At 34.6% G+C, this 72,089-nt stretch overlaps 1 protein-coding gene and 1 pseudogene across 3 annotated transcripts; both read left to right on the top strand.

Annotated features, from left to right (window-relative positions):
- Positions 1–2,062: 2,062 nt before the first annotated feature.
- Positions 2,063–5,361, top strand: LOC149540437 (pentatricopeptide repeat-containing protein At3g26782, mitochondrial pseudogene; annotated as a pseudogene). Its single transcript, XR_016356399.1, has one exon. The product of XR_016356399.1 is annotated as a pentatricopeptide repeat-containing protein At3g26782, mitochondrial pseudogene (transcript).
- Positions 5,362–39,610: 34,249 nt separating this feature from the next.
- Positions 39,611–44,467, top strand: LOC149540436 (pentatricopeptide repeat-containing protein At5g39350-like). 2 transcript variants are annotated; one of them, XM_089801543.1, is made up of 3 exons: positions 39,611–43,146; positions 43,445–43,545; positions 43,923–44,467. In XM_089801543.1, the coding sequence occupies exon 1, from the start codon at positions 39,875–39,877 to the stop codon at positions 42,887–42,889; it is 3,015 nt and encodes a 1,004-aa protein (XP_089657669.1). In that variant the 5' UTR covers positions 39,611–39,874; the 3' UTR covers positions 42,890–43,146; positions 43,445–43,545; positions 43,923–44,467. The 2 variants fall into 2 exon arrangements, with proteins under 2 accessions (XP_089657669.1, XP_089657671.1); XM_089801545.1 differs by lacking the exons at positions 43,445–43,545; positions 43,923–44,467 and having other exon boundaries at positions 39,638–42,412; positions 42,753–42,807.
- The last annotated feature ends 27,622 nt before the right edge of the window (positions 44,468–72,089 follow it).

The following is a 72,089-nucleotide window of genomic DNA, read 5'->3' as shown; positions in this document are numbered from 1 at the left end:
TGACATCATGGTAAGCTTTGATGTGGTCTCCCTCTTCACCAAAGTCCCTATTCAGGAGTCTGTTCTTATTGTAAAGAACAAGATTGGTGATGAGATGGCAGACTTGGTTGAATTCTGTCTAAGATCCACGTTTTTCTCCTTCCAAAATGTTATCTATGAGCAAGTGGAAGGGGTTGCCATGGGTTCCCCTCTCTCTCCGATCATTGCGAACCTCTTCATGGAACATTTTGAGGAGACTGCCATCCACTCCTTTCCCCTGAAACCTAGATGGTGGAAACGATATGTAGATGACACCAATGTGTGTTGGCCACATGGGCTTGAAAAACTTGAGGAGTTTCACCAGCACATCAACAACTTGGTCCCTGGCATATCGTTTACCATGGAGCTAGAGTCAGACAACCGCTTATCCTTTCTTGATGTTCTTCTCATCAGGAAGCGGGATGGCACCTTTGGTAGGCAGGTTTATCGTAAATCCACCCACACTGACTTATATCTCCACTCCTCTTCCCACCACCACCCCAGCCATAAAGCCAGCATCCTTAGAACCCTTGCCTTGAGAGCCTTCAGAATATGTGATGAAGAACACTTAGATAGTGAGTTATCTCATCTTCGTCAGGTCTTCTCCTTGAATGGATATCCGTGCAAGCAAATTTCTAGGGCTCTTCGCCAGGCCAAATCCTTCTTCCTTTCTTGCTCTAGGCCTTCCCTGTCCACGAACCTCCCCGCTCTGCATGTTTCCATTCCTTTTGTGGATGGCATCTCCCAAAAGATTGCCAAAATCTTAACAAAAAGGGGCCTCCGAGTTGCTTTTAAACCCCTTTCAAAGTTAAGTAATCTTGTCCCGCAGCTCAAGGACTCCAAAGACTCATTTCTTGACTCAGAAGTCTACAAGATTGTGTGCTCATGTGGCACCCCCTACATTGGAGAAACTGGTCGTTCTTTTCGGACCAGGATACGTGAGCACGGGGCAGACATCTTGCATGATAGGGTCCAAAAATCGGCCTTAGCAGAGCACTCTGTCACCACCAAACATCACATTTGTTTGGAGCAAGCGCAAATCCTTTGCAAAGAGAGCAATTATTTCAAGAGAAAGCTCAAAGAAGCCATTGAAATTAGCCACCACCCCCTCAACCTTAATCGAGATGATGGGTGGTCCTTGAACCCCTCGTGGCAACCTTTGCTTCGCTCGCTCGATTGCCGGCAACAGCAGGGATAGCCCCCTCCCCTGTCTGTGGTTTGGTGTCCTTGTACGTTGGCTCTTCTTTGTCTTGTTTTGTCTTTGTTTTTTCTACTTCCTTTCTGTCCTCTTCTTTTCTGTCTCTTGGTTGTTTCTTTTCGCGTGCGGCTTGCTTCTCTTTATGTTGTTGGTCTTCTAATTTTATTAATTTTATTATTTTTAATTTTATTAATTTATTCATTATTTTTAATATTTTGTATTTTTATGGTTTTTATGTTCTTATTTTTTGCTTTTGTTTACTTTGTCTCGTGTTTCGAGTTGGTCTCGGGTTCTTTTGCGATCTCTCCTTTATAATTATATATATTTACACATTTGGTTCTTTTATTTTTATTTTTATTTTTAGATTGATTTAATTTATTTTTCAATTATTTATGTTTATTTTTAATATTTTTATTCTTTTAATTTTATCTTAAAAATTATTGCTATAGATTCATAAATTAAAGAGTTTTTTCTCTACTCTTCCCTCTTTCTTTTGTTTCTTCTATTTTGTTGTTTTTTCTTCTCTTGTCCCCCCATTTTTAAAAAAATTTCTTTCTCTTCATTTCTTTCTTTCTCTGCCTCGTGTTGTGTGCTCCTCCCCCTCTCTTCTTTCTTTTTATTTTGCTGGGCTTGGCTAGTCTGCATACTTTTTTACTTCCTTCTCTCATCCTGATGATGGATCACAGAGTGTGATCCGAAACGTTGATGATAAAAAAAACTTACACAATCGAATCCAGAAGCAACATCATCATTAATGAACTATTAGATAATTAAGGAGAAGCGAAATAAAAGATTATTAAGTAATAAATTATTGATCTTTTCTCATATCGATTAATTGTACCGAATACCATTATCAAGTGAGAATGCTCCCAAGCTTACCTTGGCAATGTCCTTGTGGTAGTCAGACTGATTAACACCGCACATTTTCCATGCTTCAACTACAATCGTCAAATGTCATTGGCATCCTCTGCTCATCTCAATCTTACAGCGTTATGTAGAAACGGTCATTTGAAGGAGGCGCTGCACATTCTGCTTACGACTCATAACCCTCCTGAAAACTCTTATATATATCTTGAATTATTGCAGACCTGCATTCTCAAGAACTCGCTCTCACAGGGGAAAAATGTCCACTCTTTCATCGCTCAGGGACACTTTGCGTTTGCTACAGGAACATCTTTTCGGAATAGGCTTATTCACATGTATGTCAAGTGTGGAAGTTTGGTTGATGCTCGTAAAGTGTTTAACCACACGAGAGAACGAGACAGAGTTTCATGGAATTCAATTATATCAGCATACGGAAGACATGGGTATCCTCAGGAGGCAGTCACTCTGTTTCACCAAATGCAACGAATAGGTTTCCAACCCGATCAATTCACATTTGTCAGTGTACTTCCAGCTTGTGCGAAAATGGGAGATTTGGAAAAGGGTATGGAGATCCATCAAAGCATAAAGGATACAGAAATTTTTTCAAATGTTGTAGTTGCAACTGCCCTGCTAGACATGTATGCCAAATGTGGTAGCATGGATAAGGCACGGGAACTGTTTGACAAAATGCCTCAAAGAAATGTGGTCTCATGGACTGCAATGATTACAGGATATGCACAACATGGACACTTTGAAAAGGCTTTAGAAACTTACAATCAAATGCAACTCTCAGGTGTGAAGCCGAATTTTGCTACTTTTGCCAACATCCTCCCTGCATGTGCGAAAATGGAAGCTTTGGAACAGGGCATGCATATCCATCAAAGCATATTGGAAGGGGGGTTTTTGTCAGATGTTGTAGTAGCAACTGCCCTGGTAGACATGTATGCAAAATGTGGAAGCACCGAGAAGGCACGTAAGCTGTTTGACAAAATATCTCAAAAAAATGTGGTCTCGTGGACTGCGATGATTGTAGCATATGCACAAAATGGAATTGCTGAGAAGGCTTTAGAAACATTCAAGCAAATGATATTGGCAGGCGTGAAGCCTAATTCCACAACCTTTGCCAGCATCCTCCCTGCCTGTGCCAAAATGGGAGCTTTGAAGCAGGGCATGGACATTCATCAATGCATAACGAAAGGGGGGTTTCTGTCAGATATTATAGTTGCAAGTGCCCTGGTAGATATGTATGCCAAATGTGGAAGACTGGAGAAGGCTCGTGAATTCTTTGATAGAATGCCTCGAAGAAATGTGATATCATGGAATGCCATGATTGCAGGATATGCACAAAGTGGATTTTTTGAGAAGGCTATAGAGATTTTCAATCGAATGCAATTGGCATCTGTGAAGCCGGACTCTACAACCTTTGCTGGCATCCTTTTTGCTTGTGCCAAAACGGGAGCTTTAGAACAGGGTATCAACATCCATCAGAGTATAAAAGATAGAGGAATTTTATCAGATATCGTTGTTGCAACTGCCCTCCTAGACATGTATGCGAAATGTGGAAGCATATATAAAGCATGTGAACTGTTTGACAAAATGCCTCAAAGAGATGTCATCACATGGAGTGCCATGATTGCAGGATATGTGCAAAATGGATTGCTTGAAAAGGCTTTGGAAACTTTCAAGCAAATGCAATTGGCAAACACAAAGCCAAATTCCACAACCTTTTCCAGTATCCTTCCTGCATGTGCCAAAATGGGAGCTTTGGAACAGGGTATGGAGATCCACCGAAACATAATGGAAGGTGGTGTTTTTTCATATACTACAGTTAGAAATGCTCTCGTAGACATGTATGCAAAGTGTGGAAACATAGTCAAGGCATTGAATTTGTTTGACAAAATGCCCGAGAGAAATGTGGTCACATGGAACTCCATTATTGCAGGGTATGCACAAAATGGTTTTGTTGAAGAAGCTTTAGAAACTTTCAAGCAAATGCAATTAGCAGGTCTAAAGCCAGATTCCACAACCATTAGCACTGTCCTCCCTGCCTGTGGAAAAATGGGAGCTCTGAAACAGGGAATGGACATCCATCAAATTGCGATGGAAGAGGGTTTTTTGTCAGATATTATGATTGGAAATGCTTTGCTAGATATGTATGCAAAATGTGGAAGCATACACAAGGCACGGAAACTATTTGATAAAATGTCTCAAAGAGATGTCATCTCTTGGAATGCCATGATTGCAGGTTATGCACAAAATGGATTCTGCAAGGATGCTCTCAAAATCTTTGAATTAATGATGCAATCTAGAACATTTCCTGACATTATGAGCTTTTCTTGTGTTCTACATGCATGTAGCCATGCAGGTTTGGTGGATGAGGGCTGTACATACTTCAATCATATGAGTAACCCTTGTTTAATTACACCTACAATTAATCATTATGTGTGCATGGTTGACCTTCTTGCCCGTGCTGGCTATCTTGAGGATGCCCTAACATTTATCATCAAGATGCCACTCAAACCCTTGGTGGTTGTGTGGATATGTTTTCTTAGTGCCTGCAGATCACATATGAATCTACGCTTAGGAGTATTTTCAGCAACACTGCTTTTTGATTTGGATTCTAATAATGCTGCAACTTATGTTCTTCTGTCAAATATCAATGCAGAAATGGGCAAGTGGGATGATGTTCAAATTATACGGAGATTGATGAAAGACAGAGGAATCAAAAAGATTCCCGGATGTAGTTGGATTGAAAGCCATAAAATGGTACATGCTTTTTGTGCAGGTGACAGATCACATCCACAGACACAGAAGATCCATGCAATGTTGGACAAGCTGGCTTGGGAGATGAAGGCAGCAGGTTATTTTCCAGATTCAAAACAGTTACTTAACGATGTGGAAGAGGAGGAAAAGGAATTATTTCTCTACCATCATAGTGAGAAGTTGGCAATTGCATTTGGTTTGTTAAACACACTTCCTGGAACAATTATTAGAGTTGTTAAGAACCTTAGAGTATGTTCTGATTGCCACACTGCAACTAAATTTATCTCCAAGATTGTTGCAAGAGAAATTGTTTTGAGAGATGCAAACCGTTTCCATCATTTTAAACAAGGACAATGTTCATGTGGAGATTATTGGTGATGCTGCTGAAGCAATCTGAAAAATAGGCTTGCACTATAATAATGTGTACTGTGATACATCTGCACTAAACCTGAAGGGACGGAGTTTTTCTTTTTCTATTAATTATAAAGAAGTCCAAACTGAGTACATACTGTACTATATATCGTTCTCTGCACTATATCATATACAGTATTACATGCTGTCTCCCTTAGGAGTGAGAGTTTATACATATGATCACTGCAATTATATAATTGCTGTTACAAAACGTTCTGTAGAAGGATAAGCCTTTTGCTAAAGAGGTGTCATTTTATATATGGATCATTTACAAAAAAGAAGCATTACAATTCATTTCTATGTAGAAACCCATGCAGTCCAACCCTGTGTTCCCTCAAATAACTTCAACACTTTACCATTGCACTATAAAATAGTGGATAGATCACCCATGTCTTCCACTTTAGGAAGAGGATCAGCCAAAGGTGGCTGACACTTTCTCTGATCTCTTCCAACAACTTGTCCAGTGTCATGTCATCTGCTTCATCTTTGTCTACTTCAGTCACTTCTGTCATGTACCCATATGCTACGTTCTCTTTCACCACAGTAGCTGACCCTTCATTTAATAGTTCTAGGAACTTCTCCTCAGTAATTTTCAGTATCAATGTGACATGTAAACAGTAAAACAACAGAATACAAAGTGAGTCTCCTGAGGGACTCAGTAAGGCACCTCCTTCTATGAATGAAGATATGATTATTGCGAACTTTCCAAATGAACCATAGTACATGAAAAGAAAGTACAAACCAAAAAGGAAAACTACCCTGTTTAAGGCTCAAAAAATTGCCAGTTAAAACATCAGATATGGTGAAGTTATTCTTTAGCGCAAGGCTAAATAAGTTCCACATTTCTTTAGCAAAGAAACAATCAAAGATTATCTCCTGAACAATTTCTGAATACTCTATTAGGTGTTTTGATGGGCAACCTCTGTATGATCAATGAACACATGAAACAAAAAAATTTGGGTTCAGTTGGTGTATGCCAAAACTTCACAAGGAATCTGGACTAATTTGAGGGATTAAGATCAAGCCTCCAAGAAAAGTTGATATGATCAATGATATTAGTGCTGTCGGAGAGAAGCTTAGTTTTGATAAGGGAAAATAAGGTACAATCAGGCAACCTCATATGACTAGCTCTGTTGGAACATAGGTTAACATGACAGGGGATGTTTAAAACAGAGCGAGCATCTCTCAGCAAAGAGTAATGTGAGGGGGGGAGGTCAAACTTAGTCATAAGATCCTGCCAGCTGATAAGAGAATCATTAACCATAATATCAGAAAAGTATTTAATCCCTTTATTGGCCCATTTACAAGCTGAGCAACCTTGTATGAGGGCTAAAAGTTTATCTCCATGTTGCAGATTCCACCAAATAGACTTTTCCCCACGGATCTGCTCATGGTTATCTAAAACATTATTGCTCATCAATAGAAGCTAACTCTGTCCTAACTCTTCCAAATTGATTTAAAGACATCAAACCCTTCAACTGTGATTTCAAATTTCCCAGACATCAGGTCATTCCAATGCAGATTTTTCAAGAGGGGTCCCTCAATGGTGTGGTTCTCGAGATGTTATTCCTTACTAAAATCTTCCATAGTTCCTCTTCTTCCTTAAGTCTTTAAAACCCAACCCCCCAAGATCTCTGCTCATAGTGCCTCATCTCCAATTGACTGCATCATGTTTCTTAGTCCTTTTTTCATCAAACCAAAGGAAACCCCTCATCCTCTTTTGAATGTAATTAAATTGGGCTTGAAAAGAGCCAAGTGGAGGCATAGTAAATTGTGTAAGATGACAATATTTTCTGACAAACCTGAAATCTGCCTACTAAGGATAAGTACTGATTATTCCATTAGCCTAACTTCTAATCGAATTTCTTCTTTATCCACTCCTACATATCTTTCAGGTTGGGTTCAACAACGAAATGAATTCCCAAATACCTAACCAAGTGTTGAGGCCCTCCCTATGCCAACAAGAATTTATTACATCATTGCAGTTGGTTGTCTGCCCATCCCAGAATGATGGATTTAGAGAGGGAGACCTTGCTACCAAAGGCAACACAAAAGATATCCAATTTCTTCATAAGGTGCTTAACATTCCAACTTAATGAGTATTGCAGTATCATCAACAAACTATACATTAAATTATTCATCTCCATTGGGTTGGATAGTACATTGAACCTTGGGGATAGTACATCATCCCTTAGAAGGTAAAATAATGCATCTGCTGCCACCATAAAGAGGGTCGGTGCCAAGGGACACCCTTGTCTAATAGTTCTGGTGATCTTGAAAGAGGGGGCCATATTCCATTTACCTTTATGGTTCTAAGAACTCCCTTCATTAGTGTGGAGACCATTTGACAAAAAAATGCTGGGAATCCCAATCCTTGGAGCATCATATGTATGAAGTTCCATTCAATCCTATTATAGGTTTTTTCATAGTCAAGGAGCAACATGCATACTTTCTGATCTGAGTTTTTAGCCCAAAAGCCTCCTAACAAATGATCAGATTTTCCAAGATGTATCTTCTCTTTACGAAGCCCGTTTGAGTAAGGTTTATTATATTGGGGAGATTATCTTCCAGCCTCAAGGCTAACACTTTAGCTAATATCTTATAAGACACATTTAGCCTTGTGATTGGTCTCCAATTTTTATCAGAGGCTTATCTCCTTCCTTTGGGACGAGTTTGATCAAAGCCTGAATTAATCTCATCTCCTAGAGATCCCTTACCAATAGCTTCAGAGTCAACATTTAAAAGGTCTTCAAAGATCCAATCTATGTTTTTGTAATAGAATTCTACAAGAATACCATAAGATCCTAGAGATTTCTCATTATGCAATCTTTGAATGGCCATTTTGATATCTTTCTTAGAGTTGGGCTGGTTAAGAATCTCAACAACTTCATTACTAACCTTTTTGGGGATAATGGAACAAATACTATCTTTGGCTTCTTTCATTTCCACACCCTTATGCTCCAATGGGAAGAAATTCAAGTAAAAGTAAACAAAAACTTGGATAATATCCTCTTGTGTTTTAATAATATTGTCATCCTCACACAAAGAACTAATCCTTTCCCCAACCTCCTTTTGTTTAAGGATTTGAAAAAATAATTCTCGAACCTTTATCTAATGGTTAACCCATTGGATTCTAGCTCTAGTTTTATAACCTTGGATCTTCCTTAGCTCATCTCTAGCATGAGTCACAATCTCCAAAGCTAACAAATGATTGGGATTATCTTGAATGATATGTTTAGCCAAAATGATTGTCATGTAACTCCGATTCCCTTTTCCTTCCATCTTTGACTTTCTCTTTCCCTACTACCTAGAAAAGATTTTTTCAACTTTTTGATACATTGGACCCATCTATCTATGGCACATTCATGTAAATTAGGTCCCATATTGAACAATGTGATTATCTTAACTGCAAATATGACATCTTCAACTCTTAGCAAATCTAGTATTAAGGGAAAATCCTTCACCTCATTTACAACTCTCAAGTCCTTCCCCAATCAAAGATGCAAGCTAAAATGGGATGATGATCAGACAATGTATAAAGAGTGACTATTACACTAGATCCTCTTGAGTCTTTTTTGAATCCATAATAATCTTGCTTCACATAGAATTTTCAAGCTTGGAATATATTCTCCTACCCCCTTGTTGAAAGTTGGACCAAGTGTGCCAAATTCCATTGTGAGAGGTCTTGTTCCATGCAGGAGGATCAAATAAGTTGTTTAGTCAACATCTTATACTAGATTTTCTTTTTCACGTCCTTTCCATTCATACTTCAATCCCCCTATTTTGTCCATAGAGCCATCGATCATATTAAAGTCACCCCCCAATGATCCAAGGCATGTTTCTTAGTTGGAATAACCATTTCCATAGATTATTATGCTCTCTATAGTCATTAGATGCATAAATGTTGCTGAAGTCCACTTCCTTTCCATCTACTTGGAAAATGAGCTATACAACCCTATTACATGGGGTTCACCCTCAACCAAAAACAAATTCATACCAATTAGGGTTAATTAAGATAGCAACACCCCCTTTGGCCCTATAATGATTGATGTAGAAACCCTTTACATCTTTCCAAATATATTTTAAAGTGATGTCTAGGGAGAAACCAACAACCTTAACCTCTTCCAAAAATAAGGTATCAATATGTTTATTCATAAGAAAGATTCTTTTAATCAAATACTTGCTATCAAGCGATTCCAATCCCTTGACATTCTAGGATGCACAACTTATGTCCATCATAATTTATTTACTAGGGATTAGTATTCTTGGGAGGTTTAAAGCTCTTATAATGCTTTGGAAGTTGTTATTTGTATTTCTTATGGGGAAGCTTGGAACTAGTAGGTCCAGGAGGCGCCCCCCTCTTCAAAATCACTTCCTAATTTGGGTTGTTTACCGACACCCATCATTTGTTCTAATTTGTTATTTTAACCTCTCATCTTCTTTGGTTGTACATTAAAAATAAAGATTGAATCATTTGTTGGATCTTTCTAAGAAGTACTAGAGGGATCAACACTCCCATTGTTAGGTTCCCTCACTTCCATTTTATCTTGTTTACAAGAATTTGTTGGCTTGGTAGGAGGATCTATGACCTAGGAAGAGGTGGCATCATGGGGGATATTGGCCTCCTTGTTGTGAACATGAGGTACAATATAGGGGGTGGTGGAAGAGGAGGGAAAGTATGAATAGCAATCGAGGTTTAATTACTTAGTTTATCTTCATCACGATATGCTTTTTTAAGAGCATCAAGTCCATCATCTACTCCATTTGAAATGGATTTAATGCTTCTATTCTCAAACCCAATCCGAAAGATCTCATTTGGCTCCATAACATGTAGGTCCTTGTCCTCCATGGTCCCACCCTTCCCTAAGTGATCCAAGGAATCACAAATATGGTCCTTTTTTTAAATTCAAACACTTACTTTGGGTGCTTTCAGTATTAGCTTTGGACCTAGAAAGCCTCCTAATTTTCTCCAACAACAATTTATAGGCATTATGAGTCCTATGTTTAGGTTTGACTTGGTTGGAGTCCAACCCAAAATTCAAAGATTTCACATTGGGAAAACCTTTAAGAGAAAAGTTAACATCAACAAAAGAGGAGGAAGGAGGTGGCATATATTTGGAACTTACTCTTCAAGGCATGAAGAGAGTGTTAGCATGAATAATAATGGTATTCCTTTGGGGGAGTATCCTAAGCATTGAAAGAACAGTTTGGGAGATTGTTAGCATGATTGATATGTTGCATTCATAACTATGTTTGTCATTGATGTCAACATTGTATTGTTTCTGTAAAGATTGATAGAGGATGAGGTTGAATGGATTGTGTATTGACGATGAGGTCAAGTGCAGTTGAGGATATGTTCTACAATATGTCATAATGATGTGGAAAAGTTTGTACGCCAAAAGTCGAAGACATGTGAGAGTTATTCATGATTTACAGAAGACCGCAGACACAGTATCTAAGAAGTGGTTTCTGGTGTTTGGATTGTATCTCTTACCAGGGATAGAATCATGATGAGTGAAGTTAGACATGACAATAGACAATCTAATGATCATGTCAACAAGTGTGTGAGGCTCGATGTCGCATGTGTGAAAATTTGTAATTACTGTGAGCTGACAGTGTTTTGCAATTGTGAAAAGATGTAATGAATTATAATATTTTAATGAGGTCCTATTATTATTAATTGGGATTGCCTCAAGACTGACTCAAAGAATTATTTTGAGGACATGGTATAAAGAAAATTTATTTTCCTTGTGATGAAGTGTGTGTGTATGCAAGTATAAGCGAACTTATATTGGACATTTAAAGTTAATAAATGTGAGTAAGCAATCAAAGAAATCGGTGTGATGTGAATTTCAAGATTTGGTTTTGAGATATGATAAGTATTTGGTGCGATATTAGCACAAAAATAGGACAGAGAAAGACTTCGAGTTGTAGAGATCAATTTCATTTCTATTATTCTGAAAGGAATAATACATAGGTCAGTTGGACAATGAGTTCAGTGGTCTTGCCCTTGAAGGTGTTTGGACAATGGGTCCTTCTACCTTCTACAACTCCTAACAAGGTTGGAGTCTTCTAACATGGATTCAAAGTCTCATAACAAGGACTGATGTCTATTGAATGTATTTCATAGGATCCTAACAAAGTCCATCCTCTTACAAGGAACTTACATATTAGTACATCATTTTGTGGGTACTATCGCCATCGAGGTTTTCCCTCTAATCAAGAGTTTCCCTAGTTAACATATCTAGTGTTATTGTGTATGTGTATCTTCTTATGGTTGCTAATTAAATTGTTCACATGTTTAAAGTTTAATAAGGTTGATAAAAGTTATATTGATTTGACAACTGATTCACACGCCCCCCCCCCCCCGGCCTCTTAGTTATCTTGGTGGACTTTACTTTATACCAATTGGTATTAGAGTATTGGGTCATTGAAGAAAAAGCTTAACAACTTAAGGAGATAAATGGCAGGTTATTTTAGAAAATAAAGTCCTAAGTTTGAGGAGTTAACTATGGCAGTTGGAAAGAGAAGATGAAGACACATCTACTACGCATGGGTCTAGGATATTGGCTAATGACAAAGAATGGAAAGAGAAATGTGGAAGAAAGAAAACTTGAAGAATGTAGTGAAGCTAAAAAAGATCTATTTATGTGTAACATGCTTGCCAGAGAAGCACTTTTGTTAGCTCTTCCTAAAAATGAATACAATCAGGTAAAATCCTTATATTTATCTCATGAAATTTGGAAATATTTGGAATCTACTTTTGAAGGTGATAAGCATGCTAAGAAAATTAGATTACAAAATTGGGTATGTTTGTTTCAAGAAGCTAAGATGATGGAAGATGAATCTATAAGAAGTTATACTAGTAGAATATCAGAAATTGTAGAAGGAATCAAGTCTTGTAATGGATCCAAAGATGAAGATGAGATAGTATGGAAGATCTTGAAAACCTTGACCCCACCAGTCAAGAAACTAATGTAGATGATTGAATAAGTGATACCTTGTACTGAGAAATTTACTAGAGAGACTCTTCTTGGAAAATTGAAAGTAGCAGAAGTGAGCTTGAAACAGGTTGGAGACTTGCCTAGAGTACATACTTTTTTTAGTGCATTAAGTGTTTGCCCTTCTTGTCAAGGAGTGCAAGCACCAATGGAGATTACACCATTAGTAGCAAATCTGAATCTAAGGAAGATAAAAGGATTGAAGAAGGAATTGCAATGCTTGTAAGAAGAGAACCAGATGGTAAGAAAATATTTAAATGTTGGACTTGTGATGAATTTGGTCATTATGCTTCTATGTGTCCTAAAAGAGTGAAAAAGTACAAAAAGAAATTAAAGTCAAGAAGGCCTAGAGATTTTTTGTATGCAAATGAAGATGACAAGCTTGATGAGAGAGTTCAGAGTGAAAGTGATGATGAGTTAGGATTTGTAGCTATAAAAGAAGAAAATCCTGAAATAGAAGTCAAAGAAGAGAAAGCCCTAGTCTCACATGTTGAGAAGAAAGTTGATTGGGTCATAGATAGTGATTGTTCACATCAAATGACTAGTGACATGAATAAATTTGTTAAGTTTAATAGCCATGATGTAATAATTATTAGAGTTGGTGACAATGTGGCTTGTCATATCAAGGGAATAGGATCTATTACTATTGATGGGAAAACTAACATAGATGATGTTTACTTTGTTGATGGATTAAAGCATAACCTATTGAGTGTTGGACATTTGGTTGATAAGGGATATTAGTTACAATTCACAGAAAAGACATGCATTATTAAGGACATAGATGATGTTTACTTTGTTGATGGATTAAAGCATAACCTATTGAGTGTTGGACATTTGGTTGATAAGGGATATTAGTTACAGTTCACAGAAAAGACATGCATTATTAAGGACATAGATGTTTAGTTGATTGGCACTGGTACAAGATTCAAAGGTAATGTTTTTCAGCTGAACCCTACAGAGATGACATGTTTGGTTGCAGAAGTTGATAATAGTCGGTTGTTGCATAGAAGGTTTTATCATATAAATTTTGATAATATTGTGAAGGAAAGTAGTACATTTACTATTAGAGATTTACCAAAAAAATGTGAAGACTACTAATATTTTTTGCAAGGAATGTGTTATGGTTAAGTAGAAAAATAGCTCATTTCCTAGCAAGAAGTTTACTACAACAATGAAATTGGAGATAGTTCATATAGATCTGAGTGGCCCTACTAAGACAAGAGGATTTTATGGTGAAAGGTACTTCATGATTATTATTGATGACTTTACTAGGATGATGTGGGTAGCATTCCTTAAAGAAAAGCCTGAAACATTAGAGAAGTTTAAGTTGTTTAAGAATAGAGTTGAGAATGAGTCTGGATTGGACATTAAATGTTTAAGATGAGATAGAGGTGGAGAGTTTACCTCCTTTTGTGAAGTGAATGACATTAAGAGACAACTATAAGCTCCAAAGACTCCTGAGTAGAATGGAATTGCCGAGAGAAGAAATAGGCATGTAACATAAGCAACTAGAGCTATGATGTTTGAGAATGATGTATCAAAGATTATTTGGAGGCAAGAAATTAATACAATAGTGTATACAATGAACAAAGTGCAAATTGGAAAAGGTATGAACAAGACACCTTATGAACTAGGTTTGGACATGCACCATCAGTGAAATATTTCATAATTTTTGGAAGTAAATGTTATATCAAGAGAGATGATGACATTAATAAGTTTGATGCAAGAAGCGATGAAGGTATGCTACTTGGTTATTCATTGAAAAGAAAAGATTATAGATGTTTTAATCAGAGGACTAAGACTATTGTTGAGTGTGCAAATGTGAAGGTGGATGAGAGTTTGGAGTTAAAGAGAGAATGTTTGATTATAATTTTAATGATGAAGAAGCTAATCCTAATCCTATCCAATAAATTTTTGAAACTTTCTTTGAGACTAACAATGATTTGCAGAATGACATTCATGTTGTGGAACAAAGAGAAGAACCAAGATCTAAACCTAGAAAAGAAGTAAGAATTGAGTCAGTGACACCTAACAAGAATTTGACAAAGAATCACCCTACTAATCAGATCATTGGAAGCAAAAAAAGAGGAGTTATGACAAGAAACATAGTTCATGAAGAATTGTGTTTGATTTCTCAAGTTGAATTAAAAAGTGCAAATAAAGAATCCAAGAGTGATCATTAGATTCAAACAATGAAGGAAGAACTAGATCATATTTTGAAGAATGAGACATGGGAATCAGTTCCTAGACCTAAAGATAAGAATTCTATAGGAACTAAGTGGGATTTCATAAACAAGATGAATGAACAAGGTGAGGTGTGAGAAATAAAACAAGAGTAGTATGTAAAGGACATTCAAAGAAAGAAGGTATAGACTATGAAAAGACATTTGCATCTATTGCCAGAATTGAAGCAGTAAGGATTGTCTTAGCTTATGCATCTAGTAAGAAGTTCGAAGTGTATCAGATGGATGTGAAGTCAACATTTCTAAATGGAGAACTTGAAGCAGAAGTCTATATTGAGCAACCTAAAGGATTTCCTTTGACAACAGAAAGAGACATGGTATGCAAGTTGAAGAAAGTGTTGTATGGATTAAAGAAAGCACATAGAACCTAATATGTGAGGTTGGATAAGTATTTGACAAAGTTGGGATTTGCTAAATGTACCACAGATAGTAATTTATATTTGAAAGAAATTGATAATGGTTTGTTGATTATTGTGATATTTATGGATAACATAACATTTGAAGGTAATGATGAAGCAAGTGAAAAATTTGCTGATAAAATGAAGAATGAATTTGAGATGAGCATGATTGCTAAGATGAAATATTTCTTAGGTTTACAAATTATGAAAAATAGTGATGGTATTTTCCTATCACAGGCTAAGTGTTTGAAAGACTTGTTGAAGAGATTTGGCTTGAAAAGTTGTAAACCTATTGGTACAGCTATGATAACTAGTCACAAGTTAACAAGCAAAGATGAGACAACTACAATTGAGAAGAAGTACATACCCATGATTGGAAGTTTGAAATATCTGACTCACACAAGACCAAATAGAGAAAATGTAGTTGTTATAATAGAAATATTTCAAGCAGACCCTAAGGAATCACACTATGCAATAGTAAAAAGAATATTTAGATATTTGAAGGGTACACTTGATTTTGGATTGTGGTATGAAAGATCAAATTAATTCACTCTATATACATATACTAATGTGGATTGGGTAGGCAGTATGGATGGAATAAAGAGTATAATTGATGGAGCATTTTTCCTTGGAGGAAGATTGGTTTCTTAGCTTAAAGATAAACAAGATTGTATTTCACATAGTACAATAGAAGTAGAGTATGTAGCACCAACAAACAATTGCAATCAGATCATGTGGATGAAATAGATACTAAAGGATATTATGATAGATTTTTCCAGAACGTGTTATCATACATTATGATAACACAAGTACAATGAGTATGTCTAAGAATCATGTGTTACATTCTAAGACTAAGTATATATCTATTTTCATGTTTTGAGAGATAAAGTTGCAGAGAAAGAAATCATATTACAATATATTAATACAAAAGAGAAAATTGTAAATATTTTTACAAAGCTTTTGCCTAAGGATACATTTGAGTGTTTTCAAGGTATGCTTGGAGTTATGCCCCTACCTACTTCAGAGTAAATGATTCATAGATCAAATCAATCTAGTTGTACATAACACTATTGTTTATCTAGACTAAATGTTGATGCTTCTTGTATGGGGGAGTATCTGTGGTTGAGAAGAGTCACTAAGGACTCTTGGTAGCTTGTATGAAACAGTGTCTTTGGACACTTGAGCTAGTTGAAGACTTTGAGAAATTAATTGACATAATGATGTCTTTTTCATTGATGTTAATGGCAGAGAGATTGCATGAAAAGCATCTTCTAATAGTATGTGGGAGATGTATAATCACATTGTATTATATCAATGGGGGAGAAGTATGAATAATTGATGCCATTCATGTAAGCATGAGGAAACACAGATGAAGAGTTGTTCCTATAAGTTTTAGATTTGACTAATGAATAGGATTTTAAAAGATGAGAGCAACAGCAACAAAGTTGGATTTGGCATTCTTGGAACTCAAATGTTTTTCATCTATGTTGTCATCAATGCCAAAGAAGGAGATTGTTGGCATGAATGCTTATGGTATTATTTTGGAGATATATCCTAAGAATTTAAAAAATAGTTGGAGAGATTGTTATCATGATTGACATGTTGCATTCATGACTATGTTTGTCATTGATGTCAATATAATAGTATTTCTACAAAGATTGACAAAGTACTAGACATAGAATGAGGTCGTAAGGATTGTGTATTGATGATGAGGTCAAGTGAAATTGAGGATATGTTCTAAACTATGTAATAATGACATGGAAAAGTGTGTGAGTGATGCAAGAGCATCCTTGGTTGCATTGCTATCTTGCATGTTTTTAGTTTTAATCTTACTGCTGAAACTATGTTTTTTTGGTTTTTGGGTGCTTGTTGCAGACCATGTAACTAATTTTTCATAATTAATGAAAGGTTTATAACCTTAAGGATTGAAGAGGGCCTAGAGTACCATCTATGGTCTAAGGTGCAAGTTCTAACTCCTTATAGGTTGGGAGTTATGGAAATTCTCTCATAACATTGATTTCTGGCAGTTTTGTGTGACAATTTTATGTGCTCAACTTTTGGAATGGATGCATACTTTTCCTTGATGAATCAGAATTTTCACACTTAAGGGGCTGTAGAGGACCTAAATATCTACCCACAATTCAAAGCGTGAGTTCTAATTGAATCGGAGCTAGGAGATATCACAATTGTTCTTAGACATTGATTTTTGGACATTTAATTGTTGATGCAGGCCGACTTATGGCTCTTCAAGAATTTAATGTTAGGTTTATTTTCATTTAATATTTGTTGAGAGTTGGCTTGTGGATTTTATATGTTCTAGAATGATCTATAAGCCATTTTTGCTAGTATAAATAGAGTGTTTAAGCTATGAGCTAGGGAGGGAAGAGTTTTAGGAGAGGATTAGGGAGCAGAATTGGGAAGTGCAAATTTGTTGTTGGATCTTTGTGTATGGATGTATTTTGTATCTAGCCATAACCCAGAAGGCCTTATAGCCAGGCATGCATGTTGAATATTTGAAGAATCAATGATAGTGCTTGCTCTTCCTCCTTTGGTTGTTGATTCTTTGTGTTAGATTTCTACTATGTTAACTCTTGCAGGGTGGTTCAGAGAGCTGGGTGTGCCATTGGCCCCTGTTTTCCCTATCCCTCCTTGCATCAAGTGGTATCAAAGCTTGAGGTTCGTCCTTGTGAAGATTGGATTGTGTAGAACCCTGATTCATATTTGATTGTAGGGTTGCAGATCTATGGATTTGACCTATAACTTGTAGAGGGTTACGATCTTGCAGAAACATGATTTGTAAAGATGGTTCGTGGTAGAGGAAATGTTGATAATGCTATATTGAATCAGTTGAGACATATTGCAGTCAGATTAGATGCTATGGAGACATCCTAAAGGAGAGGATCACATCTTGATGATGTAAGTGATGATGAAGCAGCAACAATAAACTATAACCCAAAACTTGAAGAAGATTAAGATGAGGAAATATTGTTGAGAGTATTATCTAGGGAAAATTCAAAGCCTACTGTAGAAGTTGTTCCTTATGATAGAAAATTGGATACCAAAGTTGGGTTAGATTGGATCTCAGATATGGAGAAGTTCTTTGAGTATGAAAACACTCCAGATAATAAGAAGGTGAAGATTACAATTACTAGGCTGAAAGGTCATGCTTTCTTGTGATGGGAGCATTTGCAAATTGATAGACAAAGTAAAGGAAACAAAAAGATCAAAACTTGGCCAAAGATGGTGAACAAGGTAAAAAACAAATTCCTCCCTGCTGATTACCAAGTTAGCTTGTTGAGAAATATGCAAAATTTGAAACAAAAGGACATGACTGTGAAAGAGTATACCAAGGAATTCTATAGATTAGACATCAAATCTAGACATGTGGACGATGATGTTGAGAAAATTGCAAGGTACATAAACGTATTGAAATCTGGAATTCAAGATGAAATAAGTTTTTTGAAGTTGGAAAGTGTGGAAGAAGCATATCAATATGCCTTGAAAGCTGAGGAGATCTTGACAAAGAAGCATGAATAAAGACAAAGAGGTAGAGGTGGTAGATTCCATAGAGGCAGAGGTAGATCTTATGGTGAAGGTGGTAGATCTAATAATTTTGTGCAAGATAAAGGAAAATCTGAATGGAAGAATGATGACAAAGACAAGACTGAGTGGAAAGGTGGTAGTTCATACCGAGGATGTACTAGATCTTATCGAGGAAGAGGTAATTCTTATCCTAGAGGTGGTTTCCATGGTAATTGTTTCAGATGTGGTAAAGAAGGACATATCTTTTGAATGTAGATCTTTTGAAAGTGGGCAAAATAATATAAATGTTGTGATTCAAGGAGACATTGAGATTTCACTAAGTGGACCTCAAGCTTGAGAAAATCTGATGGTGAGAGGAACCTTATGTAATAAGGGAAGTGATGAGGAACCTATCCTTAGAAGAAGTATTTTTAAGACCAAATTTAAGATGGTTGGAAAATGCTGCAAGGTAATCATTGATAGTGGAAGCTCAACAAAATTTGGCATTAAAAGATCTAGTTACAAAGTTGCAATTGCAGAGGATGAAACATCCCAAACCTTATCATGTTTCATGGATCAAAGATGAGCATAAGATATTGGTAAGTGAGCAATGTATTATGAAGATCAAAATTGGACATTACTTTAATGAAGTTTTGTGTGATATTATGCCCATGGATTGTTGTCATATTTTATTGGGTAGACCTTGGCAATATGATAGATATGTTGTACATGATGGAAGATTGAATCAATATACTCTTTGGGTAAATGGGAAGAAACAAATATTGCTGCCTTTGGTAGAAAGTCCAAATGAGGTCAATTGTACTACAATAAAAGTTTGCATGGTTAATGGAAAAAAATTTGAAAAGGAAGTAAAGAAGAATCAATTTTGTTTTGCTATAGTTCCTAGAGGACTGAGTGTTGGTAGTAATGACCAAGCAACAGAAGTTGGTAATGATAGTGTGAAAACAAAAATTGCAAAATTGTTGAATGAGTATAAAGATATTATTGATGATGATATTCTTGATGGTTTACCTCCAGTAAGAAGTATAAGTTATTGTATGGATTTGATTCCTAGAGCTAGTTTGCCAAACAAAGCACCATATAGATTGACACCTACAGAGAATGAAAAACTTAACAAACAAGTGCATGAGTTGTTGCAAAAATGTCTGATTAGAGAAAGTTTGAGTCCATGTGTCATACCTACTATATTAGCACCTAAAAAAAATGGAAAATGGAGAATGTGTACTGATTCCATAGCTATTAACAAAATCACAGTGAAATATAGGTTTCCTATGCCGAGGATGGACGACATAATGGATTGTTTGAGTAGAGAAAAGTATTTTACCAAGATTGATTTGAAGAGTGGCTATCATCAAATTAGAATTAGAGAAGGTGATAAATGGAAGACTTCTTTCAAGGAAAAAGATGGCTTGTATGAATGGTTGGTTATGCCTTTTGGTTTGACTAATGCACCTAGTACTTTCATGAGGTTAATGAATGAAGTTCTAAAAAGATTCTTGGGTAAGTTTTTGATTGTTTATTTGGATGACATTCTGATATTTAGTAATACTAAGGAAGAACATCTTGAGCATATTAGACAAGTATTATAGAGGTTGAAAGAGAAAAGTTGTTAATTAGTCTGAAAAAGTGTTCTTTTATGCAAGAGGAGATTGTGTATTTAGAATTTTTTATTTTAGCCGATGGATTGAAGATGGATCCTGAGAAGGTTAAAGCTATTTTAGAATGGTCTACACCTGAGAATGTGGGTGAGGTAAGATCATTTCATGGTTTGGCTAGTTTTTATAGAAATTTTATAAAGAATTTCAATTCTATTTGTAATACTATGACTGAGACAATGAGAGGAGATAAAAAGGAATTCAAGTGGACACATGGAGTTGATAAGAGTTTTGAGACTTTGAAAAAAAAGATTGTTGAATTACTTGTATTGGCTTTACCTGATTTCAACAAAGTATTTCAAGTTGAATGTGATGCAAGTGGTAATGAAATCGAAGTTGTATTAAGTCAAGATGGTAAACCCGTTGCTTTCTTTAGAGAGAAGTTGAATAATGCTAAAAGGAAATATTTTGTGTATGATCAATAATTTGATGCTATTGTCTAAGCATTGAAGAAGTGGGGACATTATTTGATTCCCAAGGAGTTTGTGTTGTATACTGATCATAAAGCTTTACAATACTTGGAAAGTCAACATAAATTGAATCAAAGACATATAAAGTGGGTTGAGTACTTGCAAAATTTTACATTTGTCACTAAGCACAAGAGTGGAGTTACTAATAGAGTTGCTGGTGCATTGAGTAGAAGATGTTCTTTGTTGACTAAAATGAAGGTTGAACTTCTTGGTTTTGATGAAATGAAAGAGTTGTATGATGTTAATCCTAATTTTTCTGAGGCGTGGAGAGAGTGTAGAGCACCAAATCTGATAGATCACATCAATAAGTATGATGACTATTTCATTCAAGAAGGTATGTTGTTCAAAGGTATTCAGTTGTGTATTCCTAGAAGTTCTATGAGGTTGAATCTGATTAAGGAAAAGCATAATGGTGGATTGACTAGGCATTTTGGAATTGATAAGACATTGAGTTTGCTGAAAGAGAAGTATTATTGGCCACAAATGTATAAGGATGTACAAAAATTTGTAAAGAGTTGTGGATTTTTTCAAGTTGCAAAATGAGTGAGTCAAAATACGGGTTTGTATACACCTATTATTGTTCTTGAGAAACCTTGGAGTGACATTAGCATTGATTTTGTTCTTGGATTGCCTAAGATAGTAAAGGGGTATGATTCCATATTAGTTGTAGTGGACAGAATTTCTAAGATGGATCATTTCATACCATGTAAGAAGATATCATTTCTTCCAACTTTGGTTGTTTGATGCAAGAGCATCCTGGGTTGCACTGCTATCCTGAATGTTTCCAGTTTTTATCTTACTGCTGAAACTGTGTTCTGCTGAAACTATGTGTCTATAGCAATCTATGTTTTCTAGTTTCTAGGTTTTTGTTGCAAACCATGTAACTAATTTTCAATAATTAATGAGAGACTACACACTTCAAGGATTGAAGAGGGCCTAGAGTACTATCTATAATCCAAGGCACAATTTTTAACTCCTTATAGGTTGGGAGTTATGGAAATTCTCCCAAAGCATCAATTTCTGGCAATTCTGTGCGATAGTTTTATGTGCTCAACTTTTGGAATGAATGCACATTTTTTCTTGATGAATCAGACTTTGTGCACTTAAGGGGTTGTAGAGGACCTAAATATCTACCCAAAATTCAAAGCGCAAGTTCTAATTCAATCAGAGCTAGGAGATATCGCAATTTTTCTCAAACATTAATTTCTAGACATTTAATTACTGATGCAGGCCGACTTGTGGCTCTTCAAGAATTTAATGTTAGATTTATTTTCATTTAATATATGCTAAGAGATAACTTGTGGCTTCTCTATGTTCTAGAATGATCTGTAAGCTATTTTGGCTAGTATAAATAGAGTGTTTAGGCTAGGAGCTAGGGAGGGAAGAGTTTTAGGAGAGGATTAGAGAACATAATTAAAAAGTGTGAATTTGCTACTGGATCTTTGTGTATGAATGTATTTTGTATCTAGCCATAACTCAAAAGGCCTTATAGTTGGGCATGTATGTTGAATATTTGAAGAATCAATGATAGTGTTTTCTCTTCCTCCTTTGGTTGTTGATTTTATGTGTTAGATTTTCACTGTGTTAACTCTTGCAGGGTGGTTCGAAGAGCTAGGTGTGCCATTAGCCCTAGTTTTCCCTATCTCTCCTTGTGTCAGTGAGGCAAAAGTTGAAGACATGTGAGATTTATTCATGATTTATAGAAGACAATATGCATACATCTGAGAAGTGATTTATGGTGTTTTGATTGTATCCCTTAACAAGGATAGAATCATGATGAACGAAGTTAAACTGTGACAATATATATCTTGATAATGACATTAGAGAGTGTGCAAGGTTCAAGGTCACACATGTTAACATTTGAAATTATCATGAGCAGACAATGTTTTGTAAGTGTGAAAAGATGTAATGAATTGTAATATGTTTATGAGGTCAGGTCCTATTATAATTACTCTAGAAATCCTCAAGGCTGACTTAGAGAATTATTTTGAGGACATGGTATAAAGGAAAGTTATTTTTCTTGTGATGAAGTGTGTGTGTATGCGAGTACAAGAGAAATCATATTAGATATGTGAAGTTGATAAATGCAAGTAAGGAATCAAAGTGATCAATGTGATGAGAATTTGAAGATATGGTTTTGAAATTTGAGAAGTATTTGGTGTGGTATTGACATAGAAAGAGATTGAGTTGCAAAGATCAGTTTCATTTCTATTATTTTAAAAGGAATAATACAAAGGCTAGTTGGAAAGTGAGTTCGGTGGTCTTGCCCCTAAAGCTATTTCGATAGTGTGTTCTTATGCCTTCTACAACTCCTAATAAGGTTGGAATCTCCTAACAGGGATTCAAAGCCACCTAATAGGGACTTATATGTACTAAATGTATTTTGTTGGCTCTTAACAGAGTCCATCCTCTTACAAAGAACTTATGTATTAGTACATCATCTTGTGGGTACCATCCCCACCAAAATTTCCCCTCTAATCAAGGGTTTCCCTATTAACACATATGGTGTTATTGTGTATGTGTATCTTCTTATAGTTGTTGATTATATTGTTCACATTTTTAAAGTTTAATAAGGTTGATAAAAGTTATATTAATCTGACAACTGATTCACCTCCCCCCCTTCTCAGTTACCTTGGTGGACTTTAATTTCTAACAAAGAGGCAATCAAAGCTTTAGAAGAAGGCAGTGGCAGTGGCAGAATAGATAATGAAGCAGTGCCCTCTGCCTGATAGGACAAGGGTTTGGAAGAAGAAAAAATGTAAACATGTTTATCCCTTCTGGAGCAAGGAAGAGAAGATTTCTCAAGGAGAAGTCAATTACGTCTCATGTGGTCCTCCTTCTTATAGAGGAAGCAAAATATTCATACCTCCAAGAAAATCAATAGGGTATTCGTACATATGACCTTCAATGTCAATGTGATGGCTTTTGAGAGGTATAAGTCAGAATTAATTGAAACAAGAACTCTAGAATCAATATGGGGTAGATGGGTGTCAATATTACCCACCCTTATGACATTACCAATAGGATCCAACGCCTGAGGGATTAAGTTCCACATAATAGGTGGAAGGTTTTCAACAATTCGCCATTTAGGGCTAGAGAGCACTAGGATCTCAACATGGATTTTTTTTGGTGTCCATGAAAAAAGTCTAAATACACTTCGACCCAATTTTCAAAAACTTATTTTTAATGACTTCCTTTTGACTACTAGAATTAACCATGAAAATAAGAAAAATATCTTTTTGAATCATAGGACAAAAAGTAAAATGAAACCCATTTTTTTTACCAAATATCATGAAGCCATTCACCTAGGAAAAAATGAGAAAGGAGACGGGGAGTCTTGAGCCACCAAAAAAATAGAAGTATCCCCTAGATTGTTCTTTTCAGATTCAGTGATTGGTTTCATTTGGATATTACACTTGATAACAAATTCCTTGATGATAGAAGATGATTCTTTACTTGGATCTTTCCCTTTGGAAGTGGGTTTCTCTCTTGTCTACTTAACAAAGCACTCTTCATTTGGTACATTGCATTTTTTTTAATAGAGATCTCCTAAAGGTTTGACTTTTATCTCTGCTAGTTCAAGTTGATGAGGGAGGAGTTGAATGAATCAATTTCCCATTTCAAGTCATATTAACTCCCATCTAAATAATTGAAAAGATTGCAATAAACTCTATAGAGGTAGTACCAAATGTGGCCAAAGGAAGGAAGGCCTCCTTGAAGTTTGGATTTCTAGTGCTCGAATTGCAAAGCCCTTCCATGGTCTCAATGTTGGGTGGCTAGTTCAAAGGACAAGGTTTTATTTTCAATTTCTAGGGTTTTTCATTACTTCTTTTTTGTAAATACCCAAATATCTAAACTACATTAGAGGTCTCATTAAATAAGATGCACAAACTACAATGTAGATTAACACTTATATTTGTTGGTATATTTGTCAGAGGCCTATTTTATAATAGCATGGATGTAACATTGAACCATTGTCAGAGAACTTGTGTATGCATAAATGGAAAGCTAGAGGAGGTGGGCAATAGGGAAAAAACATAAGGAACATTAAGGAAGACAAGTTTCAAAATCTACCCCTACTTTTTGTAAGGTTATTTTGTTTGGAATAGTTTTATTATCTTTTTCTCATGTCAACTCGATAATTTGATAATAAATTACTAGTTCTAGATTAGAATTGTTAGCATATGCAAGTGCAATATGATTTTATCTTATGTATAGTCAAATGTTTCTAATGTTTCTTTGAACCCCTTTAGTTTGGTGAGTAATCAATAGAATTGTGAATTTTGTTAGATTTAGTATGGAGATAGCTACCCAAGATGAAGAGAATATGTAATGCCTACCCCTAGTTTACTTTAATGTGGGATTGTCAAATTCTTTTATGCCAGTTTTATGTTTATGTTGTATCATTAGCAATACTTGGTTACCGGATTTGATTAGATTTTATTTCATACTTAGTTGATTTATTTGATGAGCTACTTGATACTCAACTATTTCAAGTGTTCATGATTATTTCGATGATGATATATGTATATTCATGTAGTGATTTCAGTTATTTCATGATGATAGTTAGATTTGTGATTTATATGTGGTTTCTATGGATACTTACCCCATATTTGCATGTGTATGGTGTACATGTATGTTTTATTTTATAATTGATGTTTCTGATGTGGTTGAGGGAGGAAGTTGTAGTCACCTGCTAGTCGAAATCTACACAATGCACCACTCTTCACCATTGTCTATTTAGTTTAGATTATATGTGTATGTACATTCTCTAATTTTATGCTAATTGCAAGTATCAATCATCGACTTCCCTAAATTGCCAGGATGAGCATGCCCTATCGTAGTATTTCAATGGTAAAAGATTGGAGATAATTCTTGAGTCCAAATCCTAACCTTAAGCCAATTGTCCTATAAAGTAGGACAAGTATCTGAGTTTTACCCTTCTGAATTTGTCTAGTGACATGGATTTGTGATTTTGACCCTTGAGTTTGATCTAGTATTTTGTACTTTATAATAGGTTTTCGTATTTAGTCTTATGGGTCTGTTGTGATTTTCAATTGTAATTAAATCAAATTAAAAGATAATTTAGTGAAAATTTTAATTTCAATTATATTTAATTAATTGAGAAATTTATTAAATAAAAAACTTAAATTTAACAGATTTAATTAAAGTTTGAACTTTAGCGTAATCATATTTATTTAAATTAATAATAATATATTAAGGAGTTTCATTTTTATAATAAACTCTACATATTATTATTAGCTAAATTAATAGATATTTTATTAAAAACGTCTTGTAATTTAATAAAAGAGAGAAAGGAATTGATTTAATAAAGTTATTTTAATTAATTTGCAAAAAGGTTGCACATGAAAATTAAAATATAATAAAATAATTAAGAAAAAGGTTTTGCATGATTGCAAAACCAAAGCCCTAATGGGACAAAGCTCTTTATTAAGAAATTAGAGCTCATTTCTCCATACACAAATTTGGAGGAGCCAATTTCTGAGAAGAGGGTTTTCGAAAGAAATGGAATTTGCTTGCAAGCTCCGTTCATCTGTTGTTTAGCATCAAATCCAAGTAGGATCTTATGAGTTTTGCATAGTAATTCTTCTTTTGAAACCTCTGTCTTCTCTGTGTTTGTTGATCTGTATTTAGGATTTAATTGGGTTGAAACCCTTGTTGTGAATTTAATTGTTCTTCATTCGGAAACCTCTGTAAATGAATTGAAGATTTGAAACCCTTGTTTTGTAAGTTTAGAAATTTGTATTTTGATTCGTTTAGGGTTTGAAAAAGAAATCAAATTTTGATATGTAAAATTTGATTGGTTGTTCGTGTTTTCTCTATCAAATCTATTATATAAATTGATTAAAATATATATATTATATTAAATTGCCATGGTAAATAAATTTACTATGATATATATATATATATATATATATATATATATATATATATATATATATATATATATATATATATATATATATATATATGTAATTTTTTGAAATTACCAATTAAATAAATTGGATTTAGTGTTTTTTTTTTGGAGGGGGGGGCATGATATTTTTTTTTATTTTATATAATACAAAAATAAAAAGTATTTGAAGGGAGGCATGCCACCACCCCCACCTCCCCTCCTCCTCTTTCTTGCATTGGCGACTCCCATTTAAAGGACCGCGTGTGGTAGTCTTGTTGCATCAACAAGGCTGCACACAACAACAACCTATAGGCTTTTATGTATAGGTTGAGGTAAGTTTTAAAATTAATTTTATTTATTATTTTATATATATATAGTATTTATTATTATTTGAAACTTTTTTATAAATTAAATGTTATTAATAAGTTTTAGTAAATTTTAAAATATAATTTATTATTAAATATTAATTGTAATAAAAGATTATTATTATTAATTTAATAATTATTACTATTAATAATTTAATAATGCTTAATAAATTTTAATGATAGTTTTAAATTATAAGGTGTTATCATTGTAATTATTTTATATATAAATAATTCGAATAGACATGTTTTCGATTTGATCTTTTTAGAGAACATTCAATTTTAGATTTGGAGGTGTTATTTCTAAAAGATGGTTTCAATTTATGCGAAATTGATTTTTATTTCTTATAAGAACTTAAAAGAAAACATTATCAATTATGATTACTTTTGGAAGAACAAAATGAGAACCCTGGTTGTAATAGAAAACCCTATCAAACTGTAATACTTGAAAATGGAAATGTATAACTTAAAACCATAGTGAAAACTAAATTTTTATGTTTTCAAAACCTAATGAATTATGAAAGTTACTTTTTTATGTACTTTATGTGATGTTTGGTTTACTCTATGGGTTTCAGATTTGACTTAGTACTTTGAACGATCAGGATGTTTACAGTCTTGGGGGTTTTGTTGTGATGATGTTATGGTTGTATTTTGGTCACAATCTTTTATACCCAACCATCGTGATGTGTCACATGTGTGTCTATGATGAGTTTTGATCAATACTTGTTAGTACTTTCAAGTTGCTTGTATAGAATTAAGGTGATTATTTTAATTTTCCTAGTGTTACCATTGAGTTTCGATCAGTTCTCTTTTAATACTTTACAATTGTTTGTATAGGACTGAGGTGATTATTGTGATTGGTTTTTAGGTGCTTTCTAGTCACTTGTAAAGGACTAAGGTGAATATTGTGTTTTATCTATAGGTGCTTTCTAGTTGCTTGTAAAGGACTAGTGTGAAAATTGTGATTTTATGAGTTGTATTTTTATGAACCTAGGGTGGTAATCAATGTGTACATTGGGAACTGGCTTGCAATGGAGGCCAGAGCCCTAAGAGGTTGCTTGGGTAACCCACTGTAAGTGTTTTTAATAAGTGATAACATTTCATTAAATGGAAATAGAATGAATTAGTAAGAGTCATTGTTTTTCCTTGCCCATGCCTCAAGTGCTACAAGCTAGGATGGGAGTAGAGAGGATGCTTGGTTGCGACCTTGTCTCATTAGTATTCCTTGTCTGTAGGAAAGGATACTGGTGCCACATAGAGACACTAGGGGGCCAGAGTCCAAAGAGGATGCCAGGGTAACCTTAGAGTTTGCTTATGCGATAACACTTGCCCACTTACATAGTAAGTTTCCTACATGTCTTTGTTGCCTTTGGGTTTAGGTAATACTTATGTCTTGGTGCCTTTGAGATAGTTTTCTATCAGGTATTTCCTTGACATAGATGATGCATATGACTTGTGGTTGATACCCATTTGGGACTTGAGACTATCTCCTCAACCCAGTGGGAGAGGGCAATTTAGGTTCCATGAATTTGGGTGGTAGTGTATTTTCTTATACCATTGAGATCCTACTGTTGGATATCATTGTTGGATGTACCTATGCAATTGTTTCCTTTTATTGGATCTTGTGTTTTTTGATGGATGGTTATACTTTGTTGTATTGTACTTGACTTTCAAAGATCTTATGAGATGATGTATTTTATTTATGATGTATATTCTTTGAGCTTTTCATACCCTGTGACTTTTACAACAGATGATTATGCATTCTAATTATTGCCAAGTGGTATCTTATATAATTGTATATTATTTAAGTGGATTCATACTTATAGTTATTCTTTGATGTGAAGTTGTTATGTATCGGATCTAGTATTAATAAAACTTATATAAATATGATTCAATGTCATGGGACCCCAAAGAGATGTAATCTATTTTATTGATTGTTTTTATGTATGTGAGTTATTGCTTCTGCTATATTATATCTGTTGTTGTTTAATTATTATCTTCTAAAAAAAATATGTTTGACAAACTTAGTGAAGCTTTAGGTTAATTTCTTTTGGGTTCTCTGGCGGGGCATTATAGAATAAAAAGAAAGAACAAATAATTGAAAGATCACTATGAAATAATGATGTTATTCTACTCAAGAATGTATGTGAAAAAGAGATGTTCAAGAATGAACTATAAGTGGGTATATATCAAATACACCATCAAGATAAGTGAGTGTATAATTCATTTGGGATAAAATAGATGGAATCACACATATACAAAAACATCTATCAAATTAGGATGTACCAATCACATATCGAACCTGCCCAATATATACCTATTTAAGCAATCCTTTCGTAGAAGCAAATATACAAAACAATACAAAATTAAATATAATAAATTAAATATGCACCAACACTTCCCCACATATATAGCTTAGTAAGGTAAGAAAGGAAGGATAGATGAGTATATAGCCACAAATATGAGGTTTTCTTTCATTATCATGCATAAAATGATACCCTTGATAAGAAGAGGACATAACTAGTAGGAAAAAACCCCACATTAGAGAGAATGGAAAGAGAAGTTCATGATGGGTTTCTCAAAAGATATGAGGATAAAACCTTAGTGTGAAACTTCCTTCTATAATAGACAAAATAAGAGAAAGAATGAAACCTTCCTTATTATGTAGTTTCTTATGCCAATAATGGATGCTTAACTAAATGTTGAAGATTATCTAGGATCGTCTAACAATTTGTACTCCTTTCGCAAGCAAAAAGCCAACAATGTATATAGAAGATCTTTCTAATCTTGATAGGAATATTAAAAAAGAAGAAAAATGAATGTCTCTAAGAGACTCTTAAATTTCACCTTTCCACTACCAAAGGAAAAACATTCAATATGAAAGTAGTTGTAATGTAAATTTTATCAAAGGGTAAATTCATATTCTCAAATGTGTATCTTGAATCTATAACATAGAACTCATTAATATATCTATCAAATACTTGTGACAATAACTTGAGTTTGAAGATGATGAATGTATTACAACATTAAATTTGAATATGTGAGAGATGGTAAAACAATTATCTCAATTAATGTTGTCCACTATACTAGCCACCTTGTGATGTGTTCGCACAATATGTTTGAGTAAGAACAAAATTTTCTTTGATGATATTGGAGTAGAAGAGTCTAAAAAATTAATGTGTTATTTTCAAAGACTTTATTTGTTTCATCAATCTAGTTTAAAGAGTTGATGGAAAAAACTAGTTGTTGGGATATATGCCATTATATAAAATTTCCATACGAAATCTTTGTTTATACTTCGAAATATTTAATATTCCAATTTGAGTAGATATAGTTTAGGAGTACAAAGATTAAAACTTGGCAATAATTTACTTCAATTTTCTATAAAAATAATGCATGTGGGAAAATATGTATACTTTTTGGGACATAGTCACCAATAAGTAAAATTAATAGCTATTATACAATGTATAAAATTTTCAAGAATAAATAGAGCATAAGAGCACAACTATATTTTGCAAAAGTACAAGATATAAAAAAGAGGAATTTTGAGATTCTAATGGTCTACCCCTAATTAGAAACCATGATTATACCATTGAATCAATACCATGAGCTATTATTTATGCTAAAAATATCTCTATTTAGTTTGAATGATTATGCTTGACAAGGAGAATGAGCCATGGAGAATGTCTCTATAAAAAAAGGAGCTCAATAAGATCACTCATATAAAGATCCACATATATGTAATGTTCATTTGAAGGCCAAATTGATGATAAATTAGTGTTATTTCTTCCTTAGATGTTCATTTGTTATTAGTATTTCCTAGCATTTCCACTATGCTATAATCTAGCTGCAAGTTTAGACATCTTGTCTGGGGATTCTCTTCCTTTAACTATGTCTCCTCCTCCTCCTCCTCCTCCTTCTATTCTTCCCCTCACCCCCCCGCCCCCCTCCTCTTTCCTTTTCTTCCTCTTCCTCTTCTTCTTCCTTATCATCCTCTTCTTTTTCTTCTTCTTCTTCCTCATCTTTCTCTTCTTCTTCCTCTTTTTCCTCTTCCTCTCATTCTTCCTCCTTCTTCTCCTCTTCATATTCCCCCTCTTCTCCTTCTCCTCTTCATATTCCCCCTCTTATCCTTCTCCTCTTTTTCCTCCTTTTCTCCTTCTCCTTATCATTATCATTATCCTCCTCCATCTCCTTCTCCTTCTCCTTCTCCTTATGCATCTTCTTCTTTTCCTCTATATTCTCCTTCTCCTTATCCTTCGCCAACTCCTCCTCCTCCTCCTCCTCTTGCTTCTCCTTTTTCTCCTTCTTCTTCTACTTATGCTTCTCCTTCTTCTTCTCCTTCTCCCCCTCCTTCTCCTTCTCCTCCTTCTCCTCCTTCTCATTATCCTCCTCCTCCTCACCCTTTTTCTCCTCCTCCTTCTCCTCCTTCTTCTCCTTTTTCTTCCCCTCCTCCTCCTCCTTCTCCTTCTCCTTCCTTCTCCTACTTCTCTTTCTTTTATTCTTCCTTCTCCTTATCTTCCTCCTTCTCCTCTTTCTCATGCTTCTAATTGTCCTCCTCCTCCTCCTCCTTCTCCTTCACATTCATCTTCTCATTCTTTCTCCTACTCCTCCCCCTCCCCTCCTCCTCCTCCTCCTTATCCTTCTTCTCCTCCTTTGTCTCCTTCTCATTATTATTATCCTCCTCATTCTTCTTTTTCTCTTTTCTTATTCTTCTCCTTCTCCTTCTCCTTCTCCTTGTTCTTCTTCTCCTCCTCCTAATTCTTCTCCTTGTTCTTCTTTTATCCTTCTCTTTCTCCTCCTCCTCCTCCCCCTCGTCCTCTTTACACTTCTTCTTCATCATCCTCCTCAACGTTTTCTTCAAAAAACCTATATGAAGATCTATTGAAAAAATAGTTATTGGAAAAATTTAAATAGGTTCAAAAAATTTCTAAACTCCTAGATGCATGTCTAGTATGGTGCTAGCTAAATTATAAATATGTTGGTGATATGCTAATTGTAGTGTAGGAATATGTTGTTTACGTGCCAACATGTATCAACTATACATGGTGCAAAAATAGTGGATACTAATGAGAGGCATTTGTAGACATATATAAAGTCACATTATATGGATGAGTAGTATTACATAACAATGCATGTGAATTGAACTTATATGTGCACAATTACAAAGTTGCATAATATTTAACTAGTGTTCTGTGGTGCACACAGAGTGAGATGTGAAAAGAGGTGATGTAGTATTGTTGAATGAAATATAATCTACATAAATTAGTGAGACTAAAGTTATGTACAAGGTTAGATTAATAAGCATAATTGATCATTAAGTGATCCATCACATCACCATGGCTAGGTAAGAATGGTTCATTTTATTATTTGTTTCATAAATAGAAGATGTTAATGATAGGAAAAGAGGGTCTAGAAAATGAAAGAGAGTACTCGTGCACACACTAAATAAGTAAAAAAAAATAATGTTAATAAGTAGGAGATAACAAATAAATATAGTAAAAATGAGTCAAAATAAATTAGAAATAAAATAAATGAAGATAAATTAGACAACTACTAGTCAATGCATGTATGAGTTGTCCACCATAATCTAATAAATGAAAAAGCTAAAATAAATTTAATTTGTATATCATGCTGCCACAATATTAATATGCATGATAATATTAAGAATATATAAATGATTAATTATAATCAAAGATAAATTGACATCCTATTCATATTACTAATTTAGACTTAAGACTTCCAAATTACTTATTGAGTTAGGGTTATATTTGAGACTTAAGAATTATGAATGGGGGAAGGGTTATATTTAGCAATAGGGTTAGGGATAGAGTTAGACTTATGATTAGGAGTAGGATTAGGGTTAGGGTTTAGGGTTAGATTTAAGGCTTAGGAATTATGATTAGAGAAATGGTTATATTGAGTAGTATGGTTCAGACTAGTGGTAGGCTTATGATTAGGGGTAGGGTTATGATTAGGCTTAGAGTTATGATTAATACATAGACATATGATACATGAAGGGTTAAACAAGGATTATGATTAGGACTAAGATTACTCATTGAGTTAAGGTTAGATATAAAGTTATGACCTTAAGGGTACACTTATGATAGGGAAATTATTAGGATTATAATTAATGTTATAATGACACTTAATATGGTATTATGGAACCTATGGTTAGTGACAGTTATATTGTTACACCTAAGGTTAGTGTTATGAGCATTATTAGGTTACATTTAAGAAGTTTGTTACGATTCGTTCTATTATTATGGTTAAGGTTATTGTTAGGTAATTGTTCCTATTACGGTTAATGTTAGTGCTTCTGTTGATATTAAAGTTAGTTTTAGTGTAACTATTAGGTTATTTATTTATGTGGGTTAATGTTATTTTGACACCTAGTGTTATTTGTACACCTGATGTTAGTGTTAGGGAAACAGTTACATTACATTTAATAAGTTTTTGTCATGAGCCCAAATTGATTGTAAACAAAACATGAATATTATATAGATTATTTATCTAATGATAAATACTCCATAAAATAATATAATCTTTTTTTTTATCAGTAAGAGGCTGCAACCAAGATTCATTATTATTATGTGATGTGATAAATTATTATTATATTTTATTAAGCTTGTGTAGAGTTGAACCCAAGACATCTCTTATAAGAGGCTCACAATTTACCATTATGTTGTAGGTTCTTGCCTATAAAATAGAATAGTATAATCTTACTTATGGTTAATGTGAAATAATAATGTTACTTAATATAAATAGAATCAATAATAAATAGTAATGTTAACATTAATAGTTAAATATGTTCAATCCATAAATAAATCAACATTTTAAGAAATATATATTATCCCAAATAATAAATAAATGTTGAATACTAATAAATTAGAAGGTAGAAAATAAATAATAAATAATCCCTAACACAGGACCCATACACCAAATGTTGTAACTCAATAAGTCAAAGGGGCACAACCCATTCAACATGACACGTATAAGTGTACAAATGGAGATACAAGTGAAGGAAGGAGGATAGATATGTATTACTTTTCCCATTCAAGAATGGATCAAAAATTACAAATAGATAGTCCATGTCACCATCGTGAAGGAGGAGGTAGACTGAACATCGAAGGAGATAAGTGGACCACTAACTACCAAGGACACACAACATTCGATAATGTGTTGATCGAGCATCATAAGCAATCAGACTAACTATCCAACATGGAGTAAAGGCATCTTACCGTCATATTATTTCCTTTCTATGAACCCACCTAGGTACAGAGAAGGTATAAAAAAGGGAAGCGTTTATGCAGCAAACAAAATGTCTATTTATTGATATTTATTTATTATTTAATATGAAATTAAAATTGACAATTTCATTGTATTATAATTTATAAATGATTAATTAATTACCATATACAACCATTCTATCGGCTATATAGCCAATTTGATAAAAAAAGGGGGCAAGAACACTCTATACAAAATAGAAGAGACTAACATCTGGCCCATGTGATCATCCGACAATTTAATTAGGTATAAGTTTAATCAGTAGGGTGTTATGTATCTATAGAAATATCTTGTTATATGTCTATATAATGGTTATTTCATTCTTTAGAGGTAGTTATATTTATTACAGTATTTAGTTTAAGTGATCCATAATACATTTAGATAATCATTATTTAAGGGGACCAAAATTAGGATATATAGCAAGAAAAATAGGTGTGATAACAAATGAAGGTTATTCTAAATGTAGATAAAAACATTGAATGATATTTATAGTATGAATCTATTCCAAATAAATATAGGAGATTTGTTAAACAAATCTTGTAGATCCTTAGGATGATCTTCAAAGATGATGGTTAACTAATCAAGGGTCATTTTAAGGAACACAAAGGGTCTTCACAAAGGATTATGAGGCTTAACTTGGAAGGTAGTTTCAAGGAGGAAGGTCGAATAATCGAGGGTCATCGTTCCTTAGAACACAAGGGATCCTCCCAGAGGATTAGGAAGCCTGGTTGAAGGAATCCTTAAGGAGGTGTAGTAATAATGGCATTCTTAGATATAAATTATTAGAATTGAATTCAATAATCAATATTGTTAATAATGTCTATAGGTAAAGTTTTCCTAAGGAGTGGGGACATTACATTTTTTTAGGGTTCATGTTATTGTTATAGATATAGTTATTGTTAGGGTTATTTGTCCTACTATGGTTAACATTAGTGCTATTGTTACTTTTAAGATGTGTGTTAGGTTAACTGCTAGGTTTTTTTATGTGGGTTAGTGCTATTGTGATACCTATAGTTAGTGTTAGTGTTATTATTACACCTAACATTATTGTTAGGGGAATTGCTAGGTTACATTTAAGAAGTCTTCTAGGGTTTGTGCTATTATTGTGATTAAGGTTATTTTTAGGGTTACCACTCCTATTACAACTAAAATTAGTGCCATTATTATACTTTAGGTTAGTGTTGTCAGGTTAATTTTTTTATGTGGGTTAGTCCTATTATAACACCCATGAATAGTGTTATTGTGACATTTATTATCACCTTTTTTTCATAATGTACTCCCTCCTTCTCTCATCTCTTCCCACCCTTTCTAGAGATTACCTTTAATCACCCCTCCCCCTCTCTCTCCCCCTCCCTAATCTCTAGATACACCCCTTAATATCTCTTTCTTTTCCTCCTTACTCTTTAGAAACAACCCCTAATCCCTCCCTCACCCCCCTCCTTCCCTCTCTCTCTAGAGACACTCACTAATCTCTCTCTCCCTCCCTCCCTATTCTCTAATAAACCCCTAATCTCTCTCCCTCCCTACTCTCTAAATACACCCCCTAATCTCTATCTTTATCTAGTCTCTAGATGCGCCCCCTGATCTCTCTCTCTCTCTCTCTCTCTCTCTCTCTCTAAATACACTCCCTTATCTCTTTGTCCCTCCCTTCTCTCTAGATACACCCCTAATATATATATATATATATATATATATATATATATATATATATATATCTCACTCACACACACAATCATATTCCTATCTCTACCCTTATCTCTAATTTATATATCTCTCTGCTAAAAATGTCTCTCCATAAAATACATAATATGAGCCCCTTTGTGTCTCTAGATATGCCCCCAAATCTCTCTCTCTCTCTCTCTCTCTCTCTCTCTCTCTCTCTCTCTCTCTCTCTCTCTCTCTCTATCCTATTAAAAATATAATATTATTTAATAGTACATATAGGGTTAAGGTTAAGTACATAATTTACTAACTGCTCAGTATAATCACATATATAGTTAGGGTTAGAGTTAGGATCCAAAGTTTACAATTTCATTTATATGATATTTAGCGTTATGGTTAGGGTTAATAAGTAGTTAAATGTTACACTAAAATAAGGGATGTGGTTAAGGGAAGTATGAGATTTAGGTGTAGTGTTGGAGTATTTGGAGTAGAACTATGGTCAAAATTGAGATATAGGTTTTAAACATGACTCGAATACTGGAAAAAAAAAAAAAAAAATTCTATCTTGTTCATGAAAGAGGAATTATAAATCCCAAAACAAGTAACTAGATGATGTAGAAAGTGTGAAAGAATCAATACGAGTCAATTTTATGGAAAAAAATTTATCCATAATGTTGTGAGAACATTAATATTGTTGAATTTTTAATAATGATAATGCAAGTTTTATTGCAATGAGTAAGAATTATTAAACTATAAATATACTTGTCATGAATGACATCTATGCAGACTTATGATTTTCTTTTTTAATTAACATATTTTGTAGCCACATCCACAAAAGACATGTCTTCATGAAAATTGCATAGAATAGTGTAGAAACAAAACTCCCAATATGACTAATTTGAAGAAGTAAAAGTCTAAAATTGAAGACAAGAATGAACTATATGCAAAACATTGATTTGTAATGGTGTAAATACATGTCAATTTCTTCAATGATTAGGATTGTATTGCGACCTTTATTTGAACAGTGATTTCAAATGACTTCTTTCATCATTGAGGGAAACCCATCCACTTTTGCATATGTGTCACACAAGAATTTGTCCACATCTTCCATCTACATTATTTTCATTTCCTCAACACAATCAATTGGCAATGTTGTGTTCTCCACAACTTTAATTATAGTTGTGTAATCATTTGTAGGCACTTGTCAAACTCAGTCTCAAAGAAATAATTTGAGGCCACTGAAGTAGTTGGGCTAGTATCAATCATGTTTGATTCTTTGTTCAAGACATCCATAACTCAAATAGTAACCTTCAAACTTCTAAACAAACATCAATATATATATATATATATATATATATATATATATATATATATATATATATATATATATATATATATATATATATATATATATATATAGTAAAAACGTATTAGTAATTTACATAAATTCTTTCAAGTAAATAATATTCAAAATAAGATAAATAAAAATCAAAGCTATTTTAAATGAAGCATTTAGATTGTAATGTTTGAAATATGGTGACATTGTCTACCACTTTTCAAACATTACAAACATAACATTATATATGTTTTTTTAATGAAAAATGCTTAAATAAAATATATTTCTATCTAATTAAATATGATAAAATATAAACTAAATATATGGTTAATATGTTTTAAACAAATTATTAACTTTAATAAAATATAAATTTTGTTAACATGGAGACATTGCCATCCATGCTAATGATGAAATTTAATTATGAAACATGTAAATATAAATATTTTGAAACATGCAAATGTAAAACTATTATCAAACATACAAATCTAAAACATGCAAACCAAAAATATTTTGAAATATGAAAATCTATAAGTTATATGAAACATGCAAATTTAACTAATTTGAAATATGCAAATGAAAAGTATTATCAAATATATAAATCAAATAGATTTTGAATGCAATTCTAAATCTAAATGGCTAAACTATTAAATCGAAACAATTTTGAATCCAAATCTAAATCTAAATACCACTAATTGAAATTGAAATATAAAGCAAAGTAGAATATTATCACTAATTGTAATACAAATCTATATATAAGTCTAAATACACAACTAAATCTAAATGTAAATGTAAAACTAAATTAAAAGTTAAAAATAGAAATATCACTTCCAAAAAAATTACTCCAAAACTTCAATCTCCTCCTCTTCAAAAACTTCAATCTACTCCTCCAAAAATCTCTACCTTTTCCTCCCAGCAAAAACACAAAATAAAAATGAAATGAGCAGCATTTGTTATATAATTCGTGAGAGGCTATTCATACCCTCCGCTAGATATATCTTGACATTACACAAATTTGTCTCAAATTCCCCCTCTCCACAAAAAAATAAACATGAATGTTTCATATTTAATTTTGTTACTTAAATTATTTTGGCTCTATTTTTTCAGGTCTTAGTTTTTCAGTTCCTACTTTTTTAGCACTATTTTTTGGCCTTGCCATTTGGCTTCCTATTATTTTGGGAATGCTTTCTTGTTTTATAATTTATAATTTATATTTAATTTAAAAAATATTGTAACCAGTCCATTTTCTTTTTTTATTGACAAGGAATCTATCTTGGCATACTCCCGTGCTTGGATTTGAATTTGTGTTGCCATTGTAAAGAACAAATCTCGACATAATAAAATGTGTAGTATTTTTATCACATAAATTTTAATTACAAAATTTAAATAATAATATACTATATTGATATCACTTGACACATTTTTAGGTAGATGCATTTAAGATATTAATACTACTAGTAAAAGTCATATAAATGAATATCAAATATGAATAAGCCAAGGAAACAAAGAAACTCATCTTTGTCCTAGGAAAACGTTCAACTTCAAGGTGTTATTTACAAAAACTAAGGCTCATACCATCATGGCTCCTAGGGGAGCACATTTTCACCACTTTGGATCAAATTCTTGCTAAGCAACTTCAATCTCTGTTGATATGACAAACAAAATTGAGAATTAAAAAAGGAAAGGAGAGGGGGAATGATTTTTTTCACTAGAAAGGAACTTAGTGGAATAGTAAGATGAGAATAAGGTACAAATATGTAAACCAACAAAAAGAAAAATAATATGTAAGGAGGAGGGAAAGATGAGTGGTGGAGACAAGGGAAAGAGGGGGTAGAGAGAGAGAGAGAGAAATGGCACAAGAAGATAAGGAGAATGAAGAGAAGTCAAGACACATAGATCTTGAAAGAAATGATGATAAAGAATAATAATTCAAAAGTAAAGAGTGGAAAGAAAATTAGTGGAATGGTTAGACCAGAACAAGGTATGAATAACCTTTGAAATGGAAAGAAAAATGATACTTGTGAAGAGGAAGAGAAGGATTTTAGAAAAGGAAAGAATAGAATTAGATGAGCTAACAGAAGAGAGAGGAAAAAAAAAAATATTCATTAGTTCATGATATTTGATGGTTTGCATATGGGTCCATAAATGGTTTATACTAATATTAATATGGGACTATCTAGTAATCTAGACACCTATGTTATAATTGAGGTGCACATACATTTTCTACTATGAAATTATCTTTTAAGAATTTAAGCTTCCACTACTTGGTCAATTCAAGTTGTACTTAAGAAAAGATAAGAACGAAAATTAAGACGCATCTTCAAAAAGGTGAAAATAAAATGATAGTAAGTTAATACCTTAAAAAAGAAAGGAAAATGGAGAAAATCAAGTGAGGGAATAAACTTATGAAAAGACAAAAAAGAGAATGCACATGTCAAAAGTGAGTGGAAGTATTGAATTTAAGGAATCTGACAAAGATGATTAACTTAAATAAAAACAGGTTCTGAAACAGTCATACTGAAGCGGGATTACCCATCATAAAGGAGTCATGCAATAACTCTGTTACATTTAACCAATGTTCCTTCAAATGTTTGAATCAATAAACAAGAAAGATTGTAAACCTAAGAAGGTAAACAGTAAACTTGCTTGTCTGCTATCATGTGAAAATGCTCACATGCTTACCAGTGTGAGTGTCTCTGGTGTAGGCAATGTTTGAGTATGGTGAATAACACGCTTCAATTACAATAATAAAATGCAATTGACAGCCACTACACATTTTAGTCTTACATCATTGTGTAGAGAGGGCCGGTTGAAGGAGGCGCTGCACATTCTGCTTACTACTCGCAACCCCCCTGAAGACTCCTCTGCATATATTCAACTACTGCAGACCTGCATTCTCAAGAACTCGCTCTCACAAGGTAAAAATGTCCACTCTTTCATCGCTCACAGACAATGGTTAAGTGATACACGCGCAACTCATAATAAGCTTATTTATATGTATGCGAAGTGCGAAAGTTTGGAAAATGCTCGTAAACTGTTTGACCAAATGAATGAACGAGACGTTGTCTCATGGAACACGATCATTGCGGCATACAGAAGACATGGGTGTCCGCACGAGGCAGTAACACTTTTTAACCAAATGCAACGAACAAATTTCCAGCCCGACCAATTCACATTCGCCAGCGTGCTTCCTGCCTGTGCCGAGTTGGGAGCGTTGGAACAGGGTATAGGAATCCATCAAACTATAAAGGATAGAGGCATTTCTTCAAATGTTGTAGTTGCAACAGCACTGGTTGATATGTATGCAAAATGTGGAATCATAGACAAGGCACGTGAACTATTTAACCTAATGCCTCACAGAAATGTCGTTTCATGGAATGTAATGGTCGCAGGATATGCACAGATAGGATTTGTTGAAGAGGCCTTAGAAACTTTCATACAGATGCAATTGGCAGATGTAAAGCCTGACTTCACAACCTTTGCCAGCATCCTCCCTGCTTGTGCTAAAATAGGAGCTTTGGAACAGGGTATGTACATCCATCAAAGCATAAAGGATAGAGAAATTTTGTCAAACGTTGTTGTTGCAAGTGCTCTGGTAGACATGTATGCAAAATGTGGAAGGGTAGACAAGGCCCGTGAACTGTTTGACAGAATGACTCGAAGAGATGTGGTTTCATGGAATGCCATGATTGTAGGATATGCACAAAATGGATTTGTTGAAAACGCTTTAGATACTTTCAAACAAATGCATTTGGCAGGAATAAATCCAAATTTCGTAACCTTTGCCAGCATCCTTCCTGCTTGTGCCAAAATAGGAGCTTTGGAACAGGGTATGGATATCCACCGAAGCATAATACAAGGGGGATTTCCATCAGATACTATAGTTGGAAATGCTCTACTAGATATGTATGCAAAATGTAAAAGCATAGACAAGGCAAGGGATGTGTTTGAGAGAATGCCTCAGAGAAACGTGGTCTCATGGACTGCAATGATTGCAGGATATGCACAAAATGGATTTGTTGAAAGGGCTGTAGAAACTTTCAAGCAAATGCAATTGTCAGGTGTAAAAGCTAATTCCACAACCTTTGTCAGCATTCTCTCTGCGTGTGCTAAAATGGGATCTTGGGAACAGGGTATAGACATCCATCAAAGTATAATAGAAGGAGGTTTTCTATCAGACATTATGATTGGAAATGCTTTGATTGACATGTATGCCAAATGGGGAAGAATAGACAAGGCCCATGAGTTGTTTAACATAATGCCTCAAAGAAACGTGGTTTCATGGACTGCAATGATTGCAGGATATGCACAAAATGGATTCCTTGAAAAGGCTTTAGAAACTTTCAAACAAATGCGATTGACAGATGTAAAACCAAATTCCACAACCCTTGCCAGCATCCTCCCTGCCTGTGCCAAAATGGGACTTTTGGAACAGGGTGTGGACATCCATCAAAGCATAGAGGATAAAGAAACTTTGTCAGATGTTGTTGTTGCAACTGCCCTGGTAGATATGTATGCAAAATGTGGAAGTATAGAGAAGGCACGTGAACTCTTTGACAAAATGCATCAAAGACATGTGGTATCATGGAATGCCATGATTGCTGGATATGTACAAAATGGATTTTTTCAGAAGGCTTTAGAAACTTTCAAGCAAATGCAAATGGCAGGTGTAAAGCTAAATTCTACAACCTTTGCCAGCATTCTCTCTGCCTGTGCCAAAATGGGAGCTTTGGAACAGGGAATTGACATCCACCGAAGTATAATGGAATGGGGATTTCTGTCAGATACCATAGTTGCAAATGCTCTAATAGACATGTATGCAAAATGTGGAAGCATAGATAAGGCATGTGAACTATTTGACAAAATGTTTGAAAGAGATGTCATCTCATGGAATTCAATGATTGCAGGATATGCACTGAACGGATTTGTTGAAAAGGCTTTAGAATCATTCAAGCAAATGCAACGGGCAGGTGTAAAACCAAATTCCATAACCTTTCCCAGCATCCTCCCCGCCTGTGCCAAAATGGGAGCATTGGAACAGGGTATGGACATCCATCAAAGCATAATGGAAGAGGGATTTTTATTGGATATTATCATTGCGAATGCTCTGATAGACATGTATGCAAAATGTGCAAGCATAGACAAGGCACGTGCATTGTTTGACAGAATGCCTGAAAGAGATGTCATCTCATGGAATGCAATGATTTCAGGGTATGCACAAAATGGATTTTGCAAGGAAGCTTTCAAAGTTTTTGAGTTAATGAAGCATTCTGGAACATCCCCCGATACTGTAAGCTTTGCTTGTGTTCTCTATGCATGCAGCCATGCAGGTTTAGTCAATGAGGGCTCTACATATTTCAATCACATGAGTAGCCTGTATTGCATTACACCTACAATTGATCATTATGTATGCATAGTTGATCTTCTTGCTCGTGCTGGCTATCTTGAGGACACATTCAACTTTATCATTAAGATACCAGTTAGACCTGTGGTAGTTGTGTGGATGTCTTTTCTTGGTGGCTGTAGATCACATATGAATATAGGTTTAGGAGTATTTTCAGCAACTTTGCTTTTAGATTTGGATCCTAAAAATGCTGCAACTTATGTTCTTCTCTCAAACATATATGCAGAAGTAGGCAGGTGGGGTGAGGTTCAAATGGTAAGGAAATTGATGAAAGATAGAGGAATTAGAAAGATCCCCGGATGTAGTTGGATTGAAGTCCATAAAATGGTCCATGCTTTTTGTGTGAGACAGAGATTGCATTAAGACATAGATTGCACCCATATATCCAAGATTGGAGAAATTGGCTTGAGAGATGAAGGCGTGATTCAAGAAACTTACTTAATGGAAGGAAAAAGAACTATTTCTGTGTCACTGCAATGGAAAGTTGGCATTGTATTTGGTTCGTAAACCAAGCCTCTCAGAGCAACTATTAGAATTCTCAAACGCCTTCGAGGATGTGCTGGTTGCCACGCAGCAAGAGAAACTTTTGTGGAAGATGAGAACCGTTTCCATCATTTTAGGTGAGAACTTTCTTGTGTAGATTACTGTTGATGCTAAATGAAGCAATCTGAAAATTAGGCTTACACTATAATTATGCACTGTTTCAAACCTGGAGCGAAAATGAAGGGACAAGGTTTAATATTCAGTTTCTAAGAATGTTTTTTTAAATTTTGGATCAGGCTGTTACAACTGCGTTTCTAAGATAAAATGCATAGATTGTAATTCATATCATTGCTTTTATTCATTTGTTTTACTTTTAGGTAATTGTCGAATATCTGTTTTATGATACTTATTATATTTTGCTTAAAACTTTTTCAGGAAATCTGCACGTGTATGAAATGAAAAACTGGAGGTAGAGAATGTGGAAAAGCAGAAGGCAAGAAACACTTCAAGTAAATGGAGAGATGTTAGATCAGCAGGTAATAGGAGAGAGGATTCAAAGTTAACTCTTTTCACTTTGATTAGTTTTTGTCCTTTGACTTGGATTAATTGTTTTAAGATGCTATACCAGCAGTTTGAGAAGAGGATTCACAATTTACTCTTTTTCGTTTTGTATAGTTTTTTCCTTTGGCTTGGATTAACAGTATTAAGATGTTAGGCCAGCCTGCAATGGGAGAAGAGGATTGGCAATTTATTCTTTTCATTTTGTATAGTTTTTAAATTTCACTTGGATTAATTATATTTTAGATGTTAGATAAGCAGGTATGGGAGAAGAGGATTCACAATTTACTCTTTTCATTTTGTATGGTTTTTTTCTTTGGCCTGGATTAATGGTATTTCCTTTTGTATGTGTCAGGTTGATGTTATGAATATCAGAATGCGTATCCAATTTTATAGTAAGGTTGCTTCATCTCCCCTTTTTGAAGGAAGATTGTTAATAGATTTGTGAATTTGTGATTATTTAAAATTTAATTTAATTATAATTAGGAATAAAACTTTTTTTTTTTTAATAAATGAAGAAGGAAGAAAGTTATAGTTACAATCACTGTTACGGGGTACTGCTGTTTAGGCCCGGGTCCTGGTACTGATTCTTCTAGGGTATGTTATGGGTTCTCTGTGGATCTTTCATAGAAGGACACACAACGAACGTGGGCACCCAGGAAGTACCCCAAGGCAGTAGGTCAGTTTATGTATGTATTTCTGATTTGTTCATCAACATTAGCCCGTGCCACCACACCTCTAGCCTGTATACATCTGAAGTACTTGTGAGAAAACTCCAGGATTGTCAGAAGAAAACTGTTTACAGAAATTAATGTACGCCTTTGGATGTATATAGCCAGGCCAAACTATTATGTGTTGTGCCTTATTTTTTATATAGACTTATATTAATTTTGTACTTCATATTCTTCTTTATCATTGTATTGATTATTAATATTATATATTTTAAGTTTACATTTTTAAATAAGATATAGATTTTTTAATTAGATTTAATTTATGGCATTAAAAATTAATTTTATATTTATATTTTGTTCAAAAGTAATATGAAAAGTTTAATTTATTTTGTATGGTAATCAAATTAATGATATTTTAATGAAATGTTACATTTATTCCCAATGTATATTGGAATTTAAGGTGCATTTCTTTGTTAAAATATTTAATTTACAACATTTATAACTATGCACAATTTATTATAAAAATTTGATAAAGATTATATATAATAATGTACATAAATATATGATTAGTAATTTAACATCCTATTTAAGAAAATTTAAGATGTAACAATATTATAACTAAAAAATTTAAGTACTAATTAGTATTTTTAATTTAAGAATATAATTTGTCATAAAAATCAAGGTTAATATTTTAAGTATAAGAAAATAAAAATGATGTTTACTTATTTATTTTCATATATATATATATAAAACGAGGCATAAAGAGCCTATAAATTAATTAATTTTAAGAATTGTTTACATCATAATTCATAATAGCTATCAAACCTTTACAACTTTAGTCCATAACACTGACTAGGCACACCAATCAATCACTATGACTTACCATGAGTTGCATTTTGTAGAGATGAGTATACAACTAATTAATCACGTAGAGTTGCCAAACTGTCAATGCCAAGATGCACCAAAAGCCAACCCCAAAGTAGTAGTATATATACAACCCTATCATGCCGAGATGGATGAATGATGAAGTAAAAAGGTGTCTTCAATATGAAAAAGAGCAGGGAATAAATCTCGATTTTCAGAATTAGGAACAATATTCACCATACCTTTATCAATTGTCATGTTTGCCATGTAGTCAGCTAGACTATTACCTTCTCTATGTGTGTGGGAGATCACATAAGAGGAAAACTTGTCCAACAACAACCAACACTTTTGAAGAATAAATGTAATTTCAAGTTCTATCATGATCTTTGTTGAACAGCTTGAATTATGAGTTGAGAATCCCACTCAATATGGATCTCTAAAAAACCCAGCTAAATTGCCATTTGAATACCATTAAGAAGAGCAAATGTTTCGGCTTGATTATTAGTGCCTAACCCAATTAGAATAACATTAGCCTGAATTAACTTTCCTTGAAAGTTCCTAAGACATATTCCAGCCTCCGAAAGGCTTGGATTACCACTTGAAACCCCATCAAAATTCAATTTAACCAATGGAAATGTAGGAGTGTGTCGCCTGACCTCCTTTCTATTCATTTTTACCTTATTAGCAGTATGGTGAAATGGTGGTATTCTTAGACCAAGCCATAGTTTAAGGATGTCATTATCTCAGGATGAGAATTGAGAAGAACTTGAGGAAATATTGAAAGAAAATGAATTTAATGATTCCACAATTGAAGAAACCAATCTTTTCTGAAACACCTGGATAGTAGAGGCAGTCTTTTGAAAAATCCTTTTATTTCTCTTCCACCAAATAGACCAAATGATAATGGCTGGTATAATGACCCATAGATTACCAAATAGGGAGTCTATGTATAGAGTTGGCCAAGATTGCTAAAAACATCCCAAAGCTTAAATATAAATAAGTGTAATTTAAATTATAAATTAAAATGACTAGAACTTGGGTTCTCTAATAAGTACAAAATAAAATACACCTCTTCAAATTATATTTTAACACAATATTTAAAGTAAATTAAATGTAAAGGTATTATTATAAATTAAAAAATCCTATATCATATTAAAGAATATAAACTAAAATATATAATATTAGTAATCAATATAATATAAAAATATGTAGATTAAAAAAGGTTACATTTATTTTTTAAATATTAATATAAACTAAAGTAAAATTTTAAAATATAAACCAAAATATATGATATTTGTAATCTATATAATAAAAAATTTATTTTTCTATAAATATATATATATATATATATATATATATATATATATATATATATATATATATATATATATATATATATATATATATATATATATATATATAAGAAATAAATTATGATACCATAACATAACATTAGATTTCTAGGATTAAAAATGACAAATAAATTGATTGCAAAATAAATTACGTTTTTCAATTATAAAATTAATTAAAATATTATATTGATTATTAATATTACTGTATATCATATTTTAAATTATTAATAGGATTTATAATATGGTATAAATAGTTAATGTAATATAAAAAATTTACACTGTAAAAGTCTATATTAAAAAAATTACACCACATAAGATAAGATAATTTATTAATGTCCAACAAGAGACCACAAACGAGTCTAAGGGACTGAGAATACAAATAGGAGCCAGAGGGAAGTCAAACCACCAAGCGGTGTTAAAGTACAACAAAACAAAACGGAAACAAGTAGACTAAGAAGTAAAGAAAGAGGAGTAACAACAAAAAGGGGGTTACAAAACTGCAAAACTAGTGATTCATAACCGTGGAAAAGTAGCTCAAAACATAAGCATAGCTAGTTGTGTGCAGGGAAACCTGAGCCTGATGCTGGGTAGAGGAGGTATGTTGCTACTAGTGGTGCAAGTGATCTCTATGTGGTCTCCTCGATCTGGTGAGAGTATCCGTGGATAGGCACCAAGATCGCTTGGTTCCCTTAGGAGAGGTAACAAGAGTGAAAAAGGAAGTGATAAGTGAATGAAGAGATGCAAACCTAGGGGCAGACAGTTCCTGAAGGGCGAAATCTCGAAGATGGAAAGCCTCTTGTAGAAAAAGAGCAAGGCACCGCTGGTCATCATACTTGAAAAAGGAAGACAAGGACCTACACTCTCTGAATAAGCAATAGAACCTCCCTCTAATCCCATAGTATATGGGACAATAGAATATAAAGTGTATTTCATTCTTGACCACATCCATGTCACAACACTGATAAATCCTCTCAACTTTGTTGGTCTAATGATCAATTTGAATACGGAGCTAGTGAGAACCTGCTCTAAAAGAGCCCAGCTGGATACGTAGGGTATGTGGCCATCGTCGAGAAGAGTAGTATGGACGAACAATGATACCATCCTAAATGTTAATAAAGTTCCCCACATAGTACTTTGGTATCCCTAAATATATTCCAAAAGAAAAATATACTTAAAAAAAAATCCAACTGTGAATAGTTTTGTTTGATAATCCAAGAATTTCTGACAAGTACATTAGAGTGGCAGTGAGGTACATAGGCTGGAGGTGTAACATGGGCTATAAGGTCAGTGCAAATATTTGGCTAGATAGCCAATGTTTTTAGATAGTGTCTTGCAATAGCTTGCTAATATTATTCAAGTTAAAATTGGTCTATGTAATGCCCTTAGTTTATGACAGTAGTGAACAACAACCTACTTCGAATCATTTGAAGGTCAGCAAATCCAACGAATAGTTTTGTTTGTTGATCATGTTCAGATTGATGTTAATTTGTAATTCATGTAATATGAAACTATATTAGTAATACAATCATTTTTTTTTAATTGTTCAATATGGATTTGTGAGTTTCACTCTTCTTTTTGCATTTGTAACTTTGATGTTTGAACATAAATACATACATATATGGAGAAACCCGAATCCGCAAGGTGGGGGGGGGGATTGTTGTACCCATGTACCTGAACCCCATATCTGTACCCAAACCATAACTCGATTCGACAACTTAGGTTACAATTAATTTGTAATTAGCATATATGCAATGTTACTTAAAATAATCATGTAATTAGGTTGGTGTTAGAGCATGAAATCTTAATTTAGGCTATATTATAATTAGTGGTCATGTTATCACAAAATTGTGCATAATGAGATTTATAAATTATATTAGAAAAAGGTTTCCAAGGTGATTAGGAGAGAGCTTTAAAAATTATATTAAACATGTGGTAGTTGTGTGGATGTCTTTTCTTGGTGGTTGTAGAGTACATATGAATGTAGGCTTAGAAGTGTTTTCAGCAACTTTGCTTTTGGATCTTAAAAATGTTGCGACTTATGTTCTTCTCCCAAACATATATGCAAAATTAGGCGTGTGGGGTGAGGTTCAAATGTTAAGAAGATTGATAAAAGATAGAGAAGTTAAAAAGATCTTTGGATGTAGTTGGATTAAAGTCCATAAAATGGTACATATTTTATGTGGAAGACATGTCAAAGATTATAGTTGCGATAGAGATCTTTATCTCTGATTTTGATATATGTTGAAATTGAGATAATACATATTCACAATCGGAGAAGATATTTATGATAATATTTGAGATAATATTATAAGAAGAGACACTTGCCATGCGAAGAGTCATGTGTTTGGAAATATGAAGAGTCTTGTTATTTGGAAATTGAAGAAACCTTCAGTTGTGATGTGAAAAGTCTCTCAATTCTTTATATATGTGTGATTACTTTGTATGCAAGGGATCAAGTGAAAGCACTATACCAAAAATATTTTATTATAAATAAAAGAGGTTTTTATGGTGTTGCTAGTTTTTTCTTCAAGTGGAAAGGTTTTCGAGTAATTTCTTATGTTTTTTGTTCTTCTTTATTATTCTTTATCTTTAATTTTGGGTAAAACCTTAACATGGTATCGAAGCCAAGCTATATTACAACAATTAAGAAAGTTTCCTTTGTTCATTAGTATCAAATTTCTATAGTTGTGATATAGATCATTAGTCTTTTCCTCATCCTCATCTTCTCTCATCAGTTTAGTTCAAGCCTATTGAGTTTGCCATTCTTAGTTCATGCTAGTTCCAAAATATCAAATGTTTTCCTTTAGTTGCTTGTGATTCTCTACTTGTTGGTGTTGTGATATTTTCCTATGTTCAAACTTTTTCTCCACATTCTCATCATCATGATGGCTCATATATTTTCTAGCTTTGTCATTCCCTTCTACCTATTGGCTTCACATATGTGGATGACCCAAATTTACAATAGTGGGTTACACTTTTTTGGAGGAAAAAATTCATCCAAAAATGCACAAGACAAATTTTTGGCCCTAAAACTTTTGATAGAAACTCCTCACATAGTTTCGATCGAAACTACTTTTCAAAGTAGTTTCGATCAAAACTAGCTAAACACAAATTTTTTTTGGCCTAAATAGTTTCGATAGAAACTAAGTAGTTTCTATAGAAACTATTTTTTAGTTTCGATAGAAACCAAATAGTTTCTATCGAAACTAATTAGGCATGAAAATTTTGGCCTAAATAGTTTCGATAGAAACTAACTGAAAATAGTTTCTATTGAAACTATTAAAAAACTTTCGATAGAAAGTTAGTTTCTATCGAAACTAGTAAAGTAGATGCATTTTTCAAAGTCTATAATATTTCCTATCATTTTCATGGCTTCTAGGCTATGTTTCTAGGTTCAAATGGAGCACTTAAGATATTTCATTTTTTAGGACACATGTACTTGGAACTAGCTTTCTAATGACTATGGATGTGATATATTTCGAATGGTTTAAGTATACATTTTTTTACGTTAATTGAATAGAGGTTCGTTATAAAAAATAAACCTATATATTGAATGCTCATGGAAAAATAGTAACTAAGAGAATAAATATTTTGAAAAATAACTACAGTCTCCATATTTGAGTCCTCTTTCATTCAAAAAAAGAAATTTTGAAATTGGATAAATCTATAATAAGTTACATGTGTCGAAATCCATGTATGTCCAAATTAGTGTTAGGTCAACTTTAAACTCTAATAAAATATGAAATACTAAGGATAAAGACATCAGATCACCTCTACGGTTTTGCTATGGATGTTAACAAGCTAAATTCAAAAGAATCACATTGATATCTATTGTAGAAAAAAAGTTATGTCTGTCAAAAACAATGTCACTTTTTCAAAATCAGGTTTTTGATAACATAGCAATTTTTGTGGGAGAAAAATTAATTCAATCAAATAAATTCAAAAATAAAAATATATTTATTTATTTAGAATCTACACAGAAAATCCTAAAAGACTCTAATTTACTTAATCTTCAAATTCCTTACCTTTAAATGGAAATTTGCATCTGAATGTGAAAGTTTTCTTGAAAATTCACAGTTTAGTGTCAGTTTAGGCAAAAAAGTGTAACCCATTATTATGGGTCCACACCCAAGTTTTATTCTGACTTAACAATTCTTCTAGCAGGTGTCTTATTTGATATCTTCTATGCCAATAATATTAAATATGCCATAAATCACACTCTTGAGACATCCTTGTGCCAACCATTCAAGATTCATTGATATTATCTTATAGTCGTTTCTTGTTCTCTCAATCGCTTTGCATACTCAATGGCATCATTTGATGCATAATTATTATTTATGATGCCCATTTGTAAGTGTGTTGAGTTTTTTAGACACGCTATGATGGCATTCTCTAATTGGTAAATGTTTTATTCTAAGTTGTTGATTCAGGTTTAAGGTTCAGGTTCATGGGTTTGGGCAAAAAAACAATTTCAAAATGAATCATAAAGAGAATCATACATTGAATTACTAAAATGCAAAATGAAATTTCAAAACACAAACTAATTCATCAGATTGACATATAATAAATTTTGAAACATAATGATATATGAAAAATGTTTAATAGTTTATCAATGATCATAGACTCATAGTATCAAAGATGCAAATGCCCTTCAAGAGTGAAATGGGTCATCAAAAAATGAAGGATCAATGGCTTCATCCCCAACTATATCTACATCCTCATCATTGGAATCTAGACTAGTTCCACTAGCCCCAGATGCTATCACATCCTCCTCCTAGTCCTCCTCAACATCTAGCATGACAATTCTAGCTAGATCCTGGATAGTCATATCCAAGTCAGTAATCTTGGGTAATACATCCCACAACTTCTATGGCCCCTTCTTGTATTTTGAATGCTTGCGTAACAGGAGGCACTAGTTGTTGTGAATATATACCAAGTACTCTAATTTCTTGGAACCCAACTGGTTACACTTCACTGAGTGGATAGAGCAGTATGTACTCCAATTCTGCTCAACAATAGAAGAGCTCACCACTTAGAGAGACAACCAACAAAATTGAAAAAAAGTAAATTTGTAAACTATAATACAATTGGAATTCAAGAGTGTTAATTCTACAAGCTAAGTGGCCATTAAAAAAGGAGAAAAAAATTTAAATACTTACTTGTGATAGGATCTTAATGGCAAGAGGTTGAAGGTACATGTAACCTTGCCCATGTAAGTACCACCATCCAATGACATCCATTCTACTTTAGTCATTAATTGCATCAAGGTTTGCATTTTTTTCTGAGACAAAGTCTACAGATTCTCTTCTAACATTCAAGGTCACTTGAAGATTGTTAAAGAGCTTGTTTAATGCCTTCTTATACCCACTAGCAACTTTAGGATCTCTGTATGGTGTCACTCTACCAGGAATAGAAAGTGTCTCACTGCTTTAATACTTGGGAGAAAGTGCATATGTTAGGAGGTGTAAAGGTGTAGTCATTTTGTTCCAATGATTTAGAACAATTTTCTCTACCTATTTGTAGAAGGTTTCCTCAAGATCCTGATCTCTCCTTTGAATGACTTGGAATGTCAAATGATGTTCATGTAAGTTATCTTGATGTAGTGGTAATTAAAATTAAAAATTAAAATCTCTCAATAAACAAGCATAAAGTATTGTATAAAAATTTAAACTTACCATTTTCACTCTCTCTAGGATGTTGTCCATGGCATCATATATGTCCCCCAAACAAGACTCATTTGTGTTGGCAAACCGAAGCATATACATGATGGAATCAGTGATTTCAAATATATATTCTACCATATTCCAAAAATCATCACTAAATATCAAATGTTTTACTTTTTTAGCCCTTTTTGTATCAGTTTGCTTCCATCCACCCCATCAGTTACTAATAACCCTTTGGCATAATTTTTGTTTCACCCCTGCAAGTTGTCTAAGAAAAATTGTGTCTGAAGAAAATCTTCTTTTAGTAACCTATTACCATGTTAATTCAAATTGTAAGTTAATAAGACATTTCAAATATGTACATTGTAAACAATACAAAAATATATTTTATTCAACTATGTAAAGTATGACACACAAAGATAAATGAAACTAAATAAAGTTTAAGATTTATCCTCAATATTTCCAAGTGGGAGAAAGTTCTAAAAATTTCTTGTGACATATGGTGGCTTGTCACAAACATTTGGATCTCCTTGCCCTCATACACTTTTTCAACCCATTCAATGTGGGTGTCAGTTACTTTCATCACCAAGTTCAAGGAGTGGATGGTGCATGGTATTCGAAAGTGCTTCTACCAAAACACATGTAGCCCTATAAAATTTAGCATTGTTCGTTATTACTTGAAGAACATTATCAACTCCCACATGCTCCACTAGTACATTTGGGGGTCATTTTCGACCAAAATTTTCAATAACAGACCAATTTGGCTTGTCAAATTTATTTATTTTAAATATGATCTTGATAATGTCAAAATTTCAAACATAGTTAAGTTTAGCGTCAAAATTTTGACCTTGTCAAAGATATTAAAACAAAGTGAAACTTCATTTATTCATGTGACAAAGTGCAAGCGGGTGGAAGGCTTCACAAAGATTTTTATAGCATCGTTGAAGGTAAGGGTTTTCAGAAAATAATTTGCAAGGCTTATCTTGTTTTAAACCAAGTTCATTTTTCCTCCATCTAGTACTCTTCTATTTTCTTAAGTGCATTCATCACATTGTCTAGGAGGAAATTAGTATTTCATGATTCATGCTATTTGCAAGCCCAAAATGAAGGTTCTATTTTTGATATCTTATTTACCTGGCTATAAGTTGTACTCAGCTTCTCAAAATTTGGAATTTTTGACTAAATGGAAATCCCATAAAGAGGTCTATTGAGTGAAATCACACTTGATAAGGAACTGGATTTCCATTATTTCGCATCTTTGGTGTCTTTATAGACTGGTCTTTAGAGATGCCCTTGAACGAGATACCCTTGTCTTTATAGACTGGTCATTAGAGGAACTTGATTCATTCACATAGCAACAGTCTCTACAGACTGGCCATTAGAGCTACCCTTGAATGAGATCAATTCTCTTTGGCATGTAAATATTATTAGAATACATTAAAAGCCCTATAGTGATCAATTAGGGTTTTAAGATGAATAATAAAACTAATGATGGTTCATCAGACTCTAGGGATTGGTTATAAAATTGTACAATATTTACATGAATGACAAAATCTAATAAGCATGCAGTTGGCAAAATTTGTTAGACCATGAAATTTAAAGGAGACCATGAAATTAGTTATACCCAAGACTAGAAAAGACATAAATTCCCTTGAGCAAATTGATCTTGAGACTTGAAATGTACACTTACCTTAAAACTTGAAAATTGATTCAACAAATGGAACAAGACACTACTATACCCTTAATGTGGATTAAAATGATCTTCCAAGGTTGTTGAACAGAGCATCCCAAGCAATGAGTAGACATATCAAACTCAACGAAAGGATTCATGAGTTTCATTAAGGAAAAAATAAGTAATATTTTCCCACATAGGACCATTTGGGCTAAAGAATAGCAGTCCAAACATATTTGATTAAAAAAATGATGAAATCATATATATTGCCCATGATCGATTAGGAAGAGTAAAGCCTTTATTGCATAAATTTTTAGTAGCCAATACCTTATTTTGAAAGAACTAGTAAAAGATATTTATTTTAGGAATTAAAGAGTTAATCCAAGCTTTAGATCAAAATGAACTCTCAAAGTCTTTAAAATTCATAGATAAAATAGAGGAAACAAAGAATCTTACATGAAAATTATGATTGCAAAACATATTATCATTAAGACTTGGTCTAGTAAAATAGGAATTTGGATTTTGGTTAATAGGAGGAAGAGCAGGATTCACATCCTTAAGTATAATCCATTCATTAGTTCTCTAGTATTTTCTAATGTCAATCCCTAGTAAATTCTTGCATTTTTCTGCATGCTAGAAGAAGATAAGATCTTCAAAAATAGGCTTATCCATAATCCAACTGTCATCCCTAAACTGGATCCTCCTTCCATTACCAAGATTTTATCTTTTTCCTTGCTTAACATGTTCTTATCTTTATGGATACTATTCCAGATCTGGTAACCATTAATCTAAACGTCTAAATAGAGGTAATCCTCAATGTTAGGAGTTTCAAATACATGCTTTCTCTTAATTAGAGAGTTCCATTCTTTTTCCTCTTCAAATATTCTCTAAATTTGTTTAGAGAGAAGAAATTTATTAATCATTCTAATAGTGTTGATGCCAATGCATCCCTTCCTAATTGGTTTGCAGGCATTTTCCTAAGACACTAACAAAAATAAACCTTCTCCTTTGTGTCCATCTAAAGAACCTTCCCATAGATTTTTTAGTTATATTAGCATACTTAGCAAGAATAGAGAAAAGGCTTCATGCATACACATGCATATTTTGGTGAATAGACTTCGAAAGTTGGCTTTTCTCAGGTTGACTTAAAAGGGATCCTTTCTAACTAGTCAACTTGCTATTAATTTTGTCAATAATGAAATTCCAAAAAGAATTAAAAGGCTTGATCCCTAATGGGACACAAAGATAGAAAAAAGGGGGAAAAAATCAATCTTACAATCAAGGATTTTAGAATTTTTTTTGTCTCTTTTTTGGATTATTGATAAAGAAAATGGAACTTTTGGTCCAATTGATAAGTTGGCCCATAGAATTAAGTATAGGAAGAAAGAGAAATCTTAATCTTTTTTTGCCTCTTTGACAAAATCCATTCTCATCACGATAGTGTCATCATAAAATTGCTTGTGGGAATAAGGAGAAAAATTAGAAAAATGTTGGAGACCCTAAATCTTTCCATCTTGAACAAATCTTCCAATATGTTTGCCCAAAGATTCCACCATGATATTAAAAAAAAAAAGGAGAAATGGTGTCACCTCATTAGAAAAAAACAATTTAATGAATTTCTGATTGAACCAAAAACCTTTAAAACCTTGCACAAAAATCTCCAATCAAATCTATCGTAAGATTTTGACAGATCCAATTTCATTAAAAAATCTTGTTTGTTTAAGACTTCTGGTGAGTGGATGTTCTCATGGACAATAATGATTGAATCCCAAACTTTTCTTCTAATAACAAATCCTATTTGTTGGACATAGATAATTTTAGGGAGAAGAGCCAACAACCTCAAAGTTAGGACTTTAGAAATAATATTGTATAACAAGTTGCAAAGGATAATTGTGCTAAATCCATCCACAATATTAGCTCTTATTGATCCTAAAAAAAACTCAGTGGTCCTTTACTGTGCCCATACCCATGCTCGTGAGCCGCTGCCTACTGTGCTCCGCTTGGGAGCCACTACTTGGGATTCAGCATTGCCTATTCTGCTCTACTCGTGAGTCATTGCCTCACCCTAGCCGTGATGTGTCTTGTGTGTCAAGCCTAGACCTGTGTGTACCATGGAGCTAGTGTTGCTTACTATGTGCTGGGCCATTTTCCATTCCATTGGACCTCTTCTATCGTGGGTTGCTGATTACAAGTGTCATGGGTTGTTTTTATTGTAGGTTTCCTTATGTAGGTGCCTACTATGGGAAGGTGCATTGTCGTATGCAACTGGAGGGTACACTATGCCAAGAGCAATAGGAGGGAGCAGCTAGCAAAGTTGTCACTATAGGACTAGATCTCAAATTGCATGTGAACTATTTGATAGAATGTGCGATATCGTATCTACTTTTGTTTATTCAAGTACTACATAGTATTGATTTTATGCAGAGAAAGTTTTGAATCATGGACCCCCCACCCAATCCAATAGCGTTTCAACAAATAGTTGACTACTTAACATTACTAGAGAAGGACAATGCAACTCTAAAAGTCACAACTCTTTCTCTTTCTACAGTTTTCGAAGGTCTCTTAGTACAGTTACAAAAGTTTGAATCTGTGAACCAAACTCTCCAAGACACTATTCACTCCCTATCTGAGACATTAAATAAGTTGAACCAGTAGGTTGTGGCTAATTCTTCATGCATCAATGACCTCTCTGAAACTTTTACCTCCCAAAAATAGACATTACAAAAGCTATCAGCTTCATTATTGAAGACTTCCAAGATATCAAAAACCTCAAGGACAAGCAAACCGAGCTCGTTAATAAACAAACATCTCTCTTGACCAAAACAAAGCAACAAATTAAATCTTGGGCCTCCACTTGCAAAAACTCCAACACTATACCTCTACCAGAGGTCAAAAAAATGTCCAAGAGAAGTTGGCAGAAGACCAAGTTAGGCACTTCTAGGAACTCAAGCTTCGGGTTAGAAGTCTTCCTCCATCCTCCATAGACCCTCTCCCTGCAAGATACTCATTTCTTAGTGAGCAACTGGGTATTTCAGATATTGCATTAGACAGAGCATGGTTTGGACACAATGGCACCCTTTTTCTTAGGTTTCTCTCATTGGCTAATCGATTACAAGCTCTCAGGGCAAAGAAGAATCTCTTCCCTCTTCCCACTAAGATATTTCTTAACGAGAATCTCACAAAATCACAGGTAGCTAAACTAAAGAACATTAGGAGTCTCATGGTAGAGGCAAGGAGAAATGAGAAATGGGCAGTAATAAGGAATCTAAAAGTAGTTATTTGTGACTCACCTCCCAATGGTTGGGAAGCAAGACATACCCAATCCAAATGACAGTTTAAGCACCAATAGTTGGGCAGGTCTAAGCCCCCATTGTCTCTCTACTTTTCAACTATTGGAATGGTAATGGCTCCTTGTGGTCTTTTTCGGGCTTACTTCACCATGCAATTGGGTTTGCTGATTTGTTGGTTGTTACCTAGACTTCTGAGAGTCCTGCACAACCCCTTCCAGGTTACATAGGGTATCAATGGCTTTTAGTTTATAGAGAGGAGGTCTGCACTTTAGGTGGTGTGCATGGTTCTGGTAGGGTTGCATGTTTGATTAGAGATGATTTTTTCAGTAGTACCACATTGGTTCTTTCTAACGCTTATGCTAGATTTATGTGGATCTATGTTGGAGGCACTAGCCGTCATCAGAGAGATATCTTCATTATCATTTGTTACTTTATGTCTGCTTCCTCACTTTACATCATGCATAGTGTTGAGGATGGGAACCCTTTTATTGACCTATATGAGAGCATCTCCAAGTTTGTGGCTATGGGTGACATCATCATCTTAGGAGATTTTAATGCATAGACTAGAGATCTCTAGACTCCTTAGTATGACTATGGGTCTGACTTGATTTGTACTACAGAGAGGGATCCTACTAGTATGGGGCTTCAAAAAATTTCCAAGGATCACAGTGGGCCTCTCTCTTGCTATGGTTTCCACCTTCTCTAGCTCTATGAGTCCTCTGACCTAGTGATTCTAAATGGCCTCTCTTGCTTCTCGAGTTCTGAGTTTTTTACGTGTTGGCCTCATAGTTGGGGTGCGAGTGTGGTTGATTATATCCTCATTGTTGCTTCTTTCCTCCCCTCCATCCACAACTTTACTATCTCACATCTTTCCTTGGTTGATCATGCCCTCCTTATCCTTTTGGTTCATGTTTCTTCCCACTCTCTACCATGCCCCTCTAGTCACCCTGCTCAGATCCACCCCCATACCCATTTTTGTTTTGGGAATAGTGATCAAGACCTCTTCATTTTTCATTTGAGAAGATTCCTCTATCCTACTAGCTTCACATATCACAATTAGGTGTCCACCATCTTTCATTAATTGGCCATTGGGATCTGGGAGTTAGTTCTCCTCTCTATTCCCCCACCGCTCCATTTCTAGCATCCCCGGATTTGCTCGATAGAATACTTGCCCCATGAACCAGTGGTTTGATGATACCTATAAAACTTTCCATTGCTCCTTGTTCTTGACTTTGATACTCATTCCCCCACTTCCACCAACATACGACTCTCTTACAAACACTTTCTTTTCCATAAGAAGCAGTTATTTATTACTTCAGAAGGCAGACCCCTCTACAACACACTTATTCAATGTCCCAGGATGTTTTGGTGCATCATGTTTCCCCAGTGTTGCCAAACCCCGTTCACCCCCAAGATTCACCTCCTCGCCTCCCATGTCTCCATTTTGTATGACATCTCAGGTTGGCTCACTCCCCTTTCCATTCCACCCCCCCATTGTCACTCATTCTCCACCTCCAACATTTATGAGGCCATCAAACCTATGAGATGCAACAAGGTGATGAATGAGGATAGTTTTCAAGATGAGCTCTTCAAGCTTGGTACCATGATCCTGGGCCTTTATCTCTCTACACTCTTTATTAGAGTGGTTTTTTTTGGTTTTTGGGATTCATGGTCGAGACACGTTATTCACCTAATCCATAAGTCTGGGCTAGCTTCTGATCACGAAAACTATACAACCATCATGATTGGGCATACATTTTCCAAACTTTATGCCACATCGCTGAACACTATTTTATCTAATGAGCTTGACAAGAGAAATTGTAGGACTAAGGGCCAAGCAGGATTCAGGGCAGACTACCAAACTATGGATCATATCTTGACACTACGGACTATTATCGAGGAGGCTCAACACCACTCAAAGAAAGTATGCTATTGTTTTGTGGATTTTCATAAGGCTTTTGATTCCATCCCCAGAGCGGCCCTTTTTCAAAGACTTAGAGATATTGGTATTTTTGAGATCTTACTAACGACTATCATGAGGTTATTATATGAGACAATCGATGGTTACTATATGAGACTCAGGACCATCGATGGCCTCTCCGACCTTATCCAAAGCGTCATTGGGGTGAAACAAGGCTGCCCTCTCTCGCCCACCTTGTTTGGGATCTACATTGATGAGCTCGAGGCCTTTCTCAATGACTCTCCCTTCCGGGTGATGGTTGTCATTTACACCAGGTATTGATCTCCATCCTTCTCTTTGCTGACAATGTGGTTCTCCTTGCTTCTTGTCTTGAGGGTCTCCAAAGGCTTATGGATAGACTTGCATCTTTTTGTGGCATGAGACTATTGGTCATGAACCTAGAGAAGACTCATGTTATGATCTTCAATTGTCTGAAGACCTCACATCTCCATTTTCACTTCCAAGGTTGGGAAGTTGAGATTACATCATCTTACACATACCTTGGGGTTAAGTTTTCTAGATCTTGTTTCTGCTTGAGATCAGTCATTCAACCTCGGATCAGTAAAGGGTTGGGTTCCCTTGCCATGCTCAAGAGACAATGCTTCAAACATCACTTTCAAGACACATCATCTAAACTATCCCTCCTGGATTCCTTAGTAAGACCCACAATGCTCTATGGTTCGGTGGTATGGGGCCCTTGTCTTTTGGACTTGGATTGAGCTATGATCGAGCTCACCTAGACTCCACTCCTTTGTTGAATTATTAGATGTCATAGATCTACCCCCCACAATGTTATTTTGGATAGTTTGGAGCTCACCCTTTCAGACTTGCAACCATTTTTGACCTAATTTGGTTTCTCAATTGTCTTCATGGCTTTGTAGACTCAATTGTAGGCCAACATAGATACCCTTAGCCTAATGCTCTTTAGTTGCTATTGCAGACTTCGATCCAACCACTAGAGCCCAATGTTGGTATGCTCAGGCTACTATCCTGCTGAGATCAGTTGGGATCAACATCGACCATCTCCCTCCCTACTAGTTCTCATTGGATGCTCCTGCTCATTTCCTCCCCTCTTGGCAGGAGTTGAATGAGCATATCAGACTTGACATCTATAGGCAGTATATTATACAAACCTGGGTTGATCCTCCAAAGGGACTACATTTGAGGATGACATTCTACACTAAGCACTTAGATATTCAGGATGGGATCATTGTATTCCTTGACTAATTATATAGATATTGGACACATGCCTTGTGTATCTCCCTTGGTTCCTTTTGGATGGGCTTGCATTGACTCTAGATCTAGGTTGATCACCATATTGCTAGAGAGGATCGGGTGTGTAGACTTTGTACCTTAGCAGAGGTAGATCCAAGATCTATTTCCTTTTTAGATGCCCCATTTACTATGAGATTAGGGGGAGATCTTATTGTGTATTTAGATATTGCATATCCTTCTCAATTTTTTTAAGGTACATAGATCAATGTTGCATTGTGCTCTATCTCCATGAGTCCTTACAACTTCACAATCATACTTTACACCTATCATTTCTCATGAGTCAGATCCAGGCATAGCTTATTATGACCACCTTCTCACCCTTAGCTCAAGCTCAAAGTGTGAAGCGACCATGCAGTTTCCCTAACATAAGCCATCCCAGATCTGTGAGACCCTGCAGTGGACCTCTTCGCCAGCGACACTCCTCTCATAGCACTCAACCACACCACAAGGCCTCTAGTAGCTGCTAGCCATATCAATCGTTATTGGACTTTTTCCCTTTGAATATGGATACCTAATCTTTTATGTGATGTCTCCTACTTTCTTCTTCACTTTTTGTACTTGTTCTTTTGTAGACACTATTTGGTGCTTCATTTTTCAATGATCTTCTTGGTTGTAAGCTTCCAATCCCATAGACCCAATTGTGGTCTTTTGTTGGACATTAATAGAATTATCTTATCTTATCTTATCTTGGTTTATTATAAATAAGGGAAATAAATGTAAAATTAATTTCCTCTCTAATAGAGATTGAGTGCTAAAGAATTCTTTGACAAAATTGGAGACTTTCTTAGAAACAATATGCCAAAACTTGTGGAAAAAGAGCATAGTCAAACCACCCAACCCAGGGGACTTCTCTCCTTCAAATGAGAAGGTTTCTTCCTTAATTAATTTGGAGGATAGGATATAAGTAATAGATTTATTCAAAATATCATCAATTCTAGAAGGAATAGAAGTGATAAGATCATTTTGATAAAAGAGTTTAAATTATTGTCAATCGATAGAAGATTAGAGAAATACCCCACCATTTCTTCCTTGATATCTTGATCCTTATCTAAATTTTCTCTATCAATTTGGATACTATTTATTATATTTGTTAACTTATGCTTAAGAGCTATTATATGGAGATATTCAATATTTATATCTTTGGCCTTCAACCATAAATTTGTTGATCTTTTCCTTCAGAATATTTACTCTTTAGATGTTATATTGTGGTACTTGACTAGAATGTCATTCTTAGAATTTATTAAATGTTCAGTGTAGCCCTCTTCTTAAATTTGATCCTACATAATTTTAAGATCATTTTGGGTTTCCACTTTCATTTAGAATATGTCTCCAAAGACTTCCTTATTCCAATTTTTGATCCTTTCTTTTACATGCCCATGTTTCTATTACACTTTGAACACAGTTGTGCCTTCAATTTTAATGCTTCACCATTCATGTATGCATTTCCCAAGATTCAAATGAGCCAACCACATTCTTTCAAAATTGAAGTGGTAGTTAACCTTTCTAGACAAATGATTTTCTGCAAAGGTTAGAGGAAAGTGATCTAAATCAATACAGGCACAAAACAAAAAAAATACATTTATAATATCTCTAAGCACATGATACACTAAGCCTTCAAGATAAATAATTTTTGTAAGTACATAGGACATTGTTAAAAAAAATTCACTTGGATGACTCCAACAAAAGAGAATATTCACATGCATCAACCATTAAGCTAATCTAGTACCTTGTTTGTAAGCAATGCACATATGTAAGAGACCTTTATAAAACTTAAAGAGTTTTAAATAGAAGAAACAAAATAACATTATCAACTCCTTAAATTGGAAAGTTACAAACTATAAAAATATTGTATTGAAATGTGGCCTATTTAGGCACAAGATCTAGAGAGACAGAGGCTACAATTATTTACAATATGAGATGACATAGGAAATATGGAACTTGTCTCTTGGAAATTGAGTGTCTAATGGTGAAGAGAACATAACATTCTACAAAATACTTTCTTGAGATTAGAAAACAACCTTATTTGTGAAATTTATTATGAACACAAACACTAGTGTCTCATTTCTTAGCCAACTAGTAAGTCACCATTCTATTTCGTCAATATTCAAACCCCCTTTAGATGTTTCATTCGAATCACAATCATTTCTTCCACCCATGTTATGACTCTGTCTTTTGGATTATCAAACTTTTTATTAAATTTTTAATTGTCTTCCTAACATGATGTGGCAACATTATTTGATTTTCTTATATTATATATGAATTGTTCATTCAAAATCTTTTCTTTATCTTTATATCATGGTCTTGGAGCATCGATGACATTATTGAATATAATTGTCCCAATCTTGACTATAAATGTTTACTCTTCTAATCATTTTCAACACCAACATGGATATCCATGTATTGGATGATGATTGAGAGGTTATTCAAACTATGTATTTATGTCATACATATGTGTGTTTTTTCAATTGCCACTCCCAAATAGTCACTTGTATATGTCATTTAGTTTTGTCATCACTTTAGCTTCATGTCCACTACCTAATATATTTATCATAATCTTTGTCTTATTTAAGTTTGAATAATTATATAGAAGCATTCATGTCCTTTACACAAAGTGAAATCTTCTTCATAACAAAGGGAAAAGATTCATTTTAAATCTATATGTTGACTAGCTTACTTCTTAAATATTGTTGCATTGATTACTTGTTTGGAAACAAACATTGTTGCATTAAATAAATCTTGTAGACACCTAAATTTGTCCAAAACCCATTTTGTGACCAATTAAATAAATATTTATTGTTTATTTAATTCCCCTACCTTTAATTAAATAAATTTACATTTATTTAATTATATTTTCCTTACCTTGATTTAAATAAACTAACATTTATTTAAATCCTAGCCATTCATTGATTTAAATAAACTAAGATTTATTTAAATCATAACCCCTTTCACTTTAATTAAGTATGTCATTTACTTAATTAATTCCCTCTTAATCCCCCTTGGAATTAAATATTGCATTTAATCCTATTTGAGCACATGGCTCCTACCTTTAACCCTCACCTAACCTCACTATCCTAACTAACCCATCATGCTAAACCTACCCACTTCCTTAATCATGCTTGCTTTGCATAATCATCCTAGCTAATCTCCTCTTAATCCTAAGTGTATCCTCACACATGTGTGAGAGATGTTCACACTTTCCTCATCTCTCATGTCTTGCATGCCTCTTGCACACTTGTCCTCTTGCATGAGAGTCAAGGTGTCTCACACATGTGTGAGAAGCCATGCCTTCTCACAGCTCTTGCACACTTGTCCTCTTGCATGAGAATCAAGTTGTATCACAAATGTGTGAGAAGCCATGCTTCTCACACCTCATTGATCATGTCACCATCAAAGGTTGCTCACACATGTGTGAGCACATTGCCCCCTTTGAATGGTCAAAACCTTAATCCATGTGGAGTCTACTTGTCCTCCACCTCATGGACACCTCATCGATCCTGAGAGATCCTAGCCCTTCATCTTGCCTTCAATCTTAGCCATCCATTGCATCCATTTTCCTATAAAAGGAGAGCCCTCTCCTCATTTTCAATAAGCACTATCTACCTCATTGTTATGCTGCTAGATTTGTGAGCAACCACATCCCACAAAAATGAAATCATCTACACTTGGTGATTTCATGAGGTTTGCATATGTGTTATTTTGATTGCATTAATACTCTTGTTTGTTTCATATTGTTCATTTACATGTCTTCTTTCATATTTTGAGGTTTTGCATGATAATGTAGGAATGTGAATTAGTTGCTTGATGTTTATTCCTTGGTTACATTTTTATGCAACACATTTTTGGCACGCCCGATGGGACCCACTTCATGGTTTTAAACTAATCATTTAATGTGTTTTTGAGTATTTTGTGAGGTTGAAGAAGCACTTGGACATCAAATCTTAGGAAGAGCCTCTAATCGAGTCAAGGAGCCCATCATTGCATTTGGAGAACCTAAGGGAAGCTTTTTGACATAAATTATATTTTGCTTATTGCTTTGTTTTCAAGTTTTAGGGTACATATGCATTAAATATTCATGACTAGGAAAATTTAAAAAGAAAAAAAAATACTCCCCTTTTTGTTAATACATAAATTGTTTGAGAAAAAAAAAAAGTGGGGGTCATTTTATTTTAATGCATTTGTGCATTTTTTATTTTCAAAAATCATTTAAAGTCATTTGTGTTTTTAAAAAAATAATAACAAATGAAAAAAAAAAACAAATAAATAAAAAAGTTAACTCTTTTTTTGGTTTCTAACTGCAGGCCACCGCCACGGCGGCGTTCGCGAGCGGCGCAACCCACAGCCGCTGCGACCTCTGCACCCCCGGCCACCGTTTTCCCTGCTTCATCTCCACCCACTCCCTATCCTCCGCCAGCACCCACTACTCCCTACACCTACCTCCCACGGTGTCGCTACGCTGCGATCTCCCGCAGCCACCTTCTCTGTGATGCTCGTCGCCATGCATTGCCATCCTACTCCCGCCACCACGATCTCCACCACCTCCGCTCGCTGCTTTGCCCTCCTTCCCGCTGACGCTGCTTACACCCCCGCCTCGGCACCAAAACCCTCTGTTTCCTTTGCTTCCCCCACCGCAAGCTCCGCTGCCTGTTACTTTCGGCAAACCCTACTCCCACCACTGCTACCCACCTCTCCACCTCTGCCCATGGTGGCGCCCCTGCACAACTAACACCTCCGCTTCCTTTCCTTTTCCAACTGTTACCCCCACGGCCCGCAATCCTCCTCCATCCACTCGGCCAAACCCTGCTTCTCCCCTCGTGAGCTCTTCCCGCCGCTGCGCTTCGCAGCCTGCAATATTCTCGTCGACCGCGACCACGGCCCAACACAACCCTAACACCCTGCCCCTCATAAAACTTTATCCCCACCTTGTCAAAACCCTTTGGCTACCTTAGAAATTTTTGTTTTCTTTTTATACTTATTATTGTATGTTTTTTAAAAACTTTTTAATGAATCAATCAAATATCATCTTTTTAATGAATCAATCAAATATCTTTTTTCCAAAAAAAAAATGTTAAAAAAAAAAAAAAAAATTTACTTGACGTGCACCTAACTGTCAAATTTTTGCTTGCAAGTCGTTGATGTCAACATTGCATCAGCAGTCCACATGCCCTTTTAGGCTATAAGGAGTAACCTTCCATTTTTTGCTCATAACTTGAGGATACGAACTCCGTTTTTGAAAAATGAAATATTGCCAGAAAGCTGATTTCAAGCCCGTCGTCATGGTTCTAGTTTTTTGAAATTTTGATGCTTTTTATATCTTTGTTTTTCTTATCAAAGATAAAACTTTGTGCTAACTCTTTCATTGCAGGGTTGTTTCACATTTTTCCCACATTTTTGTTGCATTAACTTGTGTTTTTTGCAGGGATATTTTGATCACTAACCATATTGCTTGCAGGTTTTGCTTTAAGTTTATTTTGGAATGAAGTTGTATGCTTAAACACTCATCTTTGAATGCATGGTTAAAACACTAAAACAATCAAATTCAATCTTGAATGCCTTAAGGAAAATGGACATGTATGCTTAAGCTAGCAAACATTTGGAATTGGTGCTTAAAATGAATTCACACAATCTTGAATGCCTTAAGGGAAATTGATTTCATTTTCAACATTTTGCTTATGCACACGCTCCATTTATTTTCTTGTTGACGAATCCACATTTTCATTTACGTTGGCGACATTTAAAATTGGAAAGAACATTGTATGTTATAAACACATGTGTCTTCAAGTAGATTACAAAACCTAAAGTTTCATTGGGAATGAATGCATGTCTTTTTGAACCCCGAGGCCACTTACATATTCTCTCCCCTCACACCTTTGGGTGATCTTGGGTGCACAAGAAATAAGTGGTCTTTTTTTAAATTTTTTTTAAGAGGCTTGCTTGAGGATTTCATCACCCCTTGGGACGACCTCAACTCCAGCGTTTTGGCAAAGTATAAAAATTGGGAGGTGAATCGAAAGACACCTCTCTTGGAAGCAAAATATTGTCACTCTTGGCTAAGCCCCAAAGAAATTTATACCTTTGGAAAATGAAGGAGGAGATTTGGGTTACCGTCTCCCCCTAGCTATGTGGCAGTATTTTCTTTCATCTACAGATTTGGGCCTCACATACCTTGCGTATATCGAGGATGCCCTCTAGTTGATCCTTGTACATCCTAGTCAAAACCTTATAGGATTGTTGGTGTATTTGACGTTCTTGAGTGTTTGAGACACACTTTCCTTGTACATATTTCCTTGTTTGATTTTGCATCTTAAAACTAAAAATCCAAAAACATCATAAAACATAAAACCCAAAAACAAATCATAAAACTTCAAAAATCCAAAAAAAATAAAATTTCAAAAACAACAAAAAACAAGTCTTGGTTCAAGTCCTCTTAGTTAAGTTGTCCACATCAATTCCACATCATCAAAGTCATTGCCATCATACATCTCGTCTTCATCATTCAAACCATTCCTCCACATTTTAATCATCTCCATTTGTCCACATCATTTCTTTGTCATTCAGTCTAATCCATAATCTTCATCCTAGTCATGCTTCATCATCATCTAGCTTCAATTTCCTCCACCAATCTCATAATGCATTCTTAATTCATTCCTCCACATCATCATCCTTCTAATCCAATCCCTTGTCAAATTCATTCTTTTCTAATCAATTTCTAATTCAATCCATTTACATCTTCATCCGAAACCAATCAATCTTTCTTCATCTATCCAAATCTTCTTCTAATTCAATTTTTCACTTTGGACATAGGAACATTGTCATCAACATTGGACTTTAATTCAAATCCAACATTCACTTATTTGCAATATCATAGGGTTTTTATCAAATCAAATCAAACCCTTATCCAATCAATGTCAAATCAAATCAAATCAAAATCAAATCCAACAAATATCAAGTCCCATACAATTCAAATCAAATCAACACAAAGTCCAACATTTGCTCCTTGTCCTAAGTTCATATTTCCTTCATCATCCATCTTTCTTCTTCTAACATCTATGGATTTGAATTTGCTTAATCAAATGGTTGACAACCTTCAAAGACAATATGGAGTTCTACCTCCTGTTCAACCTGCATATCAAATCTATCCTCAACATTTCATACCCAACTCTCATCCATCTCATATGCATTATTCTTCTACCCTTGACAAGTGAAATCCACCTCATTATCCTTCAACTCCATACAATCCCATTCCTAGCCCACACACTTCCTCAAACACAAATGCCCTTGCCATGGAAATGGAACAACTAAAGAATTATCTCCTAGCAAGTCAATAGAAAGAGGCCACCTTCCATGCCATGTGTCCTCTTCCCCCATGTTTCGAAGACCATAAGCCTCATGTCCCATACAACCCCAACCCTCCATGCAATCCCCCACCCATAGTTACACATTCCCACAATCCTCATCCTAATCCTCCAAAAACATCATCCCCACCTCGTAAGGGGTTTTTCACATCACTCTTGGCTAAGTGTAAAATTCAAAATGAAGAGAGCCAAATCACCCAAAGTTCTTCCTCCAAAGCATGTCACTATAGATTCCTCTTCTCCTCTAGATCCGAGCATTTCTCCATCCCATCCTTCTCTTATCCCTCAAGATCCATTCATCCCTCCTAGTCCATCTCACGACCCCCTTCCTAATCAAGATCAAGACATTCCATGTACCACACACCTTACCACTTCCATTCCATCTCAAGAGTTAGCATCCATAGACCCTCTACTTCATGCAGAACTTCCTTCCACACCATCCACTAGTTCTCCTCCATGTCAAGGTCAAAATGTTCCACCTCATAATCTCATTCCCTCCCCTCCATTATGTGATCATATTCCATCTCATAATCCACTCTCCCACTACATGATCCCCTTTTAAGTCAAGATCAAAGCACCCATTCATTTTCCTTTCATGATCCCACCCCATCCCAAGATCCTATTATCCGTCATAATCCTCCACATGATCCTATCACACCTATCCAATCCCCTCATGAACCCCATACACCTGGACTCGCATCTTGTATTAAAAATGATAAGTATCCCATTAAAGAAATAATGTCTCAAGATGTTGGTATACCTTCCGCTTCTTCCAAATCCCAAATTCCCCCTTCCAAACCCAAATGTTCCCATCCTCCATATTCCAAGTCCATTCTAGGTCCTTATCTTCCATCCATTCTAGGTCCTTATGTTCCATCATCAAACCCTTCATCCCTTCCATCCATTTTAGGTCCTTACATACATCCATCCACCATATCCATGTTTTCCACTTCATCCCCTCATGGCCCTATCACAGATCAACAAAGGCACACATCCTTGACTTCCTTCCAATGTTCACCATCCATACGCTTTCCATCCCACTTACCTTCATGCACCCATACCATAGTCAATGGAAGCAAATTGGATGCTATAGAAAAAGAAAATGAAGCAAAAAATCCACAAAAATCCAAGGATCAACATGTCCCCTCTAAACGACATGTTCAAGAAAAGAAAAATTTGATCCAAAGCAACATAAAAAAGCCACAAAGGCTCAAAATCAAAAATGCAAAAATTTTGTGGATACCCAAGCTACTTAATGTAGCAATGAATCTCAAAGAAAGATTCATAATGACATCCAATTCTGCTAATCCAAAGGCTTCCCTTGGTCATGAATCATCCCAGCTTCCACTTTCCAAATCCATTTTGGGTCCTTATATACCCAAATCCACCATCCCAAATCTGTCATCTCCTTCATCCATTTTGGGTCCCTATACCCCAAAATCCAAACTTTCTCCTACCTATTCCCCACAATTTCCTCCTTTCCATCACCCTCCAAGGTGTGTGCCAATAAAGATCTTTCCACTTCCTTCACAAGTCTTCCAACCTAGCATCCATCAACCATGTCTTCCTCCCACCCACTCCACCCCCTTAATCCAACCTTTTTCATAAGCCATTCACTACCCTACCAACATCTATGAGCAAATAATACAAATTCCTTGAAAATGAAAAAAGAAAAGAAAAAAAAAAAATCAAGGGATACCATCCATGAAAAATAGATGCTTGAGTCCTCCCTTCCTTTTCCTATCATGTATTCATTGCCTCCCTATTCCTCTTATCCATCCATTCACTTTTCCTCTTCCCCTTGCACTCTATATTGGGAGCAAGCTCCATCCATACTACACTTCCATACATATCTTCCACACTTCCATCCACTATTCATTATCCTTTTCCATTTTTGAGCTTGACTTTCACTTTCCTTTCATCCATCCACATGCTCACTTTCCATATCCCTTGCACATTATCCATGCACCATCCTATATACTTCCATAATCCTTCCATACATTTGATCTTGACATGTTATTCCATAGTCCTTGTCATGCTCATTTCATCCATTTTCCATCCATACTCCTACATACTTCCATCCTTTTTTTTTCATATGTACTTGATCTTGGTCATCACTTCCATCCCATCTCCTTCATATCCCACCTTTCATCCATACCCTTCATATCATTATCCCTTTTTCATATCCCTTATCCATTCCACTTTCATCCCCATGCTCGTGATCACTATTAGAGGCATAATACCAAAATGTTCATACATGCTTTGGAAGAGCACATGCCTTCCCTTCCTCCATACGCTAGCATTTGTTTCACCTTTCCATTTTTCATGCATCCTTTCCCACCATACTTCCTTCCATTTTCATACCCTTGGTATGGGGTATTTTGGACTCCTTTGAAACATGGTCCTTGGTTCTACATTTTTCCGATCCCATTTCATTTGGCCACTCATATCCTTTCACTATTCCTTTCATCCACCTACTCACATTGCTTTTCCTCCATTTACCATGCCTTGGTTCTCCCTTGTCATTGGTCCCAATCCATTCTATTCAACTCACATTCAATCTAATCAAATTCATTCACCTTGCAATTCAATCAATTTTCAATTCTTCTAATCCTTTCACATCAAATCAATATCGATTCTCCTCTCATCATTTTTCATCCTATCAATATCTATCATTCTTCCGCTCTCATCCACATTCATTCCTCTATCCACCATAAAATTAAAAAATTAAAAAATATCACTTGTGCAATCAATCTAATCTTGCAATCTTGTGCATCAATCATTAATCAATTCATCACTTTGACCCAATCAGCTGATAATCCATTTATTATATTCAAACATCATTATCATGGGATGAATCCTTCCCAATCCTTGGATGTGCATTACGCTTAGCATTAGCTTTTCCATCCTTAATCAATCATCATCAATCAATCCATTAATGGGTTTTCAACTTGACTAGGGGAAAAATGGTGATTTGCTTTTGGTCTTTTGTGCATGGTTGCTTGATTACTTGTATGCATTAGCATTTTTTTCATGTATCATGGTCTTTGCATCGTATTGACCCCAGGAATCATGGTCTTCCATATCATGGTTTCACAAGGCATATGGTTGTATTAGACCCCTGTTTTCACGTACTTGACACATTGTCATCTTGGTTCCTTATACCTTGGTGCATAGTGTTGAGTACAATATCAAACTTAGGTCATTCACACTATTGCAACATAACTCCCTTCCATCTTACTATCCATTTCGAGAGAACATCCATGTTCTCCTAACCCACATGTCCTCTCGAGGGGGCATACCCTTCCATCCTCATCATCCTTTCTCATCCTTCCATGACTGGGGCATCATGCTACTAGTCTTATCCTCTTAGCCACTATATTTTATTCTTCTTTGATATAACATTACTAATGCTATATCAAAGAGGGGCAAAATTTAGACACCTAAATTTGTCCAAAACCCATTTTGTGACCAATTAAATAAATATTTATTGTTTATTTAATTATCCTACCTTTAATTAAATAAATTTACATTTATTTAATTATATTTTCCTTACCTTGATTTAAATAAACTAACGTTTATTTAAATCCTAGCCATTCATTGATTTAAATAAACTAAGATTTATTTAAATCCTAACCCCTTTCACTTTAATTAAGTATGTCATTTACTTAATTAATTCCCTCTTAATCCCCCTTGGAATTAAATATTGCATTTAATCCTATTTGAGCACATGGCTCCTACCTTTAACCCTCACCTAACCTCACTATCCTAACTAACCCATCATGCTAAACCTACCCACTTCCTTAATCATGCTTGCTTTGCATAATCATCCTAGTTAATCTCCTCTTAATCCTAAGTGTATCCTCACACATGTGTGAGAGATGTTCACACTTTCCTCATCCCTTATGTCTTGCATGCCTCTTGCACACTTGTCCTCTTGCATGAGAGTCAAGGTGTCTCACACATGTGTGAGAAGCCATGCCTTCTCACAGCTCTTGCACACTTGTCCTCTTGCATGAGAATCAAGTTGTCTCACAAATGTGTGAGAAGCCATGCTTCTCACACCTCATTGATCATGTCACCATCAAAGGTTGCTCACACATGTGTGAGCATATTGCCCCCTTTGAATGGTCAAAACCCTAATCCATGTGGAGTCTATTTGTCCTCCACCTCATGGACACCTCATCGATCTTGAGAGATCTGAACCCTTCATCTTGCCTTCAATATTAGCCATCCATTGCATCCATTTTCTTATAAAAAGAGAGACCTCTCCTCATTTTCAATAAGCACTATCTACCTCATTGTTATGCTGCTGGATTTGTGAACAACCACATCCCACAACAATGAAATCATCTACACTTGGTGATTTCATGAGGTTTGGATATGTGTTATTTTGATTTCATTAATACTCTTGTTTGTTTCA

The sequence above is a fragment of the Cupressus sempervirens genome, chromosome 9 (assembly GCF_028749045.1).
Source record: "Cupressus sempervirens isolate cs-2001-9-10 chromosome 9, ASM2874904v1, whole genome shotgun sequence".
NCBI lineage: Eukaryota > Viridiplantae > Streptophyta > Pinopsida > Cupressales > Cupressaceae > Cupressus > Cupressus sempervirens.
Note: the sequence above shows the minus strand (reverse complement) of the source record. Positions and strands in the feature narration are given on the sequence as shown.

Excerpts from the sequence above, each read along its gene's own strand:
- LOC149540436 (XM_089801543.1), top strand. The coding sequence starts at position 39,875 with ATGCAATTGACAGCCACTACACATTTTAGTCTTACATCATTGTGTAGA.